The 72089-nt window shown below is 37.3% G+C and overlaps 1 protein-coding gene across 1 annotated transcript; it reads left to right on the top strand.

Annotated features, from left to right (window-relative positions):
• Positions 1-23258: 23258 nt before the first annotated feature.
• Positions 23259-50102, top strand: LOC114313184 (receptor protein kinase TMK1-like). Its single transcript, XM_082893775.1, has 2 exons — positions 23259-25635; positions 49500-50102. Exons 1-2 carry the CDS (start codon positions 23406-23408, stop codon positions 50000-50002), a joined length of 2733 nt encoding a protein of 910 aa, XP_082749901.1. The 5' UTR covers positions 23259-23405; the 3' UTR covers positions 50003-50102.
• The last annotated feature ends 21987 nt before the right edge of the window (positions 50103-72089 follow it).

The following is a 72089-nucleotide window of genomic DNA, read 5'->3' as shown; positions in this document are numbered from 1 at the left end:
CGTCTTTGGCTCGTTCACAGGGCCAGAGTCAGGGGAGAGGGCAGCTACTCACATATTATCAATGTGGGCAAGCATTGCATTTGAAGAGGTTTTGCCTACAATTGGGTGGCACACCCGTTGCGTCTGGTTCGAGATAGACACAGCCACCAGCCAGCACAGTCAGCTCAATCCTTGAAGGCCAATCAGGGAGCCTCATTGGACGTATGCTCCGAGAGGTGAGCAAGTAGACCAGAGACCTACAGGACGCGTGTATGCTGTTATCGCGCCAGATCTTGTACCAGCGCCCTTGGTAGTGAGAGGTACCTTCTTGTTTTGCAATTCAATTGCTAATGTGTTGATTGATACGAGTGTATTCCATTCATTTATCTGATCTGCATTTGCATCGATTTTGGGGTTGGAGTTGGCACAGTTAGCATCTCCTATTTATGTAGAGTCACCTATTGGTGATGAGATTATCTTAAAACAGGGATGTCGGGGTTGTGACATAGAGGTTACCGGTCGTCGGTCGCCGGCTTCCTTTTGCATTTGTATTGCTTAATATGTCTAATTTTGATGTTATTTTGGATATGGACTGGTTAACATCATACTGAGCTGTTATAGATTGCTACCATCAGAGGGTTACTGTATGTACCTTGAGCAGTGACTACTTTTATTTCTTGGGGGACAGGGTGGTTACCAGTGTATGATCCGCGTAGGCGAAGTGAACTTAGTTGCCTTCTTGCTAGCTTCTTGAGTAGTGAGTATGATGAAGTCTGGGTGGAGTTGCCAAGGGTAGTTTGCGAATACCCGGATGTCTTTCTCGAGGATCTTACTAGTTTACCACCCCACCGAGAGATCAAGTTCTCTATTGATTTAGTGCCTAGCACGGCACCGATTTCCATGGCACCATATAGATTTGCACCTGCCGAGTTGAGTGAGTTGAAGATTCAACTCCATGAATTGTTAGATAAGGATTTCATCTGCCCTAGTATTTCACCTTGGGGAGCACCGACCCTCTTTGCTAAAAAGAAAGATAAAGCGTTGTAACTTTGTATCGATTATCGGAAATTGAACCGGGTAACTGTCAAGAACAAGTACCCAATGCCTCATATAGATGATCCATTTGATCAGTGAAAGGGTCTTGTTGCTTCTCTAAGATAGACTTAAGATCGGGTTATCACCAGTTGAGGGTAAGGGAGAAGGATATCCCGAAGATGACATTCCATACATGGTATGGCCATTACAAGTTTCTAATGTTGCCTTTTGGGCTAACCAATGCTCCAGCTGTGTTTATGGATTTGATGAACCGGATCTTCCGTGAATTCCTAGACCGTTTTGTGGTCGTCTTTGTGGACGACATCCTGATTTACTCACCCTCTGAGGAGGAGCACGAGGAACACTTGCGAGTGGTGCTTGAGTTGCTTAGAGCCCATAAACTGTATGCTAAGTTTGGAAAATGTGAGTTCTAGCTGAGGAAAGTTAACTTCTTAGGCCATATGGTACCCAGATAAGGGGTGACTATAGATTCATCCAAGATAGAGGCAGTGCAAGTTTGGGCACAACCTAAGAATGCTTTTGAAATTCGTAGTTTCTTGGGGTTGGCCGGGTATTACCATCAATTTGTAAAGGATTTCTCTTGACTAGCCTCACCTTTGACTAGGTTGACGAGGAAAGGGATCAAATTTGTGTGGAGTGAGACTTGTGAGAAGTCGTTCCAAGAGCTTAAGGTTAGGCTTACCACTGCTCCGGTATTGACTACTCCGGAGAGGGGATTGGGCTATTCGGTGTATTGTGAAGCCTCACAAGAAGGTCTGAGTTATGTTTTGATGCAAGGGGGGAAGGTTGTAGCCTATGGCTCATGGCAGTTGAAGACACATGAGAGAAATTATCCTATCCGTGACTTAGAGTTAGCAACGGTGATATTTGCCTTGAAGATTTGGATGCATTATCTGTATGGTGAGAGATTTGAGGTGTTTTCTGATCACAAGAGTCTGAAATATCTGTTTACACAGAAGGACTTGAATTTGAGACAGAGAAGGTCGATGGAGTTCATAGAGGATTATGATTTCGAGTTGCATTATCACCCAGGGAAAGCCAATGTTGTAGCCGATACTTTGAGTAGGAAATCTATTAGTAGTGTAGCTTGTATCGCCATCCGAGAATGGGAGATGTTGGGTACTCTTGGTGAGTTTGACTTGCATCTTGGCGAGTCCGTTAAGTCTGTAGTGTTATTTATGGTGGTTGCACAACCCACACTTATGAACCAAGTGATAGAAGCACAGAGAGGTGACTTTGAGGTAGAATCCCTCTGAGAGAAGTTTTCCAGTGGGAAGGAAGAAAAAGACTTGACTGTGTATCCAGACTAGAGTGTGAGATACCGTGGCCATTTGTTCATGCTGAAGTCTTGCCAAGAGGAAGTAATCCGAGAGTTTCACCATTCACGCCTTGCAGTGCATCCAGGAGGCACAAAGATGTATCACAACCTTAGTCGCCAGTTTTGGTGAAGAGGTATGAAGAAAGATGTAGCCGTGTTTGTGTCGAAGTGCCTTACTTGTCAGTAAGTAAAAGCCGAGCATCAGAGGCTAGTGGGTTTGTTGCAACCCTTGCCTATAGCTAAGTGGAAGTGGGAGCATGTCACGATGGATTTTGTTGTAGGCCTTCCGAGGACTCAACGAGGTAGTGGTGCCATTTGGGTAGTAGTTGACTGGTTAACCAAGTCTGCGCACTTTATACCTATGCACGTGGGTGATTCGGTAGATTATCTTGTCGATTTTTACATTAGGGAGATAATGAGATTGTACGGGGTCCCTGTGACGATTGTTTCAGATAGAGATCCACGTTTCACAGCTTAGTTGTGGCAGAGCTTGCAGAGCGCTTTAGGCACTAGACTGACTTTTAGCACAGCGTATCACCCTTAGACTAACGGGCAGTCTGAGCGTACTATTCAGATCCTTGAGGATATACTTCGAGGTTATATACTTTACTTCAAGGGGTCGTGGGAGAGGCACTTACCCTTAGTGGAGTTTGCCTATAACAATAGCTTCCAACTGAGTATTGGCATGGCACCATTTAAGGCCTTGTATGGTCAACCGTGTAGATTTCCGGTGTGTTAGGCCGAGGTGCGTGATGCACCTTTGTTGGGGCCAGAATTGGTTTGGGAAACGACGGAGAATGTGGCACTTATCCGTAAACGGTTAGTTACGACTCAGAGTCGCCAAAAAAGTTACACCAACTGTAAGAGGAAACCTTTGTCTTTTGAGTTGGGAGATCATGTCTTTCTGAAGATATCACCTAATCGGGGTTTGATGAGATTTGGAAAGAGTGGCAAGTTGTCCCCTCGATTTATTAGGCCTTTTGAGATCCTTGAGCGGATCAAGGAGATAGCTTACCGTTTGGCGTTACTGTTACAACTTTTCGGGGTGCATGATGTGTTCCATATTATCATGTTTCAGAAGTATGAGTCGGATCCATCACACATGTTGAATTGGACTAACCTAGACATAGATGAGGATGCCTTGTATGAGGAGAGACCGGTGAGAGTCTTGGATACCCGGGACCAAGTTTTGCGAAGCAAGACGATTCCCTTGGTTAAGGTATTGTGGAAACACCACGGAGTTAAGAAAGCAACTTGGGAGCGTGAATCGGAAGTCCGAGAGAAATATCCGGACTTATTTGTTGGTGTTTGAACATATATTGAGGTTTTGATTATGTTAATGAAATGTAAAAGCATTGTATATGTTTTAAAATACAAGACCATTGTATATACTATGGGTGTCGTGGAAATATGGATTCAATATAATCGTTGTATATGTTTTGAGAATATGGAATATTGCGTGTGTTGTATCACTTTTGGAAGCATCGTAGATGCTGTGTAAATTTTGAAAACTTGGATTTTGATTAAACATTGTAAATGTTTTGGGAAATTGTAAACTATACTTCAATATTGAAACTTGTGTATTGAGTTGATGAGAATGAATGACTGGAAAGTAGGTCATGGTGTTGAACTTGTTAGATTAACATTATTGTGGGTGCTTTAAAAATGATTTTGAACTTGATTTATAATTTCGGGGACGAAATTCCTTAAGGGAGGAGATTATAGCGATTCCGGTTTTGACCCGACTCTTATTGCATTCCAGACTCGAGATAATGGTTTCTGAATGTCATTCATTGTCATTTTTCCCCTTATTCCTCCTTAAATGTGGTTATTGGATTGTAGTTGTGTAATTAGAACAGGTTGGTTGCTTGATTTTCCAAACCTTTGTTGCCCAGATTTTTGCTCCTTCGCTCGAGTGGTCATTCTTGCACTCGAGCAGGCATTGCAAACTCTCAATATTTTTGTAGACCTGCAAAATACTGGAGGAGTGTATTCTACACTCAAGCGGCGTTTCCTACACTCGAACAAGTGGACGCTTGAGTGTAGACCGCCCCGAACTCTCTCCGCGCACCCCCCTTTCAGGGAGGGCGCAAATTGGGTTCTAGCTATTACAGTTCGGACTCCTGTCACGGTTCTGAATCTAATCTCACAAAGTGCAATGTAAGACTGATAAATCACCAAAGAGTCCAAATCCGGCAAATCGTTTTGGAAAACTAATTTTAATCAAAAAGTGCCAAACATGGACTGCTTTGCCAGATTACAGAGTTGCCACCTAAATATTTTATTTTGAAAAATTTAGGAAACCCTGACTCGTGCCAAAGGCCACGTGTCTGTCATCACCAAAGTTGCCTCGGCTCGGGAACTTGGGTACGAGAGGGGAAGGTCCTGAAATGAGCACCCCCACTCGCCCGATCAAAGGATCGGCCTCTACTAAGCATGATATGTTGTTTTATAAACCTCATGTGTTCTTGTTCCGATTATTAGCTAGCTTACTATGTGATGCGCACAACACACAAGTATAGACTAGACTGTCCAAATTGGAACAAAACAATTTAATGTTTGTTTTTTAAAATAGTTTGAATTTGCCACTTTCAAGTGGGCTTAGAAATGCGAATTTGCCACCAAATAAGGTGGGCTTAAAACATGATGATTTGCCACTCCAAGTGGGCTTCAAAACTCACATTTTCATGAATTGTTCCAATTCAAGCAATGAAGCCTTCATCCACAGGCATTCATGCAATTAATCACTTAAGCAAATAGCCTCATGGCAAGCATGCGATCATGGCAATCACTTACACATATACAAGGATGCTAAAGCAAAAACACTTACAGTGTACTCCGAGCCAAAATAGAAAACTAGTTAGAAATCATACATGTAGCTATACAAAATGCCTAATGCAACACATGCAAAATGCAACTAAATAGGCTCGGCTATCTAAGATGGCATATGAATGCAACACTTGACAACATGCTTTTAAACACGTATTCGAGCAAGTATTGAAATACAATGCAGTTTGAATGATGCGCCGAGCCCGGTGCATGCAAGACAAATGAATGATGCAAACATGCGAAGCATAAGGTATGCTAATCGAGATATGCCCTAAACTAACCATCAAAAGTGGGTAAATAAAAGGGAGAAAAACGTGAGGTTAGAAAACATTCACACACACACGCACACTTATTATAACATTTGTCCTCTCGACGGAGGGTCCGAATGAATCAACTAAGCTAATCTACGCTAAGCTAACTAACCAATCTAATTAAGCTAATTAGGTTAATTATTACACAACAAAATGAAAAACTAGTAAACTACTTACTAATTATTACAACACTTAATTAATTAACAAACTAATTAATTAAATTACCAAATTAATTTAACTAACAAGTAAAGCTAATTACAAAGTACACTGCCTCAGCTCTATTCTAAGAGGTTGAAGATGCATGCTCGGTTGGCGTTCGCTTGGAAATCCATTACCATGCCATCAATTGCTTCTGTTTGCACTTGCCTTGATCTCTGAAAATTGTGCCAACCTCCAGACTACCTTTACTTTAAAATAGGAACCTGCTGGTGGGCTGCCAGCCAGAAAAAGTGGTTGCCAGCCACTTCAACTGGCCGGTCGACTAGTTTAACTGGTTGGTCGGCTAGTTGCTACTCCAATCTTCTGGTTTTGCTGCAATAGAGAGCAATAGAGGCACAACAATGTATTTGCAAGGAAATGTGTGTGCAACTACTCTCCTTATCATTTCTCAAGCTCAAAGGAGCGTAGTACTCCGCTCTCAAGCCACCAATCACGCATCTAAATGCATGATGGCCAAAGAGCCAAGCTTGCACAATGTTAGTGAATGCACAAACAAGACTTGAAGAGCCTCCACCCTATCATGCATGATCAAGGGTGTTGGCGACCGAGAAACATAACACGTTTCATCACTATGAGTATGAAACGTGCCATATTTCTTGTATTTGGATTAACGTCCGATCCAAACACAATGCAATGCAAACAGCGCATGTTATCTTGGCATGTTTTACTTGGTTGATTTTGTTTACTCATTTACATTACCAAACCATTTCTTAATTGGTTAAGTCTAATGTGCAAGTCCTCTAAGAAGAGGAGGTCAACCAAAAGTATGGTTTAAGGCATGGGAGAGACTATGCCTTTGACTAGGACCCTCCAAAAGAGGATTAAAGCCATTTAAGCACAAGCCTCAATCCCAAGCTTAAGACCAAATAACCCTCAAATCAAATTGAAAAATGAAGAAATGGGGGAGGTCGCAGATGTCCAATGCTGAAGTGGCATGCTAAATACCTTAAAGCATGCAAGCAATGCAAGCATAACATGTTGAGGGCCCAAAACAACAAAACTAGTAAAGAGCAATACACAAGAGGCGTGCAATTCATAGCACAAATGACCAAACCAACTCTGGACAAAGCTCAATCATGCCAAAATAATGGTCCAAACATGCTGAAATGGGAGCTCAAAATGCCAGAAAAACATGCGCACATGTTGGCCTATAGGCAAGGCATAATATACAACCCTCAAAAGCTATGAAGAAGTGAAGTATATGAGAGTGTGACTACACTATATACACTGAAATTACATGCTAAATGGTTCCATACCATGCAAACATCACATGCATAACATGTTAAAGGCCTTAAAACTCAAAGCTAGTCAAGGCCCTTTACACTAAAACCATACTAAGCAATGCTCAAATGACCTTGACCATTCAAAGCAAACCTAAGGCAGGTCGAAACAGTAGCAAAAACATACTAGACTTGCAGCATAGATGGCAAGAAAGATATGCTCATGTATCGGCTCACAAACAAGGCATGAGGCTCAACCTCTCAAAAGCATTGAAAGAGTGATACATATGAGAGTATAACAGTGATACATGCTCTGAAATCACATATTAAATTATGCCAAATCATGCAAACAACCCAAGCAAAGCATGCTAGAGGACTCAAAACACAAAGCTATTAAAGCCTATCATGTTATAGCCATACAAAGGAAGCCTCATATGACCTAAACCACTCAAAAGAGAGTTAAAGCATGCTAAAACATGAGTGAAAGCATGCTGGAGTATAGCCAAAATAAGCTAGAATGGTAGGTTAAAGCATCAAGCATACAAGGCTAATTAGCAAAATTACACTACAAGTGTAAGAAGCATGCAACCAATGATCAAACAAGCCAAAAACAGAGTTATGGCAGGTCTAAAAAGTCACAAAAATATGCTTGAACAAAGCCACAAAGAAGTACAAACACATGCTCATTTGGTGAGCCATCAACACATGCAAACAAGACAAGAGGAGAGGGGACCACCCCCTCCTATTTAGAACCTCAAAACTACCTTTCCACCACTGAAATTCCTCTAGAATGAAGTGATAAAAAGGCCAAAAAGAGATAGTTTAAATAGCCTTAAAAGGTGGTACAAAAACTTAGCAAATAAGCAACCAAAGAGGGTAGACCACCCCTAACCCCAACAAGGATTCAAACCAACATTTTTAACACTTAAAAATAGAGCTTTTTGTAGTTAACAACCAAACCTAAAATAGTATGCAAAGGTGGCTAATATGGTAAACAAAAATAAGCTTAAAAGGGGAATAGGCTCACACTTGAAGCACAGCAGCAAGAGGACAACTTCTGAGCCAAAAACTAGCTTTAAAGAACTCCAAACAAGCCTTAAGAAACCTCAACTCCAAAGGGAAGGTGTTTGACTAGGTGTCTTAGTGCAAATATGTAAAGAAAACACACTTTTGAACTCGATATAACACAATATAGAGGAGAGAGAGAGAGGGAGATTTTTTAGCTCTGAACAATTTGAACCCTAAATAAGGGGAGGGAGCTCCCCTTATATAGGAAGTGCAAGCAAAAAGCTTGGTTGATCCCTCCATACACGTGTATGGAGAATGAATTCAATGAGCCACAGCTAGCTCAAAAGATCTGAAAATATCTAAAAATGAGGAAAAAAAGGTGCCGGCCACTTCAACTAGCTGACCGGCCAGTCCAACTAGATGGCAAGGAGAAAAAGTGGCTGGAAAATGCCAAAAGTAGCCGGCAAGGCCCCATTCTCCTTCAGCCAAGAGACACCAAGGTTTGGCCTAAAAACAAGGCCAAAACACAGAGGGTTTAGAGGCTCAAAGACAAGGCGCTCGGCCGAGACCTTCGGGCACTCAAAACTAGCACAAACATGCACAATCATCACATGCACAAACGATGACGTCTGAGTCTTAAGGTCGGTCAAAAATGGGGTGTCTACATTGAGCATCTAATCTTGAGCTTGAGTGATGTCTTTCATCTGCAAAACTTTTGAAAGTGTGCATTCTGCACTCAAGCGTCATTTCTTTCACTCGAGCGGAATAATGTGTTTGACGCTTGAGCAGACTACGTGTATATCAGTCCGTAAGATGACTTTTTAGTTCACTTTTTCATTCCTCTCTCTCTCTCTCTCTAAAACTTTTCAAAAACCTAGATCTTGAGTTCTCTCTCTAGAACTCATCTTTTCTCTTCTATTTCTCCTAGATCCATTGGGATCTTCACCCTAGTACCTTTGAGAAAAAAGTAGAGCGCCTCAAGAGCTCCGTTTTGATCCGAGTAGAAGTTGGTTTCAACATCTTTGAAGTTTCTCTTTTATTGCTTTGGTTTTCTAAGCTTGAGGTAGGGATTTCTCTATACTTTCATATTGTTTTTGGCTTAGTTATTGGTTGTTGTGTGACAATAGTGGGATTTGGGAGTATGTTAGACAAACCAAGGGTTTGGGTTAAAAATCAAAAAAAGGGGTTTGTATGTGAATATGTTATAAAGGATTATGGGGTTTGAAAATGAGTTTGTATTGTGGCAAAATGGTTGACTTTGGCATTTAGGTGATATTTGGGAAAGGGGGAAGTTTGCCCTAAAATGTTACAAATATTTATTTTGTATAAATAAATGGAATTAGTGTTGTAAAGATGAAATTGGATGAATATTGAAATAAACGATGGGGTTGGAAATATATATCACCTCACACCCATGGAAATTTGAATAAATTATCTGTCTTGAGATTGAATATCTGCATAGAAATATTCGTATTGGGCTATCAGTGGAGGATAACTATGATTGTTTTAGAAATTGCATGAGGATTAGGTGAATTGAAACTAATCTCTTGTTGGTTGTCATTAAGTATGAGCATGTTTTAAATACATTGTACATGTTTGATTATTTAGGAGGAAAAAATGGATGTACTCTATTATTTGGGAGGAGATATGGGATGGGCTCCATTGAAATTAAGTTGGCCAGAGTGTCCTGAATGAAAGTCCTAAAACCGTGCGTATACATGGGTGCTGATTCCTGGGGACGAAATTTTCGTAAAATGACTGATTGAAATGTTTGTGTGGTAATCGTGTTAATTGGAGAACCACTGAGTTGTAGTCTCAATTGGGTTGTTGAAAGATAATGAAATTGGCTCATGGATTGAAATGAATTGAAGGAAAATGGGTTAAGATATGAATTTGGTATTTTATGATTATATAAAATGTAAATGTTTTGTCATAGGCATTGTATACGCACATTATACTTATATCTTTGTTAAATCTCATATATTGTGTTAGATTGTTCCTACTGGGTTTTGGCTCACCCTATTTGGGAAAAACCATTTTCAGGTGTTGGTGATATGCCTCCGCCAAGGCAATGGCTTAGAGGGACTTTTGAGAGCAAGAGCTTCTTTCTTTTGTTGTATTTTTTTTTTGGCATAGCCAAGGGCTTTAATTGTATCGAGCTATGCTCACTTTTGTTGTAACCAAGTAATGACTTGGAAATATGTAAGCTCATAGGGCATATGATTATCTATTTAGTTTTCAGTTTTTTTATCATTACAACACATGCTGTAGATTCAAGATAAACAATTTGTGAATGTATATTGCATGTGTTATATTTTGTATACGGACTCTGATGAATTAAAGTATATTATTTCTATTATTTTTCTGCTTATGGGTTGAATTAATTGTATTATTTTGGGGGCATCACAAAATTTAAATTTAAATTTATTAACTGAGCGCCCTTATTAATATTGATAATTTTTTTCACTAATCTATAATTATTTATAGAGAAATATATTGACATATAATTTTTCTTTTTATTAACAAGTGAATTAACGAAATCCAAGTTAAAATAAAGCTCAAACTTTTACCTTGATCTTCCGCAAGATGATTTATTCATTTATTTATTATCATTTTGTTTTATTCTTGATTTATTTTTGGGTTCTCGGAGATAAGTTATTTGGGTTTGGGATACACTATATAAGTACGCTTTTTATGTTTTTTGGGTCACATCATCTCTTTATTTTTTTGCACATATTTTCATAAAAAGTTAAAAAATACACTTACTTAAATCATCCCAAATAACTCAATGCCAGTATATATATGTTTTAATAACTCAATAATTTATTGCATTAAGACCTTAGACTAACAAATTGTTAATACAGAAGTTTTTATAAGCTTCAACGCATTAAGTTCCATCACTTTAAATTAAGGGTAGACATACGTCGAGTCGGGTCAGGTCGGATCGATATCACATAATAAGAGATTTTATGTCTGTCTAAACCCGATCTGACCCTAACATCAGTTCCCTATATCTGTCCAAGTTTGATCCAAAAAATAATTATAAATTTTAAACACACCCATTGGACTATATGTTAGTGTAGACACCTCATTTTTGACCGTCCTCGAGACTTGGTTGTGCTTGCAGGTACACCCAACAGCTAGTTCGATTGCTCGCTGAGTACTTGACTATCGCGGCGGAACGTCATCGGTTCGAGCTTCCCGGACCATGTATCCTTTCTGTCTTTTTTTTTGGACCTTGACTAGGTCCTTTCAGAGTGGCCTTCTTGGTGCACTGCCGGCCATGGCATGGCACTGCTGGCCATTTACTTGTGCCTGCTAGCCACTGATGAAGCCCTGCCAGCCATCAGTGAGCCACTGCCGACCATTACTGATGGCCGGCACCCCTCCTGTCTCAGCTGGTTTTCCTCCAGATCTTTTAAGCCAGCTGGTTTTTTGTTTTCTGCCCTCCATACACGTGTATGGAGGGATGGAGCTCTTAAAAAGCTTCTTGAATAAGCTTCTTCTTGCTCTCTTCTATATAAGCAAGAGGGCTCCCTCTATATCGGAGGTTTAGCCATTTTGAAGAGAAAAACCTCTCATTCTCTCTATATTGTTTGTACTTTGTGCTTAGAAATTGGATTTCCTTGCACTTTTACACTACAATACATAGAGATACACCACCACCATTGGACTAAGCTTTTTGGGAGGGATTCTTGAGCTTTGAAAACTGGTTTCCAACCCCTGAAGTTGCTGGTTTCGAAGAGGGTCATCAAGGGTGAGTATTTTTCCCATTTTTGCACCTTCTTGTACCTCACTTTAGCCCTCCTTGCATATTGATTTGGGCTTTGCTTATAACTGAAAAAAGTCTTGTATTTAAGTGCTTTTTAAGTTTACTTAAGGTCATTTTGTTGTTAGGGGTGTGTAGCCCCCTTGCATGCTTTGTTTGGTTTTGTTTTAAGCCATTCCTTGAGGCCTCCGAGCTAGCCTTGGTTTGGCCTTCTTACTACTGAAATCCAGTGGATTTTCAGTGATAAAGGTGTGGTTTTGAGGTCCTTAATCAGAGGGGGGTGGCCCCCTCTCTTTCGGTTCCTCTTTGCTTGTATTTTTGGCCTTCCAAAGGACCATCCCTCCATGCATTTTTGAGGCTTGGTTCAGGCCTATTTTTGTGACTTTTAGGACCTTCCTTGGCCCTGTCCATGGCTAGTTTGGTCATATTTTACATGCATCTTGTATGTGTTAAGTAACTCCATTCATAACTCATCAAAGTAGCATGCGTGCTTAGCTTGTATTGAGTCCATTTCAGTGGATTTTTGGTGATGTTTTACCATGCCATGAATCTGTTTTGGGTTGGTTTTGTCACTTCATGCTTGCATGATGTACTTGTAATGTAAATCCCCTAAACTAGCTTCATATGCTCCATGCTTTGCCATGTCATGTTAGCTTGTTTGGTTTACATTTCAGCATGTATTTGGTCATCATTTGGCATGTCATGACCCTATCCATAGTTGGCTTGATCATCCTTTGCATGCTCCATATAGGTGTAGAACAAATCTTGTTTACTAGCCCTTTGTGCATGGTGTTTTGACTCATCATCCTAACATATTTTGGCTTCGCTCTAACATGATTTTATGCTTATTTTGGGCTGCTCTAGGACTGTTTTGGGCTTCCATGGCCATATCACTCATGCTTTATATAGCTATAGTGTAAATGCTTAGGCTAGTCTTGGGTTTTGAGGCCCCTACCATGCCATACATGTGATGTTTGCATGCTTTGCCCCCATTCCATATGCTATTTCAGTCCATGAAATGTTGTCATACACTTGCATTTGACATGCCTTGAATGCTTTATAGAGCTTGTGCTTTATGCCTCAAGAATGAGCTTTTGTACATGTCATTAAGCCTAAGCCTTTGGCTCATCATTTCAGTGCATTTTGGGTATTATTATACCATGATGTAACTCTGTTTTATGTCGCCCAAGCCATGCCATGTTTGGTTTCAATAGGTGTAGTGCATTGCCTCTTTAAAGCCTTGCATGCTCCATGTTTTTTAGGCTTTGTGTTCTAGCCTATGTTGGCTAGCTTTGAGCTTAGTTTTGGTCTTGTTTGGACCTGCCCTAGGACTATTTTAGGTCCCCTCAGCCCCTTGGGGTTTGCCTTGTATGGCCTTGGCTTAAGTCCCCTTGCTTACTTTGAGCTTTAAGCATCATAACATGCTATGCTTGCATTGTTGATTTGATTTGGCATCATTTTACATGAAATTTCAGAGCTTACCTCATTACCATATACCCATGTTTGTTGCTCCTTAAGTGTGCTTAAGAGTTGTCCTCTTTGTGCCTTAATACTTGAGCCACTTGACATACATGTTTGCCTTGCCATTTCATGCTTTTCATGCCATCAATTCATCACTTTTGGCCACTGATTTAGGCTTAGTTGAGAGCTGTCCACATTAGTTTAAGCCCATCCCTTTGCATGTTACCGCATGCCTGTCTTGCATATTGTTGTATGCTTGCTCCATCTTTGCATGTTGTCGCATGCTAGCCTCATTATATGTTGTTGCATGTTCATGTTGCATTTTGTCATGTTGTCCAAGGTTGTTACCTCACATCATGCATATGTGCTTGTTCCATGTCATTAGCCTTGTCAGGTTGTTCATATTGCATGTTTGCCATGTTTACGTGTTGCATTGTTTGGATTAAGTGTTAATCCGAGCACGAGGAACGAGAGGCGTTTCATACTCCGAGTGATGGAACGTGTCTCAATTCTCGGTCGCCGAAGCTCTTGATGATTCATGATCGAGTGCTAGTCTTTACTTGCTTTATTTGTGCATTCATTTTCATATTGATTTGCACAAGTTGGATCTTTGGCCATCATGCATCGGGATGCGTGATTGATGGTTGTGGATCCGACTATACCTCTCCCTTGATGTTTTGAGGTGATTTGGGGTGGCATAGTGCATATACACCCTTGGGAGACCCTCCTATTTCTCTATTTTGTGCTTTGTTGCAGCTTGGTGTCACAGCACACCAGTGGCCGGCAGTGCACCACTGATGGCCGGCATACTCTCATCCTTGTTCGGCAGTGCCCTGTTGTTGGCCGGCAGTGCTCCTTTCATGGCCGGCAGGCCACTGGTGAACCCTCCAATAGTGTTTTGGTAAGTTTCAGCAACAAACACTGGAAGACACCCTGTAAACAGAGCCTCTAAAGAGCAACCGGAAGGTGTTCCGAGACGAGGAACCAAAGCAAGCATGCATACCTTCCTTCTTCGAACAGAGCTAGAGCATCTTCATTTGTTGCTCTTCATTTGTTGTTTATTAGTTAATTTGTTAATTAATTAAAGTTGTGTAAATAATTAGTTGTAGCTAGTTATTCATTTGGTTTTGTAATTAATTAGCTTGTTAGTTAGTTAATTAGGCGGCCTGTATTACTTATTCGGACCCTCCGAGAGAGGGCCAATTGTAATAAGTGTGCGTATGCGTGATGTATGTCTTCTAACCCCACGTCTTTCTCCCTTTTATTTACCAGCTTACGATGGTTAGATTAGGGCATGTTTCAATTAGCATCCTTATGCTATGCATGTTTGCATCATTCATATGTCTTGCATGCACCAGGCTCGGCACATCATACTAACTGCATTGTATTTCAATTTCATGTTGAATACATGTTAGTTGTAGCATCTCATATGCCATCTAAGAACAGCCGAGCCTATTGTAGTTGCATTCCTGCATGTGTTGCATTAGCCATCTTAACTTGAACTAGGATCATGCATGTGATTACTAACTAGTTTCTGTTTTGGCTCGGAGTACTCGGTAAGTGTTTATGCTTTAGCATCCTTGCATGTGTGTGAGTGATTGCCATGATAGCATGCTTACCATGAGGCTAACTGCTTATGTGATATACCTACCTGAATGCCTGTGGGTGAAGGTTGGATTATTTGAGTTAGAATAATGCATTGACTGTGAGTTTTAAGCCCACTTGAGAGTGGCAAATCATCTTGTCTTCTAAGCCCACCCGAGGGTGGCAAATCCACGTCTTAGCCTACTTACGAGTAGCACCATCAAACTATTTTCAAATAAACAAACATGAGATGTTTTGTTCCAATTCAGGCAATCCAGTCTATACTTGTATGCTGTGCGCATCACATAGTAAATCTAGGCTAATAACCAAAATAAGAACGCATAATGTTTTCAAAACTTGATATCATGGTTAGTAGAGGCCAATCTTTGATCGGGCGAGCAGGGGTGCTCACGAAGTGACCTTTCCCAATCGTACCCAAGTTTCCGAGCCGAGGCAACTTTGGTGATGACGGACACGTGGCCTTAGGCATGAGTCAGGGTTTCCTAAATTTCCCCCAAAATAAAATATTTAAGTGACGACTCTGTATCTGGCAAAGCAGTCCATGTTTGGCACTTCTTTCAAAAAAAATATGTTTTCAAAAACGATTTGCCGGATTTGGACTCTTTGACGATTCATCGGTCTTGCATTGTACTCTGCGAGATTAGATACAAGACCGTGACTTTGAGTCCTGAATTGTAGTGAGCCTCAAATGAACAAAACGGGATTTCCCTCCCGTGACGTTCGGGGACGTCTACAGTTAATTTGTTTAAAACATTTCATAATTAAATTTGCTTACAGATTATATTTCTTAAATAAATATATTGACATCATTATAAATTAAAAAATTATGTGTATAAATTGAAGGATTTTTTAAATAAATTCAATCACACATCACCACAAATGTGAATTTTAGTAAAAATTACAAAAATATATATATTTTAATAAATTATAATTAATTAATTTAACAGCAAATCGGACTGGACTGGGTTGAAAGGATAAATCTCAAGCCCAGTCCATTCCTATTTTGGGTTGAAAATTTTAGTCCACTCCAGCCTTACGGGTAAAACAACGTTTCCAAGCCCTAAAAAAATAAGGCTGGCCAGGCGAGCTGAACAGGTCAACCGACCAATGCCCACCCTTACTTCAAATCAGAACAAAATTGTTAATAAATCTTATAGTTTTAGAAATATTTTTTCCATATTAATTTTGAAGAAAGTTTTCATATAACTTTTAAATCAAATAAGCAAATTATCCGAAGTTCTAATTTTTTGAGGTTGGTTGCCAAAAAAAAAAAAAAAACACTAATCTAAATTTTATTCTCGATTCAATCTAAAACAATCATATCTTTCCTAACCATCTTTAATTTCATCATGTATCACATTAAAAAAAATCAATTTAAATTTGGAAAATCTGCATATAGCAATCAATACCTACTATATTAAAAATTTGAGTAAATTACATTGATTTATTTCTCCTAAGATTTGATAAAAATACTACAAGCTCCACGATTTTGACCTAATTATATTAGGCATCTTAAAATTTTAATTTCAAAAACATTGAATGTTTTTTATATCAACAATTCAATTTTTATATAGAAATATATATTTTCTTATTTATTTTTATGTGTTCACACTATTTGTATTAGTTTCAGTAATCTTACTAAAAAGAAAATTAGTATAATGATGCTAAAACTGTACAGCTTCCTATATTTTTTCCAAGCCTCAGAGAATATTAGCATAATTTACACTAAAATTTTTATTTTTTAAGGACATCTCTAACTTTTAACCAAACTTATATCAAATTTAAATTTAAATAAAAATCTATCAAAAACCTCTCAACTCATTGGTTCAATTTTTTATCAAATTAAATTTTACTATTTTTTTTTTAAAAAAAAAAAGCCCCAAATCAACCAAGACTTGAATGTTTTCTCAAAATTATCGAGACTATTTTGTAATTTTAAAATTTACAACTATGTCATTACTAAGATTTTTATTCAAAATTATGCTTAAATATGAATTTATCTATTAATTTTACTCAATTTGAAATTGAAATTGAATTTGAATTTGAAAAAAGGCTGACTTAATATTATATTTAAAATTTGAAGTTGGGAAAAAAATGAATGACATATATATATATATATATATATATAACTAGCGTTCCACCCATGCTATACATGATTTGTGTTTATAATTATTTGTATATATACAAATTGTGATTTTTAAAAAAAATTTTACACAGAAAAAAAGAAACATAACAAATGCAGCATATCTTCAATAAATTATTTTATGTTAGCTTTTATTCAAAATTTTAAAATAATGTACGGACAAAATTTATAAACAAATTAAGAAAAAATTTATTCCTACCGACATTTTTTTAACTTAAAAAAATAAATCTGAAAAAGGTAGTCAATATAAATATTATACCTTAGGTTAAAAAAATGTGGTTAGCAATTATGCTTACATAAATTTACTATAGTTTTAATTTTAAATTAAATATATGGGTATATATATATATATATATTATAAAAGTATTTTATTTAGCTAGTATCAAATAGAATTTTCTTCACAAAAATGAAAGTTATAAAATTTTGTTGCAAATTTTCAAATGTCTATTGTTAAACATTCTATTCTGCTTGCTTGTTTATTTACTTGCTAGCTTTTAGAGTTTTGATCTTTGATCTTTGCTCTACATTCATCATATTATTTTATTTATTTTTCTTTTTCTTGCTTAATTTTCACATGATACTTTTTTCATAGTGCATCTCCGAGTATATTAGTAAAAACATCATACACTTAAAATGCACAAAATTACAGTATATTAAAAAAAAAGTAAGTAATTTCCCATAACTAAAACTACTTTAAGAAAAAATAAAAAATAAAAACAAAAGTGAAATTATTTGAAATAGAAAATGATTTATTTATTTATTAATTAATTTTTAAAAATAAACTTTTAAAGAAAACAAAGAAAACTATATATAAAAAAAGTACAAAAACTAAACATAAAATATAATACAAAAAATAAATGAATTATAGGATTTTCAAAAAGTGAGACTCACAAATAAATTTTGTAAAATCTTGTCTATTTACATACGTTTTGTGTATGTTTTTTTATACTTCTAATCTTGAGAATGACATTGAAATAGTTTCTACTTCTTGCATTAGGTCCATCTAATAACTTTAGTAAGCACACATGTAATAAATTTCATAACACAACACAAATAATTGTGAAACAAAGTATCTAAAATAAATGAAACCAACGTTCAATGATGATGTAGAAATACACCTGATGTTTTAATTGGAGGTATAATTAGATAAATTGTCATAGAAGAGGAAGACAACCTTTGTTTTTCATCGCAACAATTACATAACTCAATATATAATTTTAATGTCTCTCACTCTTCCACACGTCCACTTCTCTATCAATATTAGAATGAATGCATGAACTAAAAAAAAGGAACATTTGAGAAGACAAAGAGATGTAGTTGAGATTTTTTAATTGCTGAATTTTATTAATTAATAGTTATTAGGTTTCAATGGTAGGGTTTCTAATAGTTGTTAGCCATTAAAACTGAATTCTTTGGTCTCATCTATATTCAATTGATAATTTGAGAGTGGACACGTGTCAAGCCTTTACACAAATACTTGGCATATTTTTTGAGCATTATTAATGAAATACATAGTGTAATTTTTTTTTCTCTCTTTTCTCTTTTCTCTTCTTCTTCTTTTTTTTTTTTTTTTTGGTTTCTCTTGCAGTTGCAACATATTATTTTTTAATAAGCTTTTATATTTGTTTCACATATTTTTTTAATATACAAATTATTTTTTACAATGTAATTTTTTTTCTCTCAATTGCAACCTGTTAATTTTTAATAATAATTTATATTTGTTTTAGATATTTTTTTAATATAGAAATTATTTTTTCTAGATTTTAATGAAATGAACGGTGTAATTTATTTATTTATTTTTTTTTTTACAATTGCAACCTGTTTTTTTTTAATAAGAATTTATGTTTGTTTTAGATTTTTTTTAATATACAAATAATTTTTTACAGTGTATTTTTTTTCTTTCGTTTTTTTTTTCACAATTGCAACCTGTTGTTTTTTTATTAAGAATTTATATTTGTTTTAGATTTTTTTTAATATACAAATTATTTTTTAAAATTTTTTTATAAAAATAATTTAACAAGTTCATCGCTAACTATAGTGTATGGGAGAAGTTGAAAATGGTGCGACAGTAAGTATAAGAGAAGTCAAAAAGGTTTGTGGGTTAGGAGAAGTCAATAAAAGTTAATTTTTTTTTAAATTTAAAAAATTAAGATTGAAATATTAGAGGTCCCACAAGATTTGTGGGTTAGAAATTCTATTTTCCTTATAATATATAGATAGATATAGATATAGATTTTAATTATTATTATATTTTCAAACCACAAATCCAAAATTCAATTTCCAATGCATGAGAAAATGAATAAATACAAAAAAAGAAAAAAAAAAAAGGAAATTTGAGGTAGAGAAATTGTGGAATATTTTCCCCTTAGAACACTCCTCTTGGAAGGGTTTAGCTTTCCTCCGGTCTGTGATCAGATTAGAGGGTGTTGTTGGGATCGTAAGACTCCACAACGGGTTCCATTTTGATAATCTGAACGGTTCAATGTGTAGAACTTGTCAGTACAATATACTTATAAAAAATCACGTTGATCGAATATCGACAATTACGTGAACAAATCAATTTTGTATAAAAAAATAAACAGTGAAAAAATAAACGATTGACGGAAATCTGATCCGCTAAAATAGCTATCGATATTCGATCAACTTGATTTTTTACAACCATATAGTAATCGATGAGTTCTACACATTGAACGTTTCGAATTATTGAAAAGGAACCCGTGGTGGGTCCTCACGGACCCAACAACACCCTCCAATCTGATCACAGGCTGAAGGAAAACCAATTCTCACTTGAAAATAGACCATTTAAGCATTTCCCCCAAAAAAAAAAAAAGAAAAAAAAAATGTCAAAGATCTCAAAAGTTCTACCAATTTTGATAGAACTTTTGAAATTTCTAATCTTACTCAAAAAAAAAAAAAAAAAAAAAAAACAAAAGAAAGGTGGGGCTCAATATGCCAGCTATACATACATATAAGATATATGATATATATATATATATATCTTTCTATCCCCTCCTCCATAAGAGTATCTCCAACGCAGCCTCCATAACTTCAAATATGAAAGATTTACTCCTTCAACCCATCCTCTAAATTTATCTCTATTTGAGAGGAGGATGAGTTGATTCTCCATATTTGGAGGGAGGATAAAAAAATAGAGGATCCCCTCCAAAACACTATTCATTCTATATTTTTTATTATATTACAAATAACTTTTAATATGTAAATTTAATTTTTATAAAATTGTTATCATTAAAAAGTATGAAATCATACCTTTAAAATGAGTATAATATTAAATATATTTTACAAAAATTTTAAAATTAAATATTTGTTAATGAACAAAAATTTCTTTTTGATGAAAATATTTTCGAGATAAATCTTTAGAAAAGAAAATGATCATTAATGTTTTAAAAAAAATGCCCAACAAGTAAAAAAAAAAAAAATTTGCTGTCGACTGGCTGGACTTCCGGCCGGACGTTTGGTGACATCCAATCTGGAAGAAAATGAAGGTTTGTGAAGGTTTGTGATTGGAATTTGAATGAATAGTGACATACTTTATATTTACTTTTTAAATAAAAAAATTTATTTTCATCCTCTTAGTGAGAGGATTGGGTTGGAGATGCTCTAACACAAAACAAAACTCCCCTCTTCACAAGAAATGGAAAAATGGAAAAACTTCCAAAACCTTTTCTCTCTCCTCTTTCTCTCACTTTCTCTCTCTATCTCAGTCTTTCTTCTCCCTCTATCTCCGCCGCTTCGTCTGTAATCTTAGACACCACTTTTCACTTTCTCTCTTTGACACTATGTTTGGATTGAGTGATTTGGAGAGAAAAGAAAAGAAACGGAAAAATATGTATTTTTCTTACTTGTTTGGATAATTTAAATGGAGAGAAACGAGGAGAAATTTATTTCTCTTATAACCCTCATTTTCGATCTCCCCAAGAATAGAGAGATTAAGAGAAAAAACAAACTATCAGATTCTTATATTTTCATAATATCAATTTTGTCTCTATAAAAATAAAATAAATAAAATGATTAAAAGAAATATAAAAAGGTTATTTTGATAATATAACATAAAACACTTTCTTTCCTTTTCTCTTATTAAATCTAACCAAACAAGAAGGAGAGAAATTACAATTATTTTTTTCTTTTATTTCTTACTTATCCAAATAAGAATGAAAGAAATTATAATCATTTCTTTTATTTTATTTCAAACTTATCCAAATAAGAAAGAGAGAAATCACAATCATTTCTTTTTCTTTTTTTTTTTCTCCCTTAAGTTCTCAAACATAATGTAAAATTCACATTTTGATCCAACAACCCCCGAATTATTATTTTTCTTTTATTTCTTACTTATCAAAATAAGAAAGAGAGAAATCGCAATCATTTCTTTTCATTTCTTTTCTTTTCTCTTATAACTTAACTAATCATTTTTTTTTCTCCCTTAAATTCCCAAACATAATGGCCTCGTTTGGTAGAGTTGTGAAAAAGTGATTATAAATTACGGCTTAATAGATTATAACTTATAGCTGTAAACATAAGCTATTAACCTGTTTGGTGCAACTGTGAGATTATGGATTTAAGCAGCAGAGTAGTATTTGGTTGATAAGCTGTAAAATAACTTTTTGCTGTGTAATTGTCCTTTTTGCCCTTATATGATATAAAAATAATTATTTTGTTATTTTTTTCAATTTTAATTTAAAAAAAAATTATTTCGTTAATAAAAGTTAATATAATTAGTATTACAAAAATTATTATTTTCATTAATAGTATCAATTAGTATAAAATTATTTCATTTTTTCATTATAAATTAATTAGTGTCAATTAATGGTTTAATTAGCATCAATATTTTTTTTTTTCTTTTTCTTCATTTTTTTTCTTTTTCTCCTTATTTTCCTTTCTCTTCTTTCTTTTTCTTCTTGTTTTTCTTCTCTTCTTTCTTTTTGTTAATTTTGTTTAATTTATTAATTCATTACAATTAATATCAATTAATATCCATGTATTTATATTATTGTTATTTTTTTTCATTACAATTAACAATATAACAATTGTATTTCTTTTTAATATCCATGTATTATTGTTATTTATTAGCTGTAAATTTGCACAATTCATTTCAATATTAATTGAAATATTTTTTTTAAATTGTTTTTTTTTATCCTTTTTTTTAAAATTTATTTCAACTTATTTCAATATTATTGTTTTTCAACAATTGTTTAAATTTATTTCAATTTATTTATAACAATTGTTTTTTTTAAATTGTGTTTTATTTCTTTTTATATTTATTTCAATATTAACCTAAGCTGTAAATTTATTTCAATATTATTTTTTTTCTCTATTTTTTTAAAATTTATTTCAATTTATTTCAATATTATTGTTTTTTAACAATTTTTTAAATTTATTTGTAACAATTATTTTTTTAATTTTTTTATTTCTTTTTATATTTATTTCAATATTATTGTTTTTTTTTCTCTCAATTAATAAATTGTTTTTTTTCTCTCTCTCTCTTTTTTTTCTTTTATTTCATTACAATTTTGCAAAACCCTAGATCTGAATAGCCGGAGCCACCGCTGCCGATGAAGAAGCCCTCTATCAACTCATCCATCTCCTCCACCACCACCAGAAACCCTCGATCGTCATCATCATCATCATCACCATTTTTAGATCGTAATGTTGTTTCAGATCGTAAAAGAGAGAGAGAGAGAGAGAGAAAAAGAGAGAGAAGCTCAGCAATGGCGACAAAGCAGCAATGGATTACTGCGATGCGACGGCGATGGTCCGCAATGGCGGGGCGATGTCTTGAGACGCAACGAGAAGGAAAGAGCAGCGAGAAGGAGAGATCTAGGTCTGTGTTGCATTCTGGAGTTGAAGGAGGCGACAGAGGCATGGAGGCGACAGACGGCGGTCGCAGTGCAGGTGAGGTAGAGAAAGGGGCTGCGATTCTGATTGTGAAAAGGGAGAGTGAGGGTTACGATTTGGTTCTAGAATATATATATATATATATACGAGGGCCAGTTCGAGAGAGAGATCAACGTGATGTGTCACCGGAAATCATCCCCCTCTCTCTCTATGTGAAGAAGTGAACAATGTTTGGTTATAGATTTATATATTGGTTTTTTGGTAATATTTGAAGTATATGAGGAGCCTTTAAGTCATTAAGCCCCTCAAAATTCAGCTGGCCGTTTAAACTATTTTTATAAGCACTCCTCAACCAACTTAGAGATTTAAGCAAAAAATCACTTAAATTAAGTTATAATCTATCCTTGAAAAGCTATATCTAACACTTCAAAATCACTTATTTTAAATTATAAGTGAATTCCCCCCCCCCCCCCCCCCCGGTTCAAATCACTACCATCGCTTTCTATCTCCTTCTTTCTCGAGAAAATGGCAAAACCTCACAAATCACTACGATCACTTTCTTTCTCCTTCTTTCTCGAGAAAATGGCGCACACACAAATCACTACCATCACTTCCTTTCTCCTTCTTTCTCGAGAAAATGGCAAAACCTCATCTGGGTTCCATGCTTTTCTCTCTCTTCTCCCTCCTCTCTTTCCTCGTCTTGGTTCAGTCTCAGTCCAGCTCAACCGACGCTTCAGTAATGCAGGACCTCAAAACCAGCCTCAACCCACCGACTTCACTCGGCTGGACCGACTCAAGCCCCTGCAATTGGCAACACGTAGCTTGCTCCAACGACGGCCGAATCACCCGGATCCAAATCGGGCATCAAAACCTCCAAGGCTCTCTCCCTCCCTCAATCAACAAACTCACTGCCTTACTGAGATTCGAGGTCATGTCCAACCAACTCACTGGTTCGCTCCCGAGTTTCGCCGGGTTGAACTCGCTCCAGTACCTCTTGCTCAACGACAACAACTTCTCTTCCATTCCCTCTGATTTCCTTTCCGGCTTAACCTCTCTCCTAGCTGTATTTCTCGATCAAAACCCCTTTTCGGCTTGGCAAATTCCGGTAACTTTCCAAGACGCCTCAACTCTCCAAGTCTTCTCGGCCGTTTCCGCTAACATCACCGGAAAAATCCCCGATTTTCTCGGCGGCGACACCTTCTCGAGCCTCACGACTCTTCACTTGACTTTCAATTACCTCGAGGGTGAGCTTCCGGCGAGCTTTTCGGGTTCTCCGATTCAGTCTCTGTGGCTAAATGGGCAGATGAGTAGTTCTAAGCTCAATGGCTCAATTGCTGTGATTCAGAACATGACTCAATTGACCGAAGTTTGGTTACAATCCAATTCCTTTTCGGGCCCTTTACCGGACCTTTCGCGCCTCACCATGTTGCAGAACTTCAGTGTGAGAGACAGTGAGGTTACGGGTCCGGTACCGGATTCTTTTGTGAATCTTCCATCGCTTAGGGTTGTGAATTTGACAAACAATCAATTGCAAGGTCCAACCCCGAAATTTCCCCCTTCTGTTGGGGTTGATTTGATTCCTGGAACAAATAGCTTCTGCTTATCTGATCCCGGAGTTCCGTGCGATCCCCGAGTGAATACATTGCTTTTGACTGCGCAATCTGTTGGTTACCCGACTGTTTTTGCGGCGAATTGGAAAGGTAATGATCCCTGTGCAGCGTGGTTGGGGATCAGTTGTAGTAATGGAAACATTACTGTTGTTAATTTTCAGAAAATGGGTCTTACGGGTACGATTTCTCCGAATTTCTCTTTGATTACTTCGTTGCAGATATTGATTCTTGCTAATAATAATTTGACGGGTACTATCCCGAATGAGCTTACAACTTTGCCTAATCTTAAACAATTAGATGTTTCCAACAATCAGCTTTATGGGAAAATTCCATTGTTTAAGAGTAATGTGCTTGTAAAAACTGATGGCAATCCTGATATTGGGAAGGATAGTGGTGGTCCGACTCCGGGGACACCTGGAACCCGAACAGCCCCAGGGAGTACACCTAGTACACCCTCGAATAATGGTACGAAGATTTTGGGAAATAGTGGCAATAAGTCTTCGACTGGTGTGGTTGTTGGTTCGGTGATTGGTGGTGTTTGTGTGGTTTTTGCTTTTGGGGTTGGATTGTTCTGTGTTTACAGGGCAAAACGAAAGCATTCTGGTAGGGTGCAGAGTCCCAATGCCATGGTGGTTAGTCATGGAAGTAGTGGACTTAGTGACATTCACGTTATTGAATCTGGAAGCATGGTGATCTCGATTCAAGTTTTGAAGAGCGTGACTAACAATTTTAGCGAAGAGAATATATTGGGAAGAGGTGGATTCGGAACTGTTTACAGAGGAGAGTTGCACGATGGGACTAAGATTGCGGTTAAGAGGATGGAGTCGGGAGTGGTAACTGAGAAGGGTTTGGATGGGTTCAAGTCTGAGATAGCTGTGCTTACGAAGGTCCGACATCGGCATTTGGTTGATCTTCTTGGATATTGCTTGGATGGAAACGAGAGGCTAATAGTTTATGAGTACATGGCTCAAGGAACTCTTAGTAGGTTCTTGTTTAACTGGAAGGAGGAAGGGTTGAAAACCCTTGAGTGGTCTAAGAGGCTGACCATTGCTCTTGATGTGGCCAGAGGTGTTGAGTACTTGCATGGTTTGGCCCATCAAAGTTTTATTCATAGAGATCTTAAACCATCCAACATTCTTTTAGGAGATGATATGCGTGCTAAAGTAGCGGATTTTGGACTTGTTCGTCTTGCACCAGTTGGAAACTCTTCAGGTAAATTAGCAGGAACTTTTGGATATCTTGCACCAGAATATGCAGGTACTCTTTTATAAATTAAAAATTATAGACATTGAATTTTGATACAAAAACTCAATCTGAATAATTTAATATATTTTTAAAATTCTGAGCCCAAGTAATAGCACCTTCTTTTGAAAATGAGAACCACAATATCCAACATTTTTTTTTTTTATAGAAATTTTGTATCGAAGTATTTGTTTATCACAACCATTTTCATTTTTTCTCTATAAGCTTTTGAAAGACAAAAAAAAAAAAAGAAAAAAAAAAAGTATGTAATGCCTGAAACAAAACAACTGTTAATACTATACCTATAACTATACCTATAAGTTAATACTATATTGATCTGTAATTGATCTGTAGATAGTTGTTGCTAGCCTAGTAGATAGTTGTTGCTAGCCTAGCACAGATAGACACCTTCTTTACACCTTCTTTTCCTTTTGCTTTCATTTGTATATTTTCTTTGTTCATCATTTTGTCTTGTAAAACATCTCCTATATAATGGAGGTTCCATTTGGTTGCAATATATCATTACAAACACAGAGCTAATATTTGCTCTCTCAATCTCTCTCAATTTCTTATATGGTATCAGAGCACAGGTTTTCTGCCTAGCCTCTTCTTCCAACATATTTTTCTGCAGATTGCATTTCATCTGTATCCCTTTTTCGTCCATCTCTGAAATACAGTTTTCACCACACCAGAGCCTTCGTCTCCTCCGGACGATTCCAACGCCACCAATTTCAGTCCAATCCGACGCTACACGCGCTCTCACGCGCCACTTCTGTGAACAGCGCGTCGCTTGCCTCCGCCTTCCGCTTCACACGCGCTCCACGCGTCCTCCACACTGTCCCGTGCTAACGTGCACCGCGCACTACCTTGCTAACGTGCGCCGCGTGTTTCTGACGTCAGCACACGTCAGCCTCTCTGCTACCGTGCACTGCCTGGCCTGTTTTGCTAACGTGCGCCGCGCCCTTTCTTGCTAACGTGCGCCGCGCCCTTTTGCCTCTCATTTCTGTGCCTCTGTGGTCATATTTTGGGTCGTTTTACTCCTTTTCCCACTAATTTCAGCATTCTGAATTCAATGGTAACCTCGGTTTTTTCAGATTCTACCTCCATTGTGCTATTTTTCCCTCATGGATCGCCCGGATTCCTCTAATCACCCTATTTCCGTTATTCTTGACGGGACTAATTATGTCCTTTGGGCACAAGCCATGTCTGGCTTCCTCAAAGGTAAGAAACTTTGGCGTATCATTACTGGGGATGTGTGCAAACCAGTCCCAGCAACCACGGAATCCGCTGCCACGGACTCCGCTGCCAAATATATCGACCGACTAGAAGATTGGGATAGTAAAAACTATCAGATCATCACCTGGCTTCGCAATACTTCTATTACATCCATCAGCCTTCAGTTTGGTAGGTTCCAACTTGAGTCTGCTTCCTCTCCAGCCAAGGCCATCTGGGATTTTTTGCAAGAACGTTATCAGACTACTGGTCTTGCTCACCAATATCAACTTCTGAGTCATCTTCACCGTATGCGCCAAGAAAGCACTCAGACCATTAATGATTTCCTCTCCCAAATGTATTATGTTTGGGATCAACTCGCTTTTTCTGAGCCTCCATGGCCTCATACTGAGGATGCTGCCTTGTTTACTACCTACCGTGACCAACAGCGCTTGGTTCAGTTTCTCATGGCTCTCACTCCTCGTTTTGAGCCCGTCCGCGCATCTCTCCTACATCGCACTCCTTTACCCACTCTTGAGCAAGCCGTTTCTGAACTCCTGTCCGAGGAAACCAGGTTTGGTACTCTCCATCCACACCCTGTGGACTCTGTTCTTGCTACTCCCCAAATTCGGAGTTCTCCTTCACCACAGCGGTCCACTACCTGCAACTATTGTCACAACCGCAATCTTCCATCGACTCATCTTCTGGTTCATTGTCCCGTTCGTCTTTGTCGATTTTGCAACAAGACTGGCCCCGGTCATCTCCAACAAGATTGCTTCCGCAATCCTACCCGTGCCTCTCGCCATGGTCCTTCCATCGGGAATTTTTCCCGCAGCAACTCTTACCGTTCTAGGACTCCATTTAAAAACATGCCTGCTCCACGCACTACTGCTGCCGCCTCCGAAGATTCACCTTCTTCTGTCCCTGTAGATCCTTCCACTCCGGTCTTCTCTCATACCGATGTTGAAGCCATGTTTCAACATTTTTGGCAGCATTCCGGTACTCCTCCATCTACTGCTTTGTCTACCACCGCAAGTAACACTTCCTGGTACTTTGACTCCGCTTGTTGTAATCACATGACCTTTGATCCTACTATTTTTACTCCTCTCTCTTCGACTCCTCATGTTCCTTCTATCCATACTGCCGATGGGTCTCTTCTGTCTGTAAGTCATGTTGGGTCTGTTTCCACCTCTCACTTATCTTTATCCCATGTATATCTTATGCCTGCTCTCATTTTAAATCTTATCTCCATTAGTCAATTATGTGAGCATGGTCTAACTGTTACCTTTTCCCATACTGGTTGTTTGGTGCAGGACCCTCGGACCAGGCAAACTCTTGGGATAGGCCGTAAGCAAGGATGTCTCTACGAACTTATCCATCTTCATGTTCTGGATTCCTCTCAAATCACTGCTCCTACCACTACTACCACTGCTCCTCCTTTATCTCATTTTCAGCTTTGGCACTATCGTTTGGGCCATCTTTCTGTTGGTCGTTTGAAGTCTTTAATTTCTAGTGGTCATTTGGGTACTGTAAGTTCTGATGCTTTCAATTGTGTGTCTTGTCAACTTGCAAAACAACCTGCTTTGTCGTTTAATAAAAGTAATTCTGTTTCTCTTGCGCCCTTTGATCTCATTCATTCTGATATTTGGGGACCCTCTCCTACTCCTACTATGGGAGGCGCACGTTATTTTGTTGTTTTTATAGATGATTTTTCTCGTTTTACATGGTTGTTTCTTATGAAAAATCGCTCTGAACTCAAACAACTTTATTACAATTTTGCTGCAATGGTTAAAACCCAATTTTCTAAAACTATCAAGATTTTTCGCTCCGACAATGCCATGGAATATAAAGATTTTGACTTTCTTTCCTTCCTTAGGAGTCATGTTACTCAACCTCATCGTTCCTGTCCAGGTACGTCCCAACAAAATGGCCGTGCTGAACGAAAACATCGGCATCTACTTGACACTACTCGAGCCCTCCTTCTCTCTTCCTCTTGTCCAGAAAATTTTTGGGGTGAAGCCGCTCTCACTGCTGCTTACACTATCAATTGTATCCCTACACCGGTCATTCATAATCACACTCCATATGAGCGTTTACATGGCACCCGTCCCCCTTACGACACCCTTAGGGTTTTTGGCTCTGCCTGTTTTGTTCTTCTCCAACCTCATGAACGTACCAAACTTGAACCTCGTTCTCGCCTTTGTTGCTTCTTGGGGTATGGCATTGAACATAAAGGGTATCGCTGTTGGGATCCTCTCTCCCAGCGTCTCCGTATCTCTCGTCATGTGGTCTTTTGGGAACACACAATGTTTTCCTCCCTCTCTCAATTCCGTTTATCCGTTCCCTCACCCTCGCTGTGTTTTACTAACCCTTCTGCAGATCTGTTTTCTGATGAGCTTCCTCCACTGCCCATGCCTGACTCTCTTGAGACTGCCTTGCCTACTGGTCTTTCTCCAGCACCTGCCAGCTCTGATGGTCCTGCTCTTGCTCCCTCGGACTCCTCACCCCCTGTTGAGTCTCTTCCTCTGGCTCCTCCTCCTCCTGCTCGACCACACAGGGTAATCCAACCTTCTACTCGTCTTCGTGACTTTATTGTTGGTTCTACTGCTTTTTCTACTTATGAACCCACCTCCTATCGGGAGGCTCGCTCTAATCCTCTTTGGCAGCAAGCTATGACTGATGAATTACAGGCTTTAGACAAAACTCACACTTGGGACATTGTTGATCTTCCTCCTGGCAAGACTGCCATTGGCTGTAAATGGGTATACAAAATCAAAACCTGTTCTGATGGCTCTATTGAGCGCTATAAAGCTCGCCTTGTTGCTAAAGGCTTCAATCAAGAATATGGTATTGACTATGAGGAGACCTTTGCTCCTGTTGCTCGTCTCACCTCTGTTCGCAGCCTCATTGCAGTTGCTCCTACCCGACACTGGGATCTTTATCAAATGGATGTGAAAAATGCCTTTCTTAATGGTGTTCTTCTTGAGGAGGTCTACATGCAACCTCCCCCTGGGTCTATTTATCCACCTCATAAAGTCTGCAAACTTCAACGTGCTTTATATGGTCTCAAACAAGCTCCCCGCGCTTGGTTTGCCAAGTTCAGCTCTACTATTCATGACTGTGGTTTCACCTCCAGCTCTTATGATACTGCACTTTTTATCCGCAAAACTGCTCAAGGGACCACCTTGCTTCTTCTTTATGTGGATGATATGATTATCACCGGTGATGATGTCAATGGTATTCTTCATCTTAAACAATTTCTTAGCCATCATTTCGAGATGAAAGACCTTGGTCCTCTCAGCTATTTCTTGGGTCTTGAAATCTTCCATGATTCCACGGGTTCTTTTCTCTCTCAGGCTAAGTACACATCTGATCTTCTCACCCGTGCTGGTCTTACCGATTGCAAGACTGCCTCAACTCCCCTGGAGCCTCAGAGTCGTCTTACACCTCTTGATGGCACTCTTCTCTCTGATGCTACTCTATATCGTCAGCTGGTTGGCAGTCTTGTCTATCTCACTGTTACTCGTCCTGATATTGCCTATGCCGTCCATATTGTCAGCCAGTTTATGTCGGCTCCTCGTACCACACATTATGCTGCATTAATTCGTATCATTCGCTATCTCAAAGGCACCATGTTTCATGGTCTTCATTATTCCGCCCGCTCCTCTCTCCAGCTTCGTGCTTTCTCTGATGCTGATTGGGCTGGCGATCCTACTGACCGTCGCTCTACTACTGGGTTTTGCTTTTTTCTGGGTGATTCTCTTATTTCTTGGCGCAGTAAGAAACAATCTCTTACTGCTCATTCTAGTACCAAAGCCGAATACCGTGCCCTTGCTGATACTACTCAGGAGCTTCTCTGGCTTCGTTGGCTTCTTGCTGACATGGGTGTTCCTCCCTCTGGCGCTACTGCCCTCTTCTGTGACAATCACAGTGCTCTTCAAATTGCTCACAATGATGTTTTTCATGATCGCACCAAGCACATTGAGATTGACTGCCATTTTATTCGGCAACATGTTACTCATGGTACTGTCCATCTCCATCCGATCTCTTCTGTTGATCAACCTGCTGATATCTTCACCAAAGCTCATTCTCCTGGCCGCTTCGTTGACCTTGTCTCCAAACTCAAGTTGGTTGATGTTTGTCCTCCTTGAGTTTGAGGGGGGATGTTAATACTATACCTATAACTATACCTATAATTTAATACTATATTGATCTGTAATTGATCTGTAGATAGTTGTTGCTAGCCTAGCACAGATAGACACCTTCTTTACACCTTCTTTTCCTTTTGCTTTCATTTGTATATTTTCTTTGTTCATCATTTTGTCTTGTAAAACATCTCCTATATAATGGAGGTTCCATTTGGTTGCAATATATCATCACAAACACAGAGCTAATATTTGCTCTCTCAATCTCTCTCAATTTCTTATAACAACCATCAAGGTGATTTTTAAATTAAAAAATGACGTTTACAAATAATTATTTGGACAAATTATAAAAATAGTTCATGTATTTTGATTCTTCTGTCATTTTGGTATCTATAATTTCAATTGACTTGATTTTGATCTTAAATTTATAATTTTGTTTCAATTCAATCTAATTAGTTATAACTCTTAGCATTTTTTTTATGAAATATATATATATATATATAAGTGGCATGTTTCATATTTTTTAAAATAAAATTATAAATTTACTAAATTCAATGAGTTAAATTTTAGTAATTCAGTGATTTATTTTATTTATTTATTTTTTTTGTTAAAATCACTACGACATTATTAATTGGACGAAATTGATATAAAATTTAAAATTAAAGGTTAGAATTGAGCCAATTGAAGATAGGAGGACTAAAATAACACAAGGGGTAAAATATAAGAATCACGATATAATTTGTCCTAATTATTTTTTTATATATTTTGTGTTAGAATTGCACTTTTCAAAAAATTAGCTAACAAGTCATGAGTTTCCACATAGTTGAACTTAAGTAAATGCTTTTACCTTTCCATTCTACAAAAGTAATTATCCAAGAAAATATCCTTGATATGTTTTAGAAATAGGATTGGATTTATATTACTGTGTACAAAGTGGTCCCTTTTTTTGGTCTAACTATCACATTCATGTTTACTCCTGAAATCAACTTAAAAAAATTTAGAGACAATGATTTAAGGAAAACACTATGGTATGCATTTTTCAAAAGATGTGTACCATTTACATTTTATAATTAAAGAATAAAATAACATAATTTTATATTTTTTGAATTATAACTAAAAATATATTTTTTATTATAACTAAACACAGCATGAGGTACAATTACAAATCTCATTAGTTATAACTAAAATAATCTTATAACTAAATAATAAAATGACATAACTAGGAGTGCTAATGGTACACCCTACGTTATATAGACTTGGGTGCGGGTATTAGATGCGAGTGCGTATCTAAGAGTCGGACATTTCAAAATTAAAAATTAAAGAATACATAAATACGGATCCAAATTTGAATACAGGTACGGGAATACGTTAAATATTTATTTTTAAAATATATTTATTATTTATTGTCTTATGTATTATTTTTATTGATAATATTTTTGATTAATTTATATATATATATATATATATATTTATTTTTAATTGATATATATATACACATATTATAAAAAAAAATATAACAAATAAAGAATAACAAATTATGTTAAAATAAATAATAAATAAAAAATAGATGATTTGTTTTATAGATTTTATTAGAATTTTTATTATTATATATGATCTCTATTATCAGATTTTTACAATTTGCGATTCGATTCACGATTCGATTCACGATTTTTACAAAATCGATACAAATTTATGGGTGAATCTATTTTGAAAATGAATCTCTAGTCAATCGCACGATTCATAATCGATTTACGATTCTATTCACTTTTTACGATTCATGCAATTTTTGAAATTATCGTGTTTGACATATTTTCGACTATTTTTTCTCCATATTTTTAGTGCAAATGACATAACACAATTTTTAATAGCATTTAATACCAAAATAACTGACATATACATGCATGATTTGTTGTTATTTTAGTGATTATAGAATTTTTAATAGGATTCAATCAGATTCAGTCACACCCAACATATTTCTAACCTTCTTTCTCATTTTTTTCCTTTTAAAAATTCATAATATATTTTCTAAAGATGTTTAAGATTAAAGTTACACTGTGAATTATCTATTGCTATTCTATTAAATTAAATATAATTGAATATTATATGTGAGAGGTCAGTTATATCTCTTAAAATATTTTAGGCTTTAAAATAAAAATTCTAAATAATTTTTTCTTATTATTTGCAACACGTTAACTTAAAAAAATATGTATACTTATTGTCCAAATATCATCATTGTTAATTATTGTTACTTTAGAAATTGATAGTTTGTCTATTTGGTTACGGTCTTTATTAATAATAGTTGATAAGAAATATCTATAATAATAAATAAATAAATAAAAAGTAAGATGGTGATCTTTAATAGAAACCTTTGTTAATTTCTTTTCTATGAAACTACGTGATTATTATTCAAAATAACATTTTTATTGATTGAAGTTTAAATATTTCATATTCATAAGATATATTTAACACTAAGTGTGTAAATATATGTTTTTAAGTAATTTAAAAAAAGTGACTGAATCTTTACGATTCACAATTCGATTCGATTTGATTCGCGATCCTTTACGAGGCTATGTCGATTAACGATATGAATCCTGATTTGACAACTATTTATATGATTTTATGGAATTTCTTTAGAGAGAGAGAGAGAGGGAGAGAGAAAAGATGAAGGTGAAGGTAAAGTTGAAGGGGCCTTGAAGTCGAGAGAGAGAGAGAGAGAGAGAGAGAGAGAGAAGATGAAGGGGAAGGTAAAGTTGAAGGGGCCTCGAAGTCGAATGGGAAGTCGAAGCCAACGACAAAGGATCGAAAGGGCCATGCTTGTCGAAGTAGTCGAACAGAGGATCGAAGCCAACGATGGGTTCTCTCTTTGCTCTCTCTTTTATTTCTTTTGCATTTAGGGAAAAATAGGGCTGTATCTATTTGTAAAGAGCCATATTCCGACCATATCCCACACTCATACTCGTGCCGTATCATTTTGACATAGTACCTCCCAAATTTCATAGTCTGTGTAACATAGAGTACACCTTTTTTAAGGATGTGCATGTTAGAATTTCCCATGATTTAATGACATTAATAAAATAGATATAAAGTTGAACTAAAGAAAGGATTCATGCCACAAAGTTTAGTTCTAAAATAATGTTTAATCTAATTAAATAGCCTCTTCTATTTTTTTAATTGATATTTAAAATTTTTACTTTTGTGATTACTTTTGTGATTGCATCGTCCATTAGGGTGCACACTATACAATTTACATTAATAAGTGCCATGATATTGGCTTCTATGTCATATGGATTTGGGTACGAGTGTTAAGTGTTGAGTGTTGAGTTTGAGTGTGTATCTAGAGGTCGGATTCATTAAATCTCAAAGGGTAAATTGCACTGACATCCCTTGAAGTTTCTGTTTAATACGGATTCCCCCATCACATTTGAAAAATTACACTTACTCCTCTGTCAGATTAAAATGACATATTTGTTTATTGGCCTTTATACATGATATCGGTGGGCCCACAAGAGGGTCCGACCCACAACTCAGGACTCAGCCCACAGACTAGATAATAAAGCCTAGTAATCTTGAAAAATCAATGATGGACCAGGACCAATAGCATTCAAACACTTGTCAAGCAGAGGTCTCGCCACATAAGTAGATAAAGATCTTGCAAAGTTATTGCACCCATATATCTACCATTAATGAGGCTCTCACAACATTAAATACGACAACCCCTTCACGTCGGAATATACAGACCCACCATAAACGACGCAAACTAGAATATAGACTTTCGGCCAACACGACAATCTGGAGTGCACAAGGAAATGATGAGCAAAGAATATAAGTAAGCTTTCGAGATGCATTAAAGGTTAAGTTCTTCGTTCCCTTTTTCTCTCTCTACACAGTCAATCTATCTTATTCTAACTCGATCGTCGGAGGGTCCGCCGGGGGATTACCTCCCCCTTTGGACATTTTTGCAGGCACATCCTGCGGGCTTTAAGACCACCAAAGCCATTAGAAGTGTGAATCAGTCCGACCCATCTTCCGTTGAAATTATTGCATCATCAGTTGGCGCCGTTTGTGGGAATCTCTATTTCAAAAAGACAGTTGTGTTCATTGTCACCAGAAGGAACCCCGCAATCATCCACCCCCTACATCAGAGTGGATGGTCACGACTAGATCCATGGCTTCCCAACACAACGCTGGTAACCTTGAAGCTGAGCCCTCTAACCCAAATAACCCGCCTTCATATTTTGCAGAACTCACCAACAGCATCAACCGACTGACCGAGCAGAACCAAACCCTGATCAGTATCTTACTCCAGCGTGACTTGCCTATTCCACCTCCACCACAGCCAATAGTTCCTCTGCACCCAGAACAAGCCCACCATCACCATCAATTCCCACCACACGTGCCTCAAGGAACATTTCCACCCTTCATCCCGTGGCTTCAACTTTCGAATCTTGACAGTTTGCACCTTTCTCCGTCAGGCTCGCAGCCTCGTCAAGATATGCCACCAGCTTTCCATAACCATCCCTTATCACACCATACAGTCACCCATGAAGGTAAGGCTAGCAGTGTTCAACCCCCGATCCCTGTTTGTGGGGATAATGCTCCCGTCTGGGATGAAGAACTGCGGGCCATGAAACTCCAACTATAAGGGGTCATGCAGAACATGTGACACAAGACTTTCTCCACCATCAACTCTCTTTTTACTGCTTCCATCAGGGATAAAACTCTTCCTTCCAAGTTCAAAATGCCATCGATCGACACCTTGGTGGTACCATCGATCCCGTCGACCATGTAAAAGCATATCAGACACTTATGATCTTACATGCCTTTCTAGACGAAATCATGTGTCGTGCTTTCTCTGTCACGCTGAAGGGGTCGGCGTGCCTTTGGTTCAATCAGCTCCCCTCAGACTCAGTTACTTCCCAACTCAACAAATCCTTCTTAAGCCATTTCATTGGTGCTCAACGATAACGACATCTAGCCACCTAACTGCTAAACATCGGGTAGACAGAAGCGGAGTCGTTACGTAGCTATGTCACCCGCTTTAGCACCGAAGCCCTACAAGTGGAGGAAAACAATGACAAGGTCATTCTCACAGCCTTCATGGTCGATTTGCGCCCGTTCGATTTCTTCTTCTTCCTCTCCAAAAATCCCTCGACCACTATGGCCTTCATTCTCGCCAAAGCCCAAAAATACATGAACGTCGAAGACTCTCAAGCAGCTCGCCAAGACTCTACATCCAAAGCCCCCCTCCAAGGACAAAAGAAAAGAGCCTGAACCCCGACCCCTCGCAATATACGCACCGACTCCATCATATCCAGATCGACCTGTATGCTCGGACCGACTAGTCGGTTCGAATGGTACAACCCTCCTCAATTCACCCATGGAGTAAGTTCTAAATCAAATTCAACGAGACTATAACCTAAAATGGCCTTAACCATCCAGATCACCTTCCAACCGACGGGATCAATCCAAGTACTATCGTTTCCATCAAGACCATGACCACAACACTGACGAATATGTCAACCTCAAAGACTAGGTCAAGGATCTGATCCGCTAAGGACGCCTCAGTCGATTTACAGCAGCTCGTCCCCTGCTAAGGCCTAGAACTGGCCCCCCAAACCATAACCGTTAACACACTCCCCCTCGACGACCAGCACAACTCGAGCAGAATGATGATCGGCCTCAATACCAACCCCGAGCACAAGGCGACCCTCCTCGGTCGGCAAGATCAGAGTCATCGCTGGAGGGCTCGCATGCGGTGGACCATCTAGGTCGGCACAACGAGCGTAGCTCAGAAAAATTAGATAAGGCTCTGACAATGAAGTAACGACACTAGACCACCCCTACAAACAGCCTAAGTAATGATCTGAACCAATCACCTTTACGGAGGCAAACTGCATAGGTATTCGCTACCCCCATGACAACCCCCTGGTCATTTTCGCTCTCTTATCAAATTACAAAGTCAGACGAGTACTTGTTGATAATGGCAGTTCTTCCGACATCATTTTCCTCAATGCTTACCGACAGCTTAAGGTCGGAGAAGAAAAGTTGTCGCCTCTCCAAACCCCACTAGTCAGCTTCACCAGCGATTAGGTGACCTCCATAGGCTCCATCGATCTTCCCATCACCATCGGAGAATATCCATGGCAATCTACCAAACTAATCACTTTCCTCGTCGTCGACTGCCCTTCTGCTTACAACATCATACTTGATCGCACATCTATCAACGCCCTCCAAGTTGTCACCTCTGCCTACCATCTAGCCATGAAATTTTTGACCGATTAGGGGGTCGGCACAGTAAGGGGCAAACAGACGGTGGCCAGAGTGCTACGTCGCCTCGTTAAAGGAAGTCAAGATGAAAAAGGCTATGATTATCGAGGGCCTTGACGCTCGAGACGGGAAAGAGCTAGTTAGAGGCGAACCAGTGGAGGAACTAGTCGAAATACTCATTGATCCCACTGATTCAACAAAAATGGCTAAGATTGGTAGTCAACTGTCCTCTTAGGCCAAGGTTGACCTCACGACCCTCTTAGCCGAGCATAAAGACGTCTTTGTTTGGACCCATTCAGATATGCCAGGTATCGACCCTTCTTTTATTATCCATCGCTTCAGCATTGAGCCCCAGTTCCGCCTATTTCACCAAAAGTAGCGCATTTTTCATCCAGAACGCAACAACGTCATTACTACTAAGGTGGACAAGCTGTTAAAGGTCCGGTTCATTAGAAATGTAGACTACCCTAAATGGCTATCCAACGTAGTCTTGGTTCAAAAAAGTAATGGCAAGTAGAGACTCTGTGTTGACTACTCCGACCTCAATCGAGCTTGTCCTAAGGATACCTACCTACTTCGCCGAATAGATCTACTGGTCGACGCAACGGTCAGCCACCAGATGCTCAGCTTCATGGTTTCTCAGGCTACAATCAAATCTTAATGCATGCAACTGACCAGGAACATACCTCCTTCATCACTGACAGATGAACTTATCATTACTGAGTGATGCCATTCGGTCTGAAGAATACAGGAGCTACTTACTAACGTCTGGTTAATGCCATTTTCAAACATCAGATCGGTTGCAATATGAAGGTGTACGTCGATGACATGCTCGTCAAAAGCAGACTCTTCTCCGATCACCTAATAGACTTGCGAAAGGCCTTCCAAGCCCTACGCAAGTACAAGAAGAAACTGAACCCCGAGAAGTGCGTATTTGGCGTCGGATTTGGTAAGTTTTTGGGATTCATTGTCAGCCATCGAGGTATCAAGGCCAATCTGGAGAAGATCAAAGCCCTAATCGAAATGCAATCTCCCCAAATGGTAAAGGAGGTCCAGCAACTCACTGGTAAAGTCGCCGCTCTCAATCGATTCATTTCCCGAGCTACTAACAAATGTCTTCCATTCTTCAAAGTTCTTCGGTAGACTTTTGAATGGAACACTGAGTCCGAAGAGGCTTTCCAACAACTAAAGCAGTGTATGGATAACCCCCCTCTCATCTCTCAACGATTGTCGGGCGAGACCCTCTCCATTTACTTAGTCGTCTCCAATACCGTGGTTAGTGCTGCTCTCATCAGAAAAGACGGCTCCATCTAGTGCCCGGTTTACTGCATTAGCCGCGCACTTCAAGCGACAGAACAAAATTATCCCTTGTTAGAAAAAATGGCCCTCGCTCTGGTCATCGCCTCCAAACGCCTCTGACCTTCTTTCTAAGCCCACTGCATAGTGGTTCTCACTAACCAGCTTTTGAAAATGGTCATGCAACAACCAAAATCATCAGATAAACTCATGCAATGGTTCGTTGAACTAAGCCAGTATGAAATCTCTTACCAACCTCGAACAACTATCAAAAGCCAGGGTGTCACTGACTTTATCTTGGAATTCACCAATCCCACTCCGAACGTACCTCTTCCGCCAGCACACATCACCGCAAATACAGAAGACCCCTACTCTTGGACCCTTAGTGTTGATGGTTCATCTCACAAAGAAGGTAGCAGAGCTGGCTTAATCCTTACCACCCTAGAAGGAGAATACTTCAAGTGTGTCGTTCGATTCCTATTTTCGGCAAATAATAATCAGGCCGAGTATGAAGCCCTCATAGCAGGTCTCCGACTGGCTAGAGACATCGGAGTCGACCATCTCTGAGTGCTTAGTGACTCTCGGTTGGTAGTCGGATAGATAACAGACGAGTTTGATGCAAAGGGGGAAGCCATGCGCTCATACAGGGACATTGCTTTTCCTCTGACCCACTTCTTTAATAGTTTTCACATCCGATATGTCCCTAGGTCAGAGAACTCCGAAGCAGATAAAATGACACAATTAGCCTCCGCAAATTAATCAGACCTCTGCCATGGCATCTGGGTTGAATACCTGACCAATCCAGCAATCTCACCAGATCAGCAAGTAATCCATCTACTCCAGAACGAACCTATCTCGTGGGCCCAAGAAATTATCACATTCTTAGAATAGGAAATACTATCTGCAGATAGACAGAAGGTTACCAAAGTCAAAACTCAGTCCTCGAATTATGCCCTTGTCAACGACATCTTGAATAAGAGGGGATTTTCACGGCCGTACCTTAGATGCCTCAACAATGATCAAGCAACTTATGTAATGAGAGAAATACATAAGGGAGTTTCTGGAAATCACTCTGGAGGACGATCTCTAGCTGATAAAATTCTCTGAACAGGTTACTTTTGGCCCACACTTTGTCAGGACGTTGCTGATTTTGTGATGAAATGCGACAAATGCCAACGCTTTGCTAACATTCCCCACGCCCCTCCAACAGAGCTGATCATGCTCAGCAGCCCTTGTCCCATCGCTAAATGGGAAATCGATCTCGTGGGCCCTCTATCGACCGGCAGGGGCCAAGTAAAGTTTGCCGTAGTCGCCATCAATTATTTCACCAAGTGGGTCAAAGCGGAACCTCTTGCCAAGATTACATAGCGGAATACCACTAAGTTCATCCGGCAGTCCATTGTGTGTCGTTTCGGAGTTCCACAAGCCATTGTCTCCAACAACAGCAAACAGTTCAACAACGTCAATTCAGGGAATTCTGCGTAGAACTCAATATGAAGACCTGTTTTTCCTTCCCAGGCCATCCTCAAGCCAACGGTCAAGTGGAGGTTACCAACTGCACCTTGCTGAAAATCATCAAGACCAAGCTGGAGTCTGCCAAGGGCCTCTAGGGAGTGGAATTGCCAAACATCCTCTGGGCCTATTGGACGACTGCCTGAACTCCAACTGGGGAGACCTCATTTCGCCTAACATACGGCGCCGAAGAAGTCATCCCCATGGAAGTTGGTCTACCGACGCCCAAAGTCATCCACCCTAATCCACACTTGAACGAAGACCTTCGGAGAGCCGACCTAGACCTCATCGACGAACTACGAGAAACGACCGCCGTCCGACTAGTCTTATACCAACAGAAAGTAAGGCAACACTATAATCACAGAGTCCGGCCGAAGGCATTCACAGTGGGAGACCTTGTCTTACACGAAGCCACTTTTGCCACCAAAGACCCAATCGAGGGCAAGCTAGCAGCTAAGTGGGAAGACCCTTACATCGTCAAAGTAAGACCCCGCCTAAGCACATACCGTCTCCATGACATGGAAGGCAGAGACTTTCCTCATCCATGGAATGCTGAACACTTGAAACTAGGGGTGCAACTCGGGCGGGTTCGGTCGGGTTAGGGGTCTTCCCAAGCCCGACCCGAATTGTATTTGGCACTGCCCAGGCCCGCCCAAGCCCGACCATGAACCCGAGCATTGTTGCCCAAGCACGGCCCAAGCTTTGTATTTTGAACTTGGGTTGCCCGAATTGCTCGAGTCCAGGAACCTGTAGGTAGATCTAAGGGTAGACATAAAAGATGCTAATCTAATGGTAGAAAACTAACCAAAAAAAAAATAAAAAATAAAAATTAAGACTAACTCTTTTACTTAATAGAAAACTAACCAAAAAATAAATAAATAAATAAAAATTAAGACTAACTCTTTTACTTAATTTATATATATTACATAATTTATTAAATTATATATATATTATATATTATATATTATATACTTTATATAATATATTAAATTGAATTCGGGTTCGGGTTGCTCGGGTTGGCCATTGGTTCTGCCCAAGCCCGGCCCGAATTGCAATTCGGGCATAAAAAATCTGCCCAAGCCCGTCCAGATTACAAGATATAGTTGCCCAAGCCCTAAAAAAACTCGGGCTGGGCTCGGGTTGCTCGGGTTGAGCCCGCCCGAGTTGCACCCCTACTTGAAACGTTATTTTCAATAAAGCGACATTTCCTACTTTTTGTTTGATTCCAATTGTTGTATGTTTCGTTTTGCTAATCGGAACACTTGTCTATTTTGGCCCTCGCCATGCAAATACACATATTTATGATTGTAGGACTATGACAACAATTCAAAATTCCCATTATCTGTGCTGTGCCTTAATCCAAAATTAAACAAAACCTCAGCTAGACTAAGCCCTCCAAAGCCTCAACCAGACTGAGCATGAAGAGCTCAGCCAAACTGAGTTAACCATAGCCTCAGCCAGACTAAGCATGAAAAGCTCAGCTAGACTGGTTAAACAAGCCTTAGCTAGACTAAGCATGAAGAGCTCAACCGAACTAAGTTAACCAAACCTCAGCTAGACAGAGCCCTCCAAAGCCTCAGGCAGACTGAGCATGAAAAGCTCAGACAGACTAAGTTAACCATAGCCCCAGCCAGAATGAACCCTCTAAAGCCTCAGCCAGACCGAGTATGAAGAGCTCGGAGAGACTGAGTTAACCATAGCCTCAGCCAAACTGAGCCCTCCAAAGCCTCAGTTAGACTGAGCAGGAAGAGCTTAGCTAGACTGAGTTAAACAAGCCTCAGCCAGACTGAGCATGAAAAGCTCAACCATAAGTTAAATCGTACAAGGCTTGGTCCTATTCAAGTGTCCATGCAAGTATGCCACTCTAATTGTCAACCTTACACCCAAAACTTGGTAAGTTCAGCCAAAATTACAAACACCTAATTAAATCCAATTTCATTTCTATCCAAGGCCATTTTTACCCAAGTTAAATTATTTTTTCAGTTCTACCTAAGGCCATTTCCTTATTTTCCACCAATTTAAGGCATTAATCATCCTCATACGACACAAACATAACAACCACAAAAGATATTCCAATTTTTATTTATTAACATCTTGCAAAACTGTACATCTCATTATAGAAATTACATCTCTACATCCCCAAAATAATAATAATAATAATAATAAAACAAGATACAAAACGAACAACACTCAGGCCTAGACTCCCCATTGCTCGCCTTCGTTGGATACCAAATCTTCTTTTTCGATGCCTTTATCTAGTGGGGTTTGGGCAATGTCCTCCTCTTCTGGCCTCACTCCGCTAAAATCTGCACCTAGGAAGAGCTCCTCCGCCTTATACTTAAAGCTTGTCCAGCCACTATCCCAATACATGCTCATCTCGTGTTTATAACAATCCGACTGTTGAAACCGTCGAATTATCTCTTCTTTGGTTTCCCCCTCCACCAGCTCCGCAACGGCCATGTTTGATGGTCCAGCCCCACCATCTCCCTCTCTGGCCAAGCTCCTCGCCACCACTGCGTCCACAGCCATTTGGAACTCTAAGGATAACTTAAACTGTTCCACTGCCGTCGTACACAGATCTGGATAGGTAACATATTTAGATTCCATCATTCTGGCCAACTCTACTGTCTTGGCCTTCTCTTTTTCCAAGGCTCTCTCCAAATCAGTGATGTGTGCGTCTACATCCTCCTTATCTTTCACGGCTAAGTCGCGCAGCTCTTCATTGTTCACAAGGGCCTCCTCCAATCTCTCCTTGGCAGTAGCACAAGCTTGCTGAGCCTCGTTAGTTCTCTTCTGCTCGCTCACCAACTCAAACTCTAGTGATATCACCCTATGGCGTACCGCTTCCAACTCAGACTTGGCGACTGACAACTTGGACGCAACCTCACTCTGGCTCATCCTGGTGTGCTCAGTCAAGTAACTCTGTACCACTGCTAACACCTCTTTTTTTTCCTCTGAGCGTAGGCCAGACTTTTTGCATAGGCAGTCTGCGCTGCTTTTCTCTAACAAGCTATCTCCTCCCTTAAGTTTTGCACTTGCGATCGTGCCTCTTCTAGTTGGGCCTTCAACAGCTCCGTTTCCACTTTCGCCCCCACTGCCTTGCCAAGAAGGGCAACAGCCAGGGTCGCCGCTTCCATTTGTGCTGAGCAAAATCCTCTAAGGAGGTTGACCTCTGTAAATCGCGTCACACTCCGCACCATTGCATCGTCCATAGCCCCCAACAGACGGTCTGAGGCCACCCTCGCTTCGCCTCCATCACCTACTAGGCAGCCAGCCACCGCACAAACATGGTGCGTAACGGTATTCAATGCGGCGCCCCTCTTTGCTCCGACCGATCACCCTACTCCTACCTCTTACCTTGGGGGCACTTCTTTGTAGGGTACGTCCTTAGGGGGTAGGTCTATTGCCCGATTGTCCTCTAGCAACCCTTTTTGCTCATCCACTACCTGCTCCCCCCCCCCCAACCTTGGTCTCTTCTTCCCCTTTTTTTGGGGGCCTCTCCGCCACTCCATCTTTCGTCTTCTTCACCATGGGCCGTTCTTTTCTACCCTTTGCGGCCACTTTCCTCCTCTTATTCTTCAATACCAACTCTACATCTTTTTCGCTTCTCTCTTCAGCGGGTCCACTAGTGCTCACAGCGGCATGAAATCGGTTAAGTCCTTCTCACCCAAGGGCTTCAATCATGGTCGGACCAGCCTCTTTACGACAAACTTAGGCGCTGGGCCTAATTGCTGCTCCTTGTATTTTTTGGCCTTCATGAAAGCACGTTTGTCCTCCACCTCCTACGTTTTCCTCCTCATCTCTACCTCTTCTAGAGCAGGGTCTCTTTCGTTTGGCTTAGGCCCCAGGTTCAGGGCAAAGAGGGTCGAAGGTTGGACAAGGTCGTCCTTCTTTAGTCCCTTATTTTCCCTCTACTCCTTCACTTGTTTCACCTTACTCTCCGCCACCGCCTCCAACTTCGGCTCTAGTGACTTTGTGGGAACTTTCCAACTCATGCGCACCCTCCTCCTGCTATTCGCTGACACGCAAAACCATCTTGGCCTCTAACCCTTCACCGACGAAGGCAACCCTGCTACCAGTCCTCTCCCCACCACCACCTGCAACGTCACTAAGGTCTCCTGCTGCCTTGAGGCTTTGTAGCATGAAAAAAAATCATCCACAGTCATCCCTTCCTTCCCAGTTGCCCACGGCCACGCGATCGCGCAGGCAAATATTATCTTCCACGCATTCGGCATCAATTGCTCTGGGGCCACCTCCAGACGGTTTAGTACGTTCACCACTAACTGCGGGAAGGGCAACCTCAAGCCTCCATGCAACGCCTCTTCGTACAAAGTAAACTTCATCGGCCATGCATCTGATGCCATCTCTTTCGCCTTTAGCACTCTCAACTCCACTTCCTCCGGGATTTGATATTTACTCCGAATCTCCTCCAGATCTTTTGCCGTTAACACGGATTTGTCCGCCTTCGTGTGCTAATGGTTGGGCGCCACTTGGCTAATGGGTTGGACTGCTGCCATCATCGTCGTTGACAAGGATCCCGCCGGTCGCTTCACTCTCCTTCCCGCCCTGTACTACTCCGTCAACTCTATCGCATCATCCTCTCTTAAAGATTCTAAACCCATAGTTGCTGCTTTGTCTTAGGCTATCTCTGCTACGTTTTTGACTATCGCTTCAATTGCGAGCACTAGGAAATCTACGATTTGTAAAAGGGGAGAGTCCACTGCGACGAAGGAACTTAAGTCTGGAATACGATGATTTTTCACAATTAGGTACGTAAAGCGTATTACTCCAAAGGCATAGGGTTTGCCTATTTTCCAAGGATCGCTGTTAAAATTCGCTAGTTTAAAAATTTCACCAAGTTCAAACCCCCGTTTTTCCCACGTCCTATACTAACCCTTCGTTTTCTACTAATGCATCATCTCCCCAACCACTGGCCTCGATTACCCCACTTGTACGGCTACGATTCGTCCATCACCCCATCCCTCATCTTTCCTTTCCCCTATCTATTCCACTTCACATCATCACTTGCTTCATCGCTCCTAGAGCCCCATGTGCCGTCACTGCCTCTTCGGCTCTCCTCACGATCGGTCATCTCGCTCGGCCACCTTCGCGGTTGGCCCTTCTCACGATTGGTCATCTCGCTCGCCTCTCCTTCGCAGTCGGCCCTCCTCACGATCGGTCATCCCGCTCGGCCCCCTTTCGCGTTCGACCCACCTTATGATCGGTCATCCCACTGGGCCCCGTTCACGATTGGCTCTCCTCACGATCGGTCATCCCGCTCAGCCCCCCTTCGCGTTCGGCCCACCTTACGATCGGTCATCCCGTTCGGCCCCTTTCACGGTTGGCTCTCCTTACGATCTGTCATCCCGCTCGGCCTCGCTTTGCGTTCGACCCACCTTACGATCGGTTATCCTGCTCGACCCCTTTCACGGTTGGCTCTTCTCACGATTGGTCATCCCGCTCAACCCCCCTTCGCGTTCGGTCGTCCTTACGATTGGTCATCCCGCTCGGCCTTCTTTGCGGTCGGCCTTTCTTACGATCGACCATCCCGCTCGGCCACCTTCACGGTCAGCCCTCCTCACGATCGACTCCTTACCTATTCCTTTCGTTGGACTAAAGCTGCACTTGGGAATGAAGGACTACTAATATCGGTGGGTCCACAAGGGGGTTCGGCCCACGACTCAGGACCTATCCCACGGACTAGATAATAAAGCCCAATAATCTTGAAAAATCAATGATGGACCAAGACTAATAGCATTCAAACACTTGTCAATCAGATGCCTAGCCACATAAGTAGACAAAGATCCTGCAAAGTTATTACACCCATATATCTACCATTGATGAGGCTCTCACAGCATTAAATACGACAACCCCTTCACGTCAGAATATACATACTAACCATGAACAATGCAAGCTAGAATATAGATTTTCGGCCAACACAACAGTCTGGAGTAGACAAAGAAATGATGAGTAAAGAATATAAGGAAGCTTCCGACACGCATTAAAGGTTAAGTTCTTCGTTCCCTTTTTCTCTTTCTACACAATCAATCTATCCTATTTTAACTCGATTGTCGGAGGGTCCGCCGGGGGGATTACCTCCCCCTTTGAACCTTTTTGTAGGCACATCCCGTGGGCTTCAAGACGAGCAAAGCCATTAGAAGTGTGGATCAGTCCGAATCATCTTCCATTGGAATTATCGCATCATCAATACATATAAAATAATAAAATAATGCAGATATTTTATTCATGTCATTTAAGGAAAATAACAATTACCTTCTTTTGTTTAACTCACACAAAAATTTGAGTTTTATTTATTTTTTATTTTTTACTAAATTTTTTTAATATATTAAGCTATTTTTATTTTTTAGATATACTTAAGAAATATAATATTTTGTATTTTTCTTTTTAAATTCACCAAATACAAAAAAATAGAAAAATACAAAAAAAATCAATATATTATCTTATTTTGTTGTATTCAATGGATTTTTTTTAAAATTTTTTGTACAAATCTTATACTTATTAAATATATCTATATTAAATTAATCTAATCTAGATATAATGGTGGAAATAAAAATGAAAAATTATATTCATATATAAAAATTTATACAAAAAAATATCATAGAAATGTTATGATAGTGATAATGTTGAAAATATAAATCATGCTTATGAGTGTTTTGTTTTAAAGTGGAAAGTTACCATTAAGCTATATCATTGTAGTTGAAAATTCTATGTAAAATTAATGTTTGTATATTATCACTCAATAAAAATATGTTCAGGTAGAATTTAATGATGGAAAGCTATAGAATGTAGTCATAATGATAGAAAGAATAAATGGTAGGAAAAAGGACAAGATAGTCATTTAGAAAAAATTTGGATAAATTACATTGACACCCCCTGAGGCTTCTATTTAATACAGATTCCTCCATCGTGTTTGAAAAATTATATCCCTCTCCCTAAGGTTTGTAATCTCATTACAAATTGTCTCCTGGATACCTGATGTCATGTCCTAAATTTTTTTAAATGACTATTTTGCCTTCTTTTTTTTACCATTTCTTCTCCCTACTATCATGATTATATTTTACAGCTTTTCATCATTAAATTTTACCTGAACATATTCTTATTGAGTGATAACATACAAATATAAATTTTTAAATACAATGATATAGCTTAATGGTGACTTTTCACTTTAAAACAAAACGCACCTATAAACATGATTTATATTTACAACATCACTATCAAAATAATTTTATGATATTTTTTATATAAATTTTTATATATTAATAGAATTTTTCATTTTTATTTCCATCATCATTTTTCTTTGTCATCTATTCACCCACATTTATTACAGTATTAACAAATAGCACCATTTGCATTTATTATAGTCTTACTAAATTTTTGTATTTTTATTTTTTTCTTGTACGTGGTAATTTTTTTTTAAAAAAAAATCACAAAATATTATACTTCTTAAGTATATTTAGATTAGATGTATCTAAAAAATAAAAAATTGCTTAAAATATAAAAAAAAAAAATCAGTAAAAATAAAAATAAAAAAAAAACGCGAAAAATAAAGAAATTCACTTTTTTGTGTGAATTAAACCAAAGAAGATGATTGTTATTTTTTTGAAATGACATGAATAAAATATTAACATTATTTTATTATTTTATAAGTAGAAAGGATAATGGGTAAATATGGCATTTTAATCTGACAATGGTGTAAGTGTAATTTTTTAAACGTGAGGAAGGAATCTGTATTAAACAGAAATCTCAAGGGTCAATATAATTTATTCAAAATTTTAAGGCATGATATCAACAATTCAGGAGGACAATTTATAATGAGATTACAAACCTTAGGGAGGGAAATATAATTTTTCAAATGTGAAGAAAAATCTGTATTAAACAGAAATCTCAGGGGGTTGTCAGTGTAATTTATCCAATCTCAAAATTAAATATATGAAACTCTGCGAGCGCACAAGCACACAAAAAATAAAATAAAACAAAACAAAATAAAATCATATTTTTATATTTTTATTTGAGTACTATGTGTAATGTACATTTTTGTTACTTATTGTAATGCATTTATACAACAATTTCACTCATTTTACCAAGAGCAATGCTAGAGGGCTACAAAAAATGTGGTTCAAATGGCTCAAAATTGTCAAAAACGACGTCGTTTTGGACGTAAAACGACACAAAACGACGTTGTTTTGGCAGTTTTAAGCCATTTGAGCCACACTTTTTGTGGCCCTCAAACATTTTTCTTTTACCAATGTCCAATGTTGAGTATCCGACACAGGATAATTGATTTAAATAGCTCGGGTAGTGTACATATATATTTATATATATTTGGGGGATCTATATTGGCTCTCATGTTGAAATCTTGAATTTTTTTATTATTAATTTTTTTTAAACAAAAGTTGAGTCCCTTGAAAGGGTCATTTATTCATAAACTCCTCTTCACCTCTTTATGTTTCACTTTGCTCAAATTATTTTTTTATGTTCCAATAAGTCTTATGGGTAATATAATTACTAAAATACTCCTAATAATAATATTCACATTGATAGTGTAAATATTCTGTAATGTGAACATTTACACTGTCAATGTGAATATTCAAGTTATTAAGGATTTTAAAAATATTTTTAAAGGTAAAATTATCCATAAAATACCTTAAATATAAGAATTATGATTTGATAGATCAAATATTTAAATAATAGGACATGTTAAAATGCAAAAATACATTATGGATTAATTGACGTACAACTATTTGAAGAATGATTTCCTAGTAAGGCCTAGTTTGACATAATATAAAAAAGTCAAAAAATCACAATCCTATTTAAGTCACATCATCTCATTTAAATCATATCATTTCTCTACCACATTACTTCAAACTTAACTCATATTTTACGTTTTTTTTTATAAAAAGTCAAAAATTACACTTATGTAGATCATTTCAAACAACATTTGAATACAAATTACCGAAAGTCTTTGCACATATTTTCAAACCCATGTTCCTCTTGGAAGTTGGGTATTGAAAATATGATTTCAAAGTAGAAGTGAAATCATGTTTTAAATGCATAATTTTAATTAATGAATTTTTTACAATCGTCCATTTGAAACACAATTTTAAATCTAAGGTCGTACTTTGACAACACAGTTTAGGATTTAAAATATAAATAATGCTTGGGACTCCCTTTTGGGGTCACTCCCTCACCCCCTCTTTGCCACGTTGCGGGTGGTGATTGGAGGAGTAGGAAAAAAAAGAAAAAGAAAAAGAAAATGTAACCAATGAGAGAGAGAGGGGGTCAAAAAGGATGGGAGAAAAAAGGGGATGAATCATTGTTATTAAAATATATAAGTTCAAAAGTACTTGCATTTGGTATTTTTTTTTTTTTTTCTTCTTTTGATAAAAAGCTGCTTTTGATCTTGAAATCTTTTGTATGATTGGACAGCAACGGGACGAGTGACAGTTAAGATTGATGTGTTTAGTTTCGGAGTAATTTTAATACAATTGATTACTGGAAGAAATGCCGTATTTGAACTTGAGCCCCAGCAGGATGAGTACATTGATCTCGTCACATGGTTTCGTAAAATACGTATTTACAAAGGTTCATTCCAAAAAGCTATCGACCCAACAATTGCTCTTGATGAAGAAATACTTGTGAGTATCAACACTGTTGCTGAGTTGGCTGGTCATTGTTGTGCAAAGAACCCCTCACAGAGGCCCAACATGGCCCATGTAGTCAATGTACTTTTATCGCTAGTTGAGCTTTGGAAACCATCAGACGCTCAGGAGCGATTTGAATTCTCTGGAGAGGTCAAGTCGACACATTATAGCCATACATTCCAAAATGAGTGGCCACAATTTTGTCACGACACTGAAAATTCTAATCACAATTTTGGGAAATCATTACAGGCCCATGGTCTTAAAATACCACCATCAAAGACAATTTAAGTGGTGATCATGGGACCAAAAGTTTCCTAAGAAATATATGTAGAGTGTGTTATACTTTGTTTTGACCAAAAAAAAAGCTTACGAAAAATATTTTTCTATACTTAGCCTGTGTTTGGCAAGGGCTTTTTCAGGCTTTTTTGGCTATTTTAGCCACAAAAAACAAAATAGGCTATTTTAGCCATAACAAACAAAACATCACATCCAACCTATAATCATTACATTCTTCTCTCACAAAAAAAGTCAAAAAAGCCAAAAAGCCAAAAAGCCCTTCCCAAACCAAGCTTTTTAGCCTAGGCTAAAATAGCCAAAAAAGCCAAAAAGCCAAAAAGCCAACCCACTTCCCAAACGGAGGCTTACAATCTTGAAACTTACATGTTAGCGATTGTATTAATAGTTTGAGTGGAGGGATAATGGTAGTGGTGGTAGCGATGGTGATATATTGGAGGAGATTGTAGTGGAGCAGTAGTAGTAGTGGTAGTGACACTGATACAGTGGTATTGGTAAGACTATAGTTGGAACAATATTTTTTCTTGTTTTTCATCCAAATAAGTTTGCTTTTTTGTTGGCTACGAAAAACATTTATCATTGGTTTTTATTTTTTATCTATTTCACATAAGAATAAAAACAAGAGTCCAAAATATACGAAGTGTTAAAAATCTCAAAAAATACTTGAAAATAAGTAAAAAGTATTTAAGAATGTTTGAAAAGTAAGCTTTCCCAGTTTTAACATCAACGTGTGTACAATGGAAGAGAGTGTATAATATGTTCAATTACAAAAAATTATATTATGATGTTTGGGTAAATATATGTATTTTCTTAACTTGATTTCTATTGATAAAAACAGTAGGTCCTAATTTTTTGTGTTAGTTTAGAAGAACAACATGATAAATATTAAGAGTGTTTAAATTATCAAGTGAACTGAAGAATCAAATCAAATCGATCTCTTTGGGTTGGGTTGATTTGGTTTTTTAAGTGCATTGGCTTGGTTCTGGGATTTCAAATCGTTAAACCGATATGATTGGGTTGGTATTTGGTAAGTATGCGCAAAATACTTCCCAATCAGCATCGATTCGCCCACTAATTATGAGTTAGTTTGATGTGCGATTTAAAATTTATAATTTGCTTCCGAAATCATCTTGCTTTGCTATAGTTGATAAATATTTTTTTTATTATCTATAATGATATAGCATTTCAGGTCTTAAACCCGACTTGAACCTACATATATAGATGCCCCGATACACTTTTGGACCCTTGACATGACATACAATCCATCAAACCTCACCTGGTGCGGTCGCACGTGCAAAGAGGGTGTCCCGCACAAGCGCATTGGTACGGGAAGTGTGAAATTTGCTGAGCAGAACCCCACACGTGTGGTGGCTCTTTCTGCATATACGACTACCAGCTCTGCACACGTGGCAAGGGTTGGCAGGGCTAGACTTGGACAGCGTGAAACTACAGGTGCAACCAATGAGCATGTCACGTGTGGCAAGGAGGCTCCGCACATGCGGCAATCAGCTTTGCACGTGCAGCCAAGGTTGAGAAGCTGCACATGGTAGCCTCTCAGGCAAGTGTTTTACGACCCCCTTTTCTATTTCAGCACATTTCTCTCTTTACTCTCTTCATTCTCTCTTTCCACTATAACTCTCAACTTCAATCTTCCATTTGGAGCCCTAGAGTTGGAACCAATCTTCAACCCTAGTATTAACGTTGTAGAGCTCAATAAGGGTTATGTTTTCATCCAAACCAAAATTTGATTTAGGCAATTTCAAAATTTTGTCTTTCTCCCCTTCTGTAGGGTTTTCCTTTCATTTGTTTAGTATGGGTTTGTGGATGTATATGTGGTATTTTGATACACAAACGTTGAGTTATTGATAGAGGTTTGAGAAATTACATGATAGAGGATTATGGTTTGAGAATAATTAAAGTATTTCTCTATAATTTTCTTACTAAACCTATTTTTATTGTATAAAAGTGTATGAGGATGCTTAAAATTGATAAAGCCCTAATTTTGTGAAAAATCATAATTCGTGAAATTGTGCAAAATGAGAAATTGGTAGTGTTATATTGAAATTGGAGATGAATTTGTATAATTTATGAAATTATATCATTGTTAGAGAATGTTGTTAGCCATTAGTGGAGAATGACATTATTGTAGAGATTGATACATTAAGATGACAAAAACTTATTTTTATACATTATGAATTGTTGAATTCATGAGATGAAAACTTATTGTTGAACGGAAGTGCGTTGAATACGTTTTATCGAAATTGATTAATGGCATGAGTTGCATTATATCATTTCAATGTTATGGTTTAAATTGAATGGACATGGTGGATTCGGATCATGTATAGATGAGATTGAGAATGAGATAATTTTGCTCCATAGTCCACAGTAAAAGATCGGAAACCCACACGTGTAGGTCCCAAGTTCATTCTAGTTAGAAACCAATAAATTTGATAGTGTTTAGATGACGCTTAACGATGGCCACTGGTAGAGTGTTGCTTCTGATAGAGCACTAGTTTAGATACTGCTTAGCAATGACCACTCACATATACATGTCCTTGAGAGGTTTCATCGGGTTAATTATAATGAATGTGAGAAAAAGTTGTCTTAATGAAAAATGTTTGGATTTGGTCAATGAAACAGATGAAAACCTTTTACGAAATGCAAAACTATTTTGAACATGTTACATATGTAGCATTATCATCATATGCATGTATAGATACATAACACATGATCATGATGTTGCATTAAATAATGTTTTACTCTTTGTTTATGTTATGTTTAAATGTTAAAGACTTATTTATTTTAATTATTTAATGTTGATTGAATCACTTATTTTTAATATAGTGGAACCGTGGTTCCAACACAAACTAACCCGAGCTACACTGGGTTCGTTCGGGTTGGTTTTATTGCATGATTATTAGTAAGGGTGTAATTTGGGTGGGCTCAACCCAAGCCCAATTTGGAATTTTTTAGGACTTGAGCAAAATATTTTAATATTCGGAATGGGTTTGGACAAAAATTCAGAAACATGAATTAAATTTGGACGGCTTTGGGCAAAGATATTAAACAATTTGAGCAACCCAAAATCCAAATTATATATATATATATATATAAATATATAAAAATATTGAATATATATAAATTATTGGGGGAATTACTTACCAGTTGGACAGGCAAAAAAAAAAAAAAAAGAAGCCCCAAACATGGAAGGGTGCTAGTGAGACTTGCACCCCTACAGTTTTTCTATTTGCACCCTATTACAAAATCACTTGCACCCCCAATGTTTTTGTAATTTTTTTTTTCTATCTCACTACTAAGTAATTCTCCCTAAATTATTAGCTATTAGATGATATTAGAGTAATTTAGATCGCTAGATTCACAATACAAAATTTTGCTTATTTATTTTTTCTTACTCATAAATTGTAAATATCATCATAACGGCATCTCACTACTAAAAATCGGTGTTTTTGTAATGGTCATTAGCGTCGCAAAAGGTTCACATATCGTCGTAAAAGATTTTTTGTGACGAAGTAGTGACGGAAAAGTATTATTAGCGACTGTCTAAAACGTTGCCAAAAAAATAGTACTAATTAATACCGTATCGGCAATAGTTTAAACCATCGCAAAAGATTAGAACTAATATGTATATGCGACAGGTTAACCTATCGCTAATAAAATATACGGAAATAATGATTACATTAGCGACGGTTTATTATTGTCGCAATAAAATTATTTTTATAAAATCATATTTTATTAAATATTCTCTATACGAATTATTAATATTTTCTAAAATACAATACATCCACAACCACAACCACATCCACATCACTACAACATTTTCTTAATTTAGTGACATTTGAAAATGGCACAAAACTATTGGTTTAATGACATTTTTTAGTCTTGTGGCATTTTGAACAAGTGCTATTTGTATCCGTGCCACGATAGATACTAGTGCCATGGTAGATACTTGCAAGTTCCACTACACCATCATGGCTAAAACTTTTTAATGACATTTTGATGTTATGATAGACATTATTTGTGACACTATCAAACGCCATTAAAAAAAGAGTTAATGACACTTATAAGTGTCATTACACCATCAAGACTAAAATTTTTCAGTGACACTTTAATGTCATGGTAGACACTATTCGTGACGCTATCAAGTGCCATTCGTGACGATAATTCGTTGTAGAACAATTTGATCTACTCTTGCGGAGACTTGAACCGCCAACCTCCCGCATTATAAACCTTATACACTACAATCTTCTCACTACACCTCCACATGATTATATATGCAACATATATTATTTATATAGTACATACATCTATATTAATATAAAAGTATATGTATAAACATAATTATTTTATTGAACATAATTTATGTAAAATAAACTATTTACTAGCAAAATAAAAAAAGACTACTTTTGGCGACTACAAATATTTTTTAGTCGCCAATTCTATACTTTTGGCTATTAATTGTTTTTTAGTTGCTAAAAAACTTAACTTTTGCCGACCAAAATCGGATTTGGTTGCTGAAGATGCACTTTCAGCTATCAAAATTTTGATCGCCAAAAAATTTAATTCCCGCCGTGGGATTTTAGTTCTTCTGCGCTAAAAATGACCACTTTTGGCAACTAAGCTTATTTTTTAGTCGTCAATTGTAGACTTTTGGCTACTAAATTTTTTTTTTAGCACCAAAAAGCTTTTCTTTTGGCTACTAAAATTTTTTTAGTCGGTAAAACCCATATAATCAGCGACCAAACTTATTTTTAGTCGTCAATTGTAGACTTTTGGCTACTAAATTTTTTTAGTCGCGAAAAAGTTTTACTTTGAGCTACTAAAATTTTTTTAGTCACTAAAACCCATATAGTCAACGACCAAACTTAGTTTTAGTCACCAATTGTAGACTTTTGGCTACTAAAATTGTTTAGTCGTCAAAAAACTTTACTTTTGGCTACTAATGCTGTTTTGGTTGCTGAAAGCTATACTTTCAGCGGCCAAATTTTTTTTGGTCAGGAAATTTAATTGCCGAATCTGCTTTTTCCTGTAGTGTATATTGAGTTTAATTTATTTATTTTTAATCATTTACTGCATTTTTAAAATTTAGAAAATATATTGGCATTTTTTATTTTTTCAAAAATGTCATTATACGCTTGGAAAGTTTTTGGCTTAGTAGCATTTCTGAAAATGCTATAAAATATTTGTTTATGACACTTTTCACCTAAGTGCCATAAAAAGTAATTTGTACCCACCTAGTGTCTTAACATTTTTTAAAAAATGCCATTGCGACTAAAGTTTAGTGGCATCTGTTGGTAAATGTCACGAACATAATTTTTTGTGTCATTATTTTATAAAATGCCATAAAATTGATGTGACATTTCTTTATTGAAATGCCATTAGAGCCTTATATGTTTGTGGTTCTATGGCATTTTTCTAAGATATTTAATGCCAATTTTTATTTTTGTGACATTTTCTAAAAACATGCCACTGGTGTAGTGTCACTGAAGTATAAATTTGTTGTAGTGACATTTTTGTTGTAGTGAAGTGACACTTTTTTTAATTGAAATGCCACTAGAGCCTTGTATGTTTGTGGCTCTATGACATTTTTCTAAAAAATGCCACCAAATATTCTTTTTGTGACATTTTTTAAGAACATGCCACTAGTATGGTGTCACTAAAATGTGTTTTTGTTGTAGTGCATCCAAATTCGCATTCACAAAATCATATACCAAAAATAATATATATGTACCATGTAATAATTGTCAACCAAATATTCTTTACAAAAATATATAAAACAACCTCCAACAATACTAATAACTTTTGATATTCAAGAACTTAAATATTTAGTATCGACAATAGAAATAAAAAAAATTAAAAAAACATATATATTGTAGCTTGTTTTGATATCAATTGTGAGCTCCAATATCGATATGTGAATATATCATCATGTACTTAAAAGGTTTGAATCTACAAAAAGAAACCAAAAAAAAAAAAAATCATCATTTACAACATAATTAATTTCAAGCTTACAGAAAACTTAAAACATTTGATATTGTTTTCAAAAAAAATATTAAAATACATAAGATTGTAAAACATTGTAAAAAAATTAAAAAATTAAAATATCGATATGCAAAGATATCATCACGTACTCAAAAGGGTTGCATCTATAAAATAAATAAATAAAAAATTATTTACAATATAATTAATTTCAAGCTTATGGAAAATGTAAAACATTTAATATTTATTTCAATAAATAAATAAATAAGATTGTAACATATACATAAACCGAGCGCCACACAATGTATTTTCCCACAGCTTCTCCAATTGTTCTTAGACATCTGGTGTTGTTTCCAAAAGAGCGTTTGGCTTGTTCGCTTTTAAGAGAAAGACTTTGCAATATTCAGGGTCAATTGGTACTCCATCAATTTCATACAACGGATCGTCACTAATAAGAAGTCTATCTTGCAATTGGACTGTTGATATACGAGAACTCTCCAAACAAAATTTAATTACATCCTACAATGATGATAATGCTATTAAAAACAAGCAATGATTGTACATATTGTGCTATAATCAAGCAATAATCGAATAAACACAAAAAGAGTTTGTAAAGAATAAGTTTTCATTGAGTTCCGTCTTCTCCTACAAGTCATGTATGCCAAGTATGTAGTGCGTGCCAAGTTTCGTTGACATCCGAACCTGTTTGAGCATTTTAGTGTATCAACCGGTTCAAAAAAGAGTTTCAAACGAATAAGTTTTTACAAACGAAAATTAGGCTTTAGATTCAAAACTGGGAATCGGTTTCGAATTCCGTTTTCTCTTACAAGTCATGTGCCTAGTATGTTGTGCGTGTCAAGTTTTGTTGACATCCGAACCCATTTGAGCATTTTAGAGTGCCAACCGGTTCGAAAAAGAGTTATTAAGTAATAAGTTTTCATAAACGAAAATTAGGCTCTAGATTCAAAACTGGGAATCGGTATCGAGTCCCATCTTCTCCTACAAGTCATGTGTGCCTAGTATATTGTGTGTGTCAAGTTTGGTTGACATCTGAACCTGTTTGAGCATTTTAGTGTATTAACCGGTTCGAAAAAAAGTTACTAAGTAATAAGTTTTTATAAACGGAAATTAGGCTCTAGATTCAAAATCGGGAATCGGTTTTGAGTTTCGTCTTCTTCTACAAGTCATGTGTGCCTAGTTTGTTATGCGTGTCAAGTTTCGTTGACATGCGAACCTATTTGAGCATTTTAGTGGGTCAGCCGGTTCAAACAAGAGTTATTAAGTAATAAGTTTTTATAAACGGAAATTAGGCTCTAGATTCAAAGTCGGAAATTAGTTTCGAGTTCTGTCTTCTTCTACAAGTCATGTGTGCCTAGTATGTTGTGTGTGTCAAGTTTCGTTGACATCCGAACCCGTTTGAGCATTTTAGTGTGTCAACCGGTTCAAAAAAGAGTTATTAAGTAATAAGTTTTCATAAACAGAAATTAGGCTCTAGATTCAAATCCAAGAATCGGTTTCGAGTCCTGTCTTTTTCTACAAGTCATGTGTGCCTAGTATGTTGTGCGTGTCAAGTTTCGTTGACATCGGAGGCTGTTTGAGCATTTTAGTGTGTCAACCGGTTCGGAAAAGAGTTTGTAAAGAATAAGTTTTCATAAACGGAAATTAGGCTCTAGATTCAAAAATGGGAATCGGTTTTGAGTTTCGTCTTCTCCTACAAGTCATGTGTATCTAGTATGTTGTGCATGTCAAGTTTCCTTGGCATCCGAACCCTTTTGAGCATTTTAGTATGTCAACCGGTTCGAAAAACAGTTATTAAGTAATAAGTTTTCATAAATGAAAATTAGGCTCTAGATTCAAAATCGGGAATCGGTTTCGAGTCCCGTCTTCTCCTACAAGTCATGTGTGCCTAGTATGTTGTGCTGTTAAGTTTTGTTGGCATCCAAACCCATTTTAGCATTTTAGTATGTCAACTGGTTCGAAAAAGAGTTATTAAGTAATAAGTTTTTATAAACGGAAATTAGGCTATAGATTCAAAATCGGGAATCGGTTTCAAGTTCCGTCTTCTTCTACAAGTCATGTGTGCCTAGTATGTTGTGCGTGTCAAGTTTCGTTGACATCCGAACTTGTTTGAGCATTTTAGTGTGTCAACTGGTTTGAAAAAGAATTATTAAGTAATAAATTTTCATAAACAGAAATTAGACTCCAGATTCAAAACCGGGAATCAGTTTCGAGTTCCGTCTTCTCCTACAAGTCATGTGTGCCTAGTATGTTGCGCGTGTCAAGTTTCGTTGACATCCGAACCCGTTTGAGCATTTTAGTGTGTCAACCGGTACCAAAAAGAGTTATTAAGTAATAAGTTTTCATAAACGGAAAGTACGCTTTAGATTCAAAACCGAGAATCAATTTCGAGTTCTGTCTTCTCTTATGAGTCATGTGTGCCTAGTATGTTGGGCTTGTCAAGTTTCATTGACATCTGAACCCGTTTGAGCATTTTAGTATGTCAACGGGTACCAAAAAGAGTTATTAAGTAATAAGTTTTCATAAATGGAAGTTAGGCTTTAGATTCAAAACAAGGAATCGGTTTCGAGTTCCGTCTTGTCCTATGAGTCATGTGTACCTAGTATGTTGTGTGTGTCAAGTTTCATTGACATCCGAACCCATTTGAGCATTTTAATGTATCAACCGGTTCAAAAAAGAGTTATTAAGTAATAAGTTTTCATAAGTGAAAATTAGGCTCTAGATTCAAAACCAGGAATCAATTTTGAGTTCCGTCTTTTCCTACGACTCATGTGTGCCTAGTATGTTGTGCGTGTCAAGTTTCTTTGACATCCGAACTTGTTTGAGCATTTTAGTCTGTCAACCGGTTCGAAAAAGTGTTATTAAGTAATAAATTTTCATAAATGGAAATTGGGCTCTAGATTCAAAATCGGGAATCGGTTTTGAGTTCTGTCTTTTCCTACAAGTCATGTGTGCCTAGTTTGTTGTGTGTGTCAAGTTTCATTAACATCCAAATCCGTTTTAGCATTTTAGTGTGTCAACCGGTTTGGAGAAAAATTTACTAAATGACAAGTTTTCACAAACGACAAGTTTTCAAATTGTTTGAAAGTTTAACTCATCATCTAGTGGTGGTGTATGTGGGTTCTCACTGGTCTCATAATCCGTAGGTTCATGGTGGCCACTCAATGCATCTGTTACCTATGATATTCATGACATTCTTTGTTAATCGTATTTAGATTCAATGATACAATTGTGCTACAATTAGATATTTATAAAACATTTATTTATACCAAACCTGTTTGTTATGATTTGTACTCCATTCGTGGGACACAATAGCCAACATTTCAGCTTTCATATATCGTATCTATGTCAAAAGCTCTATTCGCATCTCCTCCATCAATTCCTCTCTAATCTCATTCCTTAGCTCTTGTTTCAACTCCGTACGAACCTGCTTGGTGATCAGAGTAACAGTTGATGATTGCGATCCTGACTGTGATGACTTAGATTTATCTCCATAAACCATGCTCCAAGGCACATCCTTGTCGTAAGTACGACAATATCCATGCCCATCTTCACCGACCACGTCATGGAAAACATTGTCTCGAGCATCTTCGGTAGTGCGGTAATCTTCAGGCAACATGGACAGTTGGTGCTCAAACTCATCCTATAAAATAAAATAACAAGTATATATACATAATTAGGTAGTTCAAACAAAATCAAATATAAATAAAAATTTAAGGATTTGAAAATACCATGGTTTGCCTGACATCAGGGTCAGTTTGATTGCGTGTATATTTCCAAACACTCATTTTATCTGCGGGCAACCCTTCAGCAATCATCTGAAAATTCAAAAATTAATTATTATCACAATAATTTAAATTCATATTGATATCTACCTAAATAATATATACCTTCCTTTGAATATGAGTGAATGAAGTATGTCTTGTCGTATGATTAATTTAATGAAATGAACAACTTTCAGCATTGTGGATTGCAATGTCCTAGAAAGTTTCCATAAATGTGAGTCGCAAGTATACAAAGTTATTAATTTTTCTAAAGATACATGCTTTGTAATTAACTTATTTTATATACCTCTACTTTTTTAGTCTTCCAATAATCAATAAGATCATACCACTGTTTTGGAACAATTTGCGGAGGCACCATGTCATTGATATTAGGATGATCCTTGTTAGGCTTAAAATACTTATTCTTGATCTTGCTTTTGTGATCCTTCCACAAGTCATTGCACTTTTTCAAGCAACGTAGTTTGTACCCCTCTGGACAAATTTGTAAATTATCCTATAGTACAATTTAAATCATTAGTTCAATTAATAATATAATTAAACAATTTAGTAAATATGCTTTTACCTTAAAATCTGCCCATATTGACTCAAGAACATCAATAGGCACTTCGGTCCAATCAACGTACGTAAGAGAAACAATATTTCCATTACGTACCATGAACCCAAGTTGGCTAGTTAACTTAGACTATTATCTCTCGCAGGATTGAAGTCTGCATCAAAATTAATCGCCAACTTCTTGCCCGTACCCCAACCTTTAATTCCTTTCGCAAATCCTCAACCTCGGGTGGAAGATAAAGAAACTGTAGAGCATGTGAGGAATAATGAAAAAAGAAAACATATTACAAAAATTGATAATAAATAACTTGTAGTTGAATTAATGTAATTAGATACATAACCATTTGTTATACCTGAGTTGGCTTTTGAATCAGTCTCTAGATTTGGAACACATTATAAGAATAAACAAATTATATAAGAACATAATAAACAATATATAAATTAAAGCATAAATTAAATACATGAAAGCAAACCTGTACCTAAAGTGGGATATGAAGAAGTCGTCGGTCCTAGCATTTGAAATTAGAAAGTTTATGTACAGTGAAAATGAAATAATTTAATTAATATAATTTAAGTACATAAACAAATTTGTATACTTGTGGTGGCCTGTGATGACAACGTTGGTCGAGACAATTGTGATGATAGTGGTGGACGTATTGGTCATTGTGATGCTGGTGGTAGCTGTATTGGTGGCTGTGATGGTGGTGGTGATTGTGTCTGCATATGCAAAACATCAACTGTAATGTGAGAGGGATTATTAAGCTCCCTCTTCCGTGCCATAACAATCTGTAACAAATACAATTGAAAATATAAAGGATAGTTTGGAGTTATAATGAAAATACAAAACAAAAATAATAAATAAATTGGAAGCAAATAAAATTGTTAAATAAAGTAACAATGCAGGTGATTAAAGCATGACAATTTACTGTGTCATTACAGAATCCAAAAATTATTACAAAATATCTTAATTCTCTTTTATTTCAACATCAACAGTTTCTCCTTCTGTGTCTTCCCTCACCCAGCTAACTTCTTCATCACGGACCATTATATTTTCTTCTAATTGTTGACTCATATATGGCTCAGTAGAATACATATCAAATAAACCCCTTTGAGACATCTTCACAACCACTTGCCAATTTGATTCTATAGGGTCTGCAACATACCAAACTTACTCAGCTTGGGATACCAAGATAAAGGTTCATTGGTGATTCGATCATCTCGATACAACAAATGGTTGAAGTCAATCAACGTGAACTTGAAATTATCTTCTTTCTTCCCCTGAACATTGTGAATCCAATCACACTTGAACAATACATACTTCATTGCATTGGTGTACCGGATTTCAATGATATTTTTCACTTGTCCATAATAGTACACAGCCCCCACACGAGGATTTTTGTCCTTTCGGCTAGCATAACTGATAGTATCTACTTTCAAAGCTACACCTGAATTTTGACTGGCTCGACGGTCATCCATAGCCTTGACCCGAAAATGGAACCCATTAGTTATGTAACCGGTGAACCTTCTTGCTCCGTTATGAGGACCATTTGCCAATTTATGAATCTCTTCAGAAAATGTGGCATTATCTGTCCTTCGCAAAGTGTGAACCTATTTAAAACATGAAAGCAAATTCAAAATGCAAATCGACCTAAGTTGTAATATATATCTAGATTTGTCCATACATACGTGTTCTTTAAACTAAGTCTGAAAAGTTTTGAAATGTTCACTTCAGAGTTGATGATCATTAGCACAAGGCATTTTCATCTTAAGTACTTCAAGGTGTTTCCTATATACGTTGAAAAATTATCAATTAAAAATTAATATTTGAAATGTAATAAAAAATAATAATAAAAAAAGCTTGGCAAAAATTGAGTAAGAGGGGTACCTACTTTAGGAATGGTTCAACTGCTCTCGTATTGAACAACATATATCAATGACACTGTATATAAGAAGTATCACCAAGGTTGAAAGTTGTGGTTTCACCATATTAACCGCACCATTATAGTTCCTTACGGGCTGATTCAATTTAGTTTCCACATCATTTAGATATTGAGTGCAAAAATTCATGCATTCTTCCATAAGATAACCTTTAGCCATTGAACCTTTTGGTTAAGCCCGATTACGTACATATTGTTTTAAAGTAAGAAGATATCTCTTAATTAGATACATCCATCGAAATTGAATCGCTCCAGCCACCAATGCTTCATCACCTAGTTGTATAGGCAGATGCTCCATAATATCAAAAAAAGTTGGTGAAAATATTTTCTCCAAATGACAGAGTGTTAGTGCTATACGACCTTGGATATATCCTAGATATGTTTAACGATTTACTTTGGAACACAATTGTCTGAAGAAATTACTCAATTCAATCAAGGCTTGAACAACATTCTTAGGCAATCCTTGTACACTCAAAGGAATAAGTTGTTGCATCAGAATATGACTATCGTGGCTCTTTAGACCCGAAATGCTTTTATCTTGTAAACGTACACAACGAGAGATATTGGATGAATACCCGTCAGGAACTCTAACGTCCTTAAGCATTTGCAAGAACAAATATTTCTCATCCTTGGTTATTGTGAATTGTGCTGGTGGCAAATAAGCTTTATTTGTCCTTCTTGACTGCAAGTGTAGAGGTTTTCTAATATTTATTTCTTGCAGATCGTGCCGAGCATTGACATTATCCTTGGATTTCCTTACAACCCCTAGTATTGTCCACAATACATTGTCACATACATTCTTCTCTATATGCATCACACCAAGGTTATGTCTTATTAGATTATGCTCCCAATATAGCAGTTCAAAAAATATACTCTTTTTTTTTTCCAACTATGAGTGCGAGGTCTAGGTCTCTCCCTTTCCACTTGTTTCTTATGCCTCTCTTTAAGATCATCCAGCCTGTATTGGGTTAAAATACCCTCAGATTCTACTTGTAGCAAAATCTTTGATCCAGATAACAATCTCGGTTTGAGACTCAATTCCCAAGTGCCGTCGAATGATACTTTATCCTTTCGAAATTTATGACCACTAGGTAGGAATCTGCGATGACCTAAATATGAATGTTTCCTACCATGTTTCAACCAACATGATCTAGTTTCCTTATTGCAACATGGACATGCATATTCTTCTTTCATGCTCCATCCTGACAAGTTTGTATATGCTAGAAAATCACTAATTGTCCATAACAAAGCTGCATGCATTTGAAACATTTGATTTGTTGATGCATCAAATATAAAGACACCTTCAGTCCATAGTTCCTTTAACTTCTCAATCAATGGTTACATATACACATCAGTTTTATCAGTAGGTCCTTTTGGGCCATCGATAAGTGTAGACAAAATAAAAAATGGTTGTTTCATGCACATCTATGGCGGTAAGTTATGTGGAATAAGAACAACAGGCCAGGTGCTGTGAACTATGTTCATCGATTTGAATGGGTTAAAATCATCAGATGCTAACCCAAGCCTTACACTTCAACTATCATCTACAAAGTCAGTATTTCAACGGTCAAATCTTTCCATGCAAGGGAGTCAGCAGGATGTCTTAAGACACCATCATCTTGTTGTTCCTCTGCATGCCATCTCATGAGTTTGGTCGTTTTCGATGACATAAACAACCTCTGCAATCATTGCTTCAAAGGGAAATACCTCATCTGTTTAGAGGGTATCCATTTACCGCCTCCATGATGAACATTTAAACTATCAGCTCCATTTTGTTTCCACCTAGAACTTTTGCGTATGACACATTTATCAAGATTGATGTATTCATTTCAAAACAACACACAACTATTGGGGCATACATCCCACGTTTTATATGTGAAGCCCAAATCTGTAGTGATCTTTTGAGCTTTATAGTAAGAATCAGGAAGTTTCGCACCCTCAAGGAAAGCTTCATTCAACAACTCAAGTAACATGGTAACAGAAGTGTCACTCCACTGATTTAGCACCTTCATATGTAAAAGTCGAATAATGAATGACAAAAATGTGAACTTCTGACTACCCGGATACAATTCACTCTAAGCATCCTCTAAAAGTTTGAAATAATTTGCAGTCTCTACATCTGGACCTAACTGTGGATCAGTTGCAAGTGGTTATGCTACATTGGGATTAGTTGGTACCTGTGGTTCATCACCTACAACACTTGTACTAGGAAGTGGAATACTGGTAACATCGTGTATCATTACATAATTTTTTTATATTATTAATAATTTTATAAATAAATAAAAATTGTAAATAGTTTAATTTTAACAAATTAATTAACTTAGTTGCACTAAAAAAAGAAAGAAAAAAAAAAACTAAAATTTATGTGCAATTCGGGTAATTTGGATTTAACTTGGGTCGGGCTTAGGTGGGCTTGGGCAACTCTTAGCATAACTTGGGTTGAGCTTGAACAATGTCTCAACCCATCCGAACTTGCCCGAGTTGCACTCCTAATTATTGGTTTAGTTCTTATTCCAACCACTTAGAACAAATTGTGTTTGTGTTGATTCTAAATTTACCAAACCAAACCAAAATGACCCATGAACACCCTTAATACATGTTAGGTGATGAATAATATAAAATATTGCTCCGAAACTACCAAATAATCTCCCTAAAAACAACTTCAGAAGCTTAGTTAAATGAACATTTTGGTTAAAATAACCAAGTCCAATAGGATTAGGTTGGTTCTACAAGAGCTAATCTCACACAATCAACATGCCTTTGTGATGGGTTGCCTCATTTATGATAATGTTATATTGGCTTGTGAGGTTATAGTATACATTCGTAAACACAAGAGGGACAAGTAATCATTTTTTAGATTTAAACTTGACATGAAAAAGGCCTATAATTGGATCAACTGGTCTTTCTTGGTTAAGATTTTATGCTTGGTTGGTTTTAGTGAGAAGTGTATTCAACTAGTCAGTCAATGTTTTTCCACTGTAACCTTTTCTATGTTGGTCAATGGGCAGCCATTTAAATTTTTCTCACTCAATGTTGGTTTTTGTTAGGATAACTGATGGGAAGTAGGAGGGGTGTGTTCCCAATTGTGTTGGTACACAAAGTGAGGAATGGAATGAATAAACAAACTTTTATTCAATCACACAAACAAATTATACAAACAGAGCAAACTCTTTGTATCTTTCACAACTCTATCAGATATCTCTCATATTGGACATTTATTTCTCCCACTCTATCTAAAACAATTTATCAAGACATTTATTTATAAGGTTTTTGCTTAGGTATAAACATGAGCTGGACACATCTAATTCTCCACGTTTTTCTTCTTTGCTTCATTGCTAAGCTTTGACCATGGCAACCTCCATGAAGCTTCTTCTCATAGATCAACTTAGTCTTCAAATTTTTTAATTTTCTAGCAACTTCATCAGCCTTCTTCAATCTTCAATACCAAATTGAGTTTGGATTTTGAATACCTTTATTGCTATCTTTATTTATATTAGTAATACAAATTCTTTCTGATCATCTGAGCTCTCAGAGCATTTGCAAAGGCATTTCTTTGAGTCATACTTCCCCACCAATTTCGTATCTACTTTTTGTGGATGATTGCTTCATGTTTATGAAGTTTAGTAGAGAGAAGGCATGGTTCTTTTTTTGGCTTCTCAATCTTTGGTTTCTCAATGCTTTTTGTGAGTATTCTGGCCTTAAAATTAATCACAAGAAATCTAAGTTGTTTTTAAGTCCCAATACATTGTCCGAGCATAGAGTTTTTGAAGGTATGAGAGATGATCACATCATAATTTGGTGGACTCTCTCCCACCTAATTAAACCTTGCTTTGGTTGGAGAACCTTCCCATACAAGATGAAGCTATTAGAATTGATTCAAATTCAAATCCTAAATGACACAACTCTGTGAATGAAGGCACCAATTCGACTGGTCTTAACCTTTAGGAATAGATGCATTCAACATCTATAAATAGGTGATGTTATCAGTTTTTTATATTTTTTATTTTTACTTCTAACTATTTCATCCTCTTGCTTCCATTGTAGTCCGAATCGTGTGCGTGATAAATACTTTCACAGGAACTTCGATCAATTTACCATTGTAAAGTTCATCTTTCAGGGGTATTAGAGCCTTGTTTACACATAATTGCAGATGTCGAACTCCAGTCCGGAAGAACAAAAATATTCATAAATATTTTTATCGAAAATTCAAAAAGTAATTGATCGACAAGCTCTGGAATTGGTTAATTTCGTTTGTTTATTTAATCATCACCAACGCATTGCATTCCTAGAGAAATATCCAAAGAAAATAACAGTTGGTGGTGATATTGTATTAAACCTTGCCGAAAGAATAGCTGAATTATACCAGTGCAAGAAATTTTACGAAATAATTTTCGGTTCCATTAACGTCTCCACATTGGTATCATTTTGTTGTTCTTAGAATTTCAATCACAACGGTGAAATTTGTTGTAAAAAATGGCAAAGGATTGACCCAAAAGATTTGAATTTCAAAATTTGGTCTTCGACACCTATCACTGGAGAAGACAACCAGAGTAACATTGCTGCATCTGTTTTGAAAAATGAAGGAAGTGGGCTAGATCCAAAACCAAGTAAGAAATGTCCAAGAATTAGGCACACTGCAAGAAAATTTGTTGCATTAGGCTTAATTATTAAAAAGAATTAGATTGGGCCAACCCAACAGGAGGCCCAACCCAGTACAGAGGTGCAACCTAGCAAGGCGTAACCCAGAAGCCCAGAGTCGTAGCCCACACAACGCTCAGAGCAGCCCGTCGACCTAAGTGTAGGCCCTAATCCCTGCCCGTCTGCTTCGTGCGACTTGTGCTTGTGTTCTTCTTGCCTTGACTCGTGCGTTAACCCGTATGTCATGCAGACCCATTTTCAGCTGGTTCAAGTCGGTCCATCCCAACCCATGAACCGGTAGAACCTTTTTCCAAGGGGTTTTTCGGCTCGTTCTCATTCATTTCAAAGCCGTTTGCAGTCATTCAAAAGCCAAAATCTCCAGAATTCTTTTAAGATTTTTTCTATGGATCATTGTACTGAATTTCCCGAAGATATAATCAGACAAGGAGGCTATCCAAGGGTGTTACCTAAGGAAACATCGGAAAAGGAAATATTTAATAGGTGCTATTGTGTTTCTTGGGCTCGTATCTAGTTTTATAAGACGCATAAGAAGAGAATTGGGTCTAATTAGCCATTGAGTTTTCATCATTCTTCTTACCCAAGGCAAGGAGACCGCGTTGCTCTGCCAAATTGATATTTTGCTTATCACAGGGGTTGACTCAACAACTACAAGGCTCAACCTTATTAAAAATTGTTGCTGTGTTTACTTTTATTTTATTTTTGTGTATCCATATTTGTTGCTCTTATTGTAACACATTTTTAGAATGGCTATTAAAAGTGCTATTGATGCTTCAAGAATTGAGATGCTTAATGAAAATAATTTTCGAGCATGGAAACGCCACATTTCTTATCTTTTTACACATGAGAAAATTTTGTATACTTTATCCACTTATAAACCAGATAATGATTCTAATTGGTTTCAAAATAAGTAGATAGGGGATGATGCAATGGCAAAGGAAACTATGTTACATAATATGAAAGACAACATTATTTTACTATTTGAAGAACATGAAACTACAAAACAATTGATGAAAGCACTAGAAAGTAAGTATGAAGTTCGATTAGACACTCAAATTCAATTGCTCTTGGACAAATACAATAACATTTATATGAGTGATAATGATAGTGTTGGTGATCATGTTAATCAAATGGAACTAATTGCCAATGCTGATTACTCTCTGTCAAACAAGATACAAGTCACTACCATACTTAATAGTTTTCCAATGTCTTAGGATCACGTTGTCACATCTCTAACTCATAGTGGATGAGAGATTTCAATGGTGACATTGCATGTACTCTTAGTTTTGGAAGAAGAAATAATGAAGTGAAGGCGCAAAGAAGGATTGTCTTCTAACTTGTTAATGGCACAATCTTCGATACAACCACAGAATAATTCCCACACGCCATTCAACAAGAGGAAGACTACTCATTTCAAGAAAAGATAGAAGAAGGTGTTCTAGAAATGGTGGCAAAAACAACTAAACAACAAGAACCAGGTTGGCCCATGCTATACTTGCAGTCACAAAGGTCACATCAAAGCCACTTGCCCTAAGAACAAGCAAAAAAGGATCCTAACCCCATTGCCATGAAGGTTTCTAAAGTAATGATAATTGAACATTCATCAAATTCATGGTGGATTAATTTTGCTGTAACTAGACATATAATGCAAAGCAAAGAAATGTTTGTGGATTTTACTGAAAGGATATTGTTGAACACAGAGTCCATATGGGCAACAACTCTTACAGTGATGTTTTGGGCATCGACAACTGTCAATTCTCTATTAATGGATCTCCCATCGTACTTCATGATGTGCTTTACGTACCCAGCATCCGACAAAATTTAATTTCAGTTCTAGTGTTAACCCAAAAGGGTTTTGAGATTACTTTTAAGCTTGACACAATGTTGTTCAAGAAATGAAATGTATTAGTCAAAGGTGCAAGAGTGAAAGACATGTACTCTCTTCCTATTGATAATAATTAAGTAAGTGTTTTTTATTATTTGTATGTTTTTACTAGTAATAGTTCTTATTTATGACATTTAAGATTAGGTCACATTAATAAAAATAAAATGTCTAGAATGTTTAAAAGTGGCTTATTGCCTAAGGAATGTTCCGATGATTTTGATACATGTAAACCATGCATCAAAGGAAAAATGACTAGCAAGCCATTTTCAAACTATTAGAAGTCATCGGAATTACTTGAAGTAATTCATTTTGACATTTGTGGCCCTTTAAGAACTAAGATTCATTGAGGCATGAAATACTTGATTACTTTTACTGATGATTATCCAAGATATGGATACATCTACCTTCTTAAACACAAATCAAAGGCAATTGAAAAATTTTAAGAATATAAATTAGAGGTAGAAAAGTAATTTGGTTTGTCCATTAAAAACTTGAATAACGATGGAGGTGGCGAATATAAAGCTATGGATTCTTTCTGCAAGGAGAATGGCGTCAAATATTTGTTTATAATGCATTACACTCCACAACAAAATGGGATTGTAGAAAGACGACATTGTACTCCAAGGCCATGTTTGTTTGGGCGGACTGGATTAGCAGTCCCATGACTAATAGTCCTAAGACTACGAATCCGTTGGATTATGTATCCTATCTTAACTAATAGTCAAGTTTAAAATAATTAATCCGTACTTCAATTGTTTAACCAAACATCGGATTAATAATTTTATTAGACTATTAGTCCAATCCCAAGCTCATGTCCACCCAAACAAACATGGCCTAATGGAAATGACAAGGTCTATAATGGCTCATGCTGACCTTACTATTCATTTTTTGGAGAAGTTTTGTCTACCGCTGCGTATATATTAAATAGAGTTGAAACAAAAGCCAAACCTCTCACTCCTTATGAACACTAGAATGGTACTAAACCTAATGTTCTAAATCTAAAAGTTTGGGAATGCAAAACACATGTACTTATTCTTAAACCTTTAAGGGATAAATTACGAAGTAAAACTTGGGAATGCAAGTTTATTGGTTATGTCGAAAATGGCAGTGGTTATCGTTTTTACCATCCCAAACGCAGATTAATAGAAAGTAGAGATACTATTTTTCTTGAATCCACTGATCTCTTTACTCCAATTGAGCAAATTGAATTGCTCTCTGTGGTATCTCCGAATTCTTCTCTCCCTTATTTGTCATAAGACCGACTAGTTCTCGCCAATCAACCTCATAGTGGGCGGAAAAGGAAACAAAGTCACATTTTACCTGATTCGAATCCTGAGATAAGTGGGAGTAAGAGAGCAACATGTCCATCTACTTTTACATTTTTGAAAGACCATTATGTTTTTCAACGTCCATCTACGTTTTTGAAAGAATATTATGTTTTTCGAGTTGAAGAACTCAATAATTTGATAGATGATCCTACTAGTTATAATGAAGCAATGAGTAGTAGTGACACTACACAATGGCTTGAGGTTATGAATGAAGAACTTGATTCGATCAAGAAAAATGATGTTTAGGAATTAACTAATCTTCCAAATGAAAGAAAAGCCATTGGTTGTAAGTGGGTTCTTAAAAAGAAATTCAAAGTAGATTTGAGTTTAGAGAAATACAAGGCAATGCTAGTAGCCAAAGGATTCACTTAACAACATGGAGTAGACTTCGTAGATACATATTCTCCTGTGCAAAATTTGCCTCAATAAGGATTCTAATGGTAGTCTGTGATACCCCTGTTCCGTAATATATTAATTGGTCCTTAATATAAGTCTGACTATGTGTTTAATATGATTTTGTGTGCCATTATGTGAAAATATGTGGTTTTGAATTTCTATCTGTTCACCGTAGGAATATCTGTCTGATTACCTGCTTTGGGAATTAAATTGAAGGCCCTATCGGCTACAGAAACCAAAATTGATTGCGCCATTGTGATTGACATAATTTTTGGAGCCTACGATGAAGTTTAATTGAAAAATTGATTCAGACCAGATTAAGTTGATTAAAATGGCGAATTAGTGCCCAACTATTTCTTATTATTCAATTGTGGCTAATGGGAATTTATGTAAAAAGGCACTATACACTCAATTTCCTTCTTTTATCTTCATTTGGGCTGATCAACTCTCTAGAAGAGAGAAGGCCGGTTATTAGAGAGAGAGAGGGGAGAAATCTATGTTTTGGTCTTGAAGCTTGGAAGTCTTGAAGTTGAATGCAAGAATTAACCATAGATTGTGAAGATTAAAGCTCTTTGGTGAGTAATTCATGTATTTTTAGTTATCATCTTGTGAATTTAAGTTTGATAGATGGTCAAGAACATGAATTAGTTTGAATGTAAGGGAATTAAGTTATATATGTTGAATTTAAAGTCTTAGAACACATGCATGTAAGGAATTGCCATGAATCTCTATGTTTGAGCACAATGTGTATGATTTATGTTGAATCTTGTTTAGAAACCATGTATTTGAACCTCTCTTCACCAATTAAGTTGATATGAATGAGTATTTCTTATATGCAAGAGTAGATCATGGAGGTATGAGCTTTGCATGTTTGAATTTGATGTATTGGTGATGAGTTTGGATTAATTTGAGGCATGCATGTGTTTGATTTATGAAATTGAGCTTCAAAATGTTGTAGTTTGGTGTTGGTATCATGTTAGAACATGTTAATGTGAAATTTGAGCCATGACATGCAAGAAATGTTGGTTAGAATGTTGAATTCGAGCTCAAGAACCATTCTGGAAAACCCAGAATTTTTGATGTCCGCTCGAGCGGGGGAATTGCCGCTCGAGTGGGGATTTCGAGCTCCCAATATTTTCTTGCAGGCATGGAGTCCGCTTGAGCGGGGAAGTTCATGCTCAAGCAGGGAGCTATGTAAGATGAACTTCCGCTCGAGCGTCCAAGTTCACACTCGAGCGTAAAAATGAGGCATCCAATACTTTTTGCAGACATGGCGTCCGCTCGAGCGGGGTAGTTTAACGCTCGAGCCGGGAGCCACGTAGAGAGGCCTTCCTCTTGAGCGCTATACTTCAAGCTCGAGCGTAATTTTGATGCTCCCAGTACTTTTGCAGGCCTCAAGGGTCCGCTCGAGCGGGGAAGTCCACGCTCGAACGGGGACCCTGTTTTCTGAAATTTTGAAAATATATTCTGAGTTCCGTCTTCCGTTCTCTTTCACTTCTAAGTACTCTTAGGCATACATTGAGCCTT

This window comes from Camellia sinensis, chromosome 11 (genome assembly GCF_055761805.1).
Source record: "Camellia sinensis isolate YWXY chromosome 11, ASM5576180v1, whole genome shotgun sequence".
NCBI lineage: Eukaryota > Viridiplantae > Streptophyta > Magnoliopsida > Ericales > Theaceae > Camellia > Camellia sinensis.
The sequence above is the reverse complement of the archived record's forward strand: the minus strand, read 5'-3'. Positions and strand labels throughout refer to the sequence as shown.

Coding starts and splice junctions, on each gene's coding strand:
- LOC114313184 (XM_082893775.1), top strand. CDS start 23,406: ATGGCAAAACCTCATCTGGGTTCCATGCTTTTCTCTCTCTTCTCCCTC. Junction 25,636..49,499: donor TCTTGCACCAGAATATGCAG/GTACTCTTTTAT, acceptor ATGATTGGACAG/CAACGGGACGAGTGACAGTT.